Source organism: Meriones unguiculatus, chromosome 14, assembly GCF_030254825.1.
Source record: "Meriones unguiculatus strain TT.TT164.6M chromosome 14, Bangor_MerUng_6.1, whole genome shotgun sequence".
NCBI classification, from domain to species: domain Eukaryota; kingdom Metazoa; phylum Chordata; class Mammalia; order Rodentia; family Muridae; genus Meriones; species Meriones unguiculatus.
The window spans coordinates 736,229-788,563 of NC_083361.1; the positions used below are offsets into that span (position 1 = coordinate 736,229).

A 52,335-nucleotide genomic window follows, 5' to 3' on the forward strand; every position below is an offset into this window, starting at 1 on the left:
CACCCGAGAGTCATCAGATTGGGAAGCGATTGGCTTTATGTGGGTTATAAAGGTACTGTGAATGGAATAGCTCAGAATCTGCCCAGCATAGAGTTTACAGCTGAATATAAGTCATAGTCTCTCTGTGTCAGTCATTGGGGAACTATCTGGTTAAAGAAAACTGCTGCTGTAATAACTTCTGGCATTAATTAATATAGGAAAAATAATTTATCTTTCTACAGTGGATGCTCCGGTGAGCACTAAGTGCAGAGCACCATCTGAATTCCTTCCCACACTCCTCACACTTGAATGGTTTCTCCCCGGTGTGAACTATCTGATGAGCTTGGACATAGGATCTCTGGCTGAAGGCTTTCCCACACGTGTCACATTTGTAGAGCTTTTCTCCTGTGTGCACCCTCTGGTGGGTCTGGAGGTTTGAGGCTTTACTGAACCGCTTCTGGCACACATGGCATTTGAACGGTTTTTCACCAGTGTGGATGCTCTGATGAGACTGCAGACTTGAGGCATGACTGAACCTCTTCTCACACACATGGCATTTGAATGGTTTTTCACCAGTGTGGACGCTCTGATGAGACTGCAGACTTGAGGAATAACTGAAGCCTTTCCCACACTCCTCGCATTTATAGGGTTTCTCTCCTGTGTGGACACTCTTGTGACTGTGAAGCCCATCCCACCAGCTAAAGCACTTCCCACACACATCACATCTGTACGGTTTCTCCCCAGTGTGAACTCTCTGGTGGGCTTGAAAAACTGACCTCTGGCGAAAGCCCTTCCCACACACATTGCAGCAAAATGGTTTTTCTCCTGTATGGACTCGCTGGTGTTTTCGGAGGTTTGAAACTGAACTGAAACACTTCCCGCACTCTTCACAGTTACTTAGCTTCTCTCCTGTGTGGACCCGTTGATGCTGGTGAAGGTTGGAGTTTGAGCGGAAGCACTTCCCACACACATTGCACTTGTAGGGTTTCTCCTCAGTGTGGACTCTTTGGTGGGTGTGAAGGCTTGAGCTCCGGCTGAAACGTTTGCCACAGTCCCCACACTTATATGGCTTCTCTCCTGTGTGAATTCTCTCATGGATCTGGAGGGGTTCACTCCTTGTGAAGCCCTTCCCACACACCTCACACTTGTAAGGTTTCTCTCCAGTGTGAACTCGGCAGTGGATATTGAGATCTGATCTTCGGCTGAAGCCTTTCCCACAGGTGTCACACAGGTAGGGCTTCTCACCTGTGTGCACTCTCTGGTGAGTTTGAAGGTTTGAGCTCTTACTGAAATCCTTGCCACATTCTAGACACCTGTAGTGCTTCTTTCCTGGATGAACACTTTGTTGAATGGGGACACTGGAGCTTTGCCTGTTGTCCTTGTGTGTACTATGTACAGGAGACTTCTTTCCAAAGGGGACCTGCTGATGGAGTTCTAAACTCCGGCTGTCAATGAAGGTTTCCTGGCCATTGCTACACTGGTAGGGCTTCTTTTCTGTGTAAACATTATGTTGGGTGAGGAGTGACCCCAGAAAAATAACTTTGCCACAGTCACTGCTCCTGTGGGCTCTGTCTCTTTTATGCAGTATATTGTTATCATAGTGGGAAATGCAATGCAGAATGTCAACACCTGGAGCTAACACTTGTACTTTATTTTTCACCAGAATGTTTGGACAGTCTTGCTGATGGTCCTGTCTCTCACTAAGATGGGTTTTACTCAAAGAACTCTGAGCGTTCCCACACAAAAACTCCTGATTGTCAGTAATACTGGAATGGTCACTTGTGAGACTCTCAAGACAGCAATCCTTCTTGGAGATCCAGGCAGGCTCTTCTCCAGCACCATGGCAGGAGAAGTGGCATTTCTCCAGGAAGTGAGAACTCTTTCCTTGAGTGTGTGTTACAGCTTCTGCAGTTCTGCCTAGTTTTTTGACATCATGACTTGTCCCTGGCCAGCATGAAAGTAATCCTATTGAAAGGCACATTAATCCTGTTGCATGAAGACTCTCCATCTGGTTTAGACTCTGGCCTCCTGAACAAATAGAAAATAAAAGGTGATATTAATGATATCAAAGGTCAGAATAGAGATATCAAAGGTCAGAATCCTTGTTTGTCATTGGAAATATTAAATAGAGACCAGCATCAAAGATAATCATCCCAGAGCTATGAGGAACAAAGATGTATAAAAAGGAGAGTGTATATTTCAGAGCAACACACATTTGACCATGGTGGGACATACACGTTGAGCCCAGGAGCGAAGGCTTAAAGTCGACTTCAGACTCTGCTATGTAGCTGGGCAAATGAATAATGCAATGGAAGTGTTTTTCAGCATCTGGCATTTTTAATTGAGGATGGTATGGGCTGAAGTCCAGATACATGGGTCAGATTACTCCGTGAGGCTGGAGAGAAAAGAGAAAACCAGACCTGTCTGGTCCTAATCTGCAGGTGACATGAAGCCTGATCTGGTTCACATTACTCAGGGCCAAGCTGAGAGAGTGTAATGGGAAGGCCCAGGGAACTTTGGAAGCTGAAGACAAAAGAAGAGGCATACAAGGATTGCAGACAACAGCAAAGGCCCAGAAACTGACATTCAGCTGGGGGGAGTCAATGTGTTGGAGAGAACACACATGTAGGAGACTGGAGTAACACTAGTTTGGACAGTACAGAAGAGAGGCAAAGTTTTTAGAAAGCAGAACTCAAAACACACCTTCGGACTAGGGAAGAGCTTCTCTGGGAAAAACGCAGAATGCAAGGACAGGAGCAAGTGGGTTTCTTTCAAATGTGATATCAAACCTAAGATTGCTGGGGGAAGGAGCTCAAAAACAAGGCAGATTTCAGCAGCCAACTTAAAGCAGCAGATATCTAAAGCAGAAAGGTTGCACATTACCCTACAGTTCCCCTAGGGAAATGAACAAATGACCAGAGAACAAACTCTCAGGATTTAAAACAGTAAAGGTGATGTGAAAAACTTCGGAAGCTGAAAAGGGAAGTAGAAGATCCAGTGGTCCTGGGACACAGCTCAGTGGCTTTCGTGGGGACTGGTTAGTATCAGTGGGAGAAATAGGTAAAGAAATGGGGTCTTGGGAGAGAGAAGGATGCTCTTGTGAGGAACACACAGGCTTTCTGGGGATGCATGGTGCTGCAGCTGCATAAGGGCCACAGCTTCAAGGAGCTGTTGATCCCAGTGTGTAGACACTGGGGATTTGGATGTTTGTCACCACAAGTAGAACTAAACATATGGTAACAAGTCTTGAGGTGCTCAGACACCAGCGAAGGCAAGTGCAGAACATAAAGCTGCAGTTCAGTGCAGGGCCTGTGAGCAGTCCTAAACAGATGAATGCAGAGACAAAGAAGGATAGAGACAGATAGATAAATTGATAGAGAGAAAGAGAGACAGAGAGAGAGGACATACCAGGAAGAATGTTTTGGCCACCAAGAAGTAAGTGAGAGCAGTTAGCAATTAGCAAGAGAATGTTTAGCAGGAGAAGATCATTTATTATGGAAGTTAGAATTTGCTGAGCAGTGTCAAGCTAAGACTAAAATCACTCAAGCTAAAAAAAAAAAAAGGCAGCTTCTCTGTTTTTTCAGTAAGAAAGCTAATGGTTAATTCTGCTACAAAGCTTCAATGGTCATAAAAACTGGATTCAACAAATACAAAGGTGTTTTCTCTATCTCATTTAAAGGTATAAGATTACCATGTTCAGTATGTCTTCATTATAAATTATTGGTCATTCGGTATGTTTAAAATCTGTAACAAAGTTAACTTACTTAAAACCTAGGTTTGGAACCATTCCGAACAACAAATGGACATTAGTCATGTCCCAGAATTTGGAAAACTAAAATATGTTCACGTAACAATTGATACTTTTTCTGGATTTATCATGGCAATTCCCTTAGCAGGAAAAGCCACCAAACACATTGTAAGTCATTGCTTAAAGTGTTTTGCAACAATTGGCATTCTTTCCACTATAAAGACTGATAGTGGTACTGCATATATTAGTCAAGCTTTTCAGCGTTTTTGTGCACAAATAAATATAAGTCATAAAATGGGCATAAAATGGGCATTCCATATAATGCTCAAGGCTGAGGAATTGTGAAGTCTGCCCATGGATCTCTTAAGAACCAATTACAAAAAAATAAGAAAAGGGGAGTTATATCCCCAAACACCACACAATTATCTTAATCATGCTCTCTTTATTTTAAATCTTTTGAATGTGGATATACAAGGCCGTTCTGCAGCTGATCGATTGTGGCACCCTAATACCAAAGATAATTGTGCCCAAGTAAAATGGAAAGATCTGATTACTGGAATATGGAAAGGGTCCTGGCCCCATATTAATATGGGGAAGAGGGCATGTTTGGGTTTTCCTACAGGACAAAGAAGGAGCCAGGTGGGTCCCAGAAAGGCTGGTGCAATTTGCAGGAGTTGTTCCCTGGAAGGAAGATGTTCCTGCTGCTGACCATGGTGAATTCTGTCCTAGTGGTGAAGGGAAAGCTGCACTGGGCTTATGCTCCTGACCCACCTGTGTTTCATTCTGCTCCTGGGAGAAGATGTCATGCAGAGAAACCTCTTATACAATGTGACTGACATTGATTTATCTGTTAATGAGGACAATTCTCAACAGAATCAGGAAGAATGAAAAGAGGACTGACTATGGGGCTTTGGTCTGATTCTCGTTTTCAGCAGACCTAATTTTGGAAGCTTGCCACAGAAACTCTTGGGAGGCCCTGTAACTGCCTATGTAAATTCCCCTTTTGCTTTGTTGTTTGGAAATGTTAACAAGATTCAAAATTTAATGTTTCTTGCCATCCATGTAAACTATCAAACTGTATTTTTATGCTTTCAAATGGTTCTGGTTGTTTGACAGCCTTTTACTATGGTTCCTGTGACTATTTCTCAGGTTTGGTATTTACACAAGGGGTCATCTTTTAAGTCACTTTTATGGAGTGTTATCTTGGACTTGGCTTATTACTCTTATTAGGAGCATGTCTCCTATCAGTGATAATTAAAACCTTCCTGAAGGCCTTTTAGAATGTTAAAGCTGATATGATCTGTATAAGATTAAACCCAACTGTCTACCCTAGCAGAGGTTGGTAGTCAAATATGGTTAAGATCTCTCTAAAAAATATTCAACCTAAGACAGAGCATGAATGATGGAATTCATGTACCAATGATGAGTGAGAATTTATCTTTTAAGAGAGACAACCTAAGACAGGCACAATTTTCTGCTCCATTGTTCTTACGTTATGGTCAATTTTTAAAATATAAAAAAGAGAGACTTGTTAGGAGCTGCTGGTTTGCCAGGCTGCTTTGTTATTTTGATCTCAGTGGAAAGACTGCTTTCACTCTGGCCTTCACTGGAGTCAGTGAAGAATTTACAAGTCTGTCTCCTTTTGTTTGAGACAGCAGGTAGGATGTCTTGTCAAAGTCACTCCTTTTGCTTGACTTCCTTGTGAATTCATTCATTGTGCTGAGGTGCTTTTGCTCTGGCTTAAAAGAAGTCTGGAATAAAGCAAAGTGTCTAGTGTCTACTAGAGCCTCTCAGAAAGGTCCCATGTGTATGTGTTGGTTTATTAATTTTTCTTTCAATCCTCACTCCAGACTCAAAAACTTTGACTCTTCTGGCAGGCTTTGGCACAGGTCAAAGTGTTTTTCTTTTCCTGATACCTTTAGATCCGGACTGGAACTCTGCTTCCATGTCTGCCTGCACACTGCTATGCTCCCAATCATGATGATAATGGACTAAACCTCAATGGTAACCTTAATAATAATGGACATTGATTAAGACACACACACATGCACACACGCATACACATGTATACTCACACTCAGAAAGAAATGTGGCTGATGTGATGGGGCATGCCTTCAATCCCAGCACTTGGGAGGGAGAGGCAGACAGATCTATGAGTTCAAGCCCAGCCTGGCCTTATAAATCCAGTCCAGGACAGCCAGGGCTCTGTTACACAAAGAAATCTTGTCTGTCACCAAATAATAATAATAATAATAATAATAATAATAATAATAATAAAATAATGATGATGATGATGAGGTGGAGGCTAGAGAGATGGCTCAGTGATTCGGAGCAGTGGCTACTCTCCCAGAGGACCCAGACTGGGTTTGCAGCCCTGCATGATGGCTCACAACCACCTGTTCCTCCAGTTCCAGGGGCTTTAATGCCTCTTCTGTCCTTTATGAGCCCCAAGAATCAATGTAGTACATAGACATACATGCAGACAAAACACTCAAATATACATAAAATACAAAATAAATAAACTGAAAGTGAAAACAGTGGAGTGTAACCAAGACAACGGATGTGAACTTCTGACACTGCCAAGGGACACAGGGCACCATCCTCACCCACTGACAGAAGGTTCCTGAAGTTCTCCAGCATCACGTCATGGTACAGCTTCCTCTGGGCAGCATCCAGCAGCTCCAGCTCCTCCTCACTGAAGACCACGGCCACGTCCCTGAATGTCACAGCCTCCTGTGACAGCAAACACAGGCCACCTCAGTTTCTTACCCAATGCCAGGAGGACCTGAGCAACTGTTTACACAGTGCCTATTGTCTTAGTTAGGGAGTCTGTTGCTGGGACAAAACACCATGACCAAAAAGACAGTTAGGGAGGAAAGGGTTGATTTGGCTTACAGTGGCATATTCCTGTTCATTATGGAAGGAAGTCAGGACAGGACCTCAGGCAGGGCTGGAAGCTGGAGGCAGGAGCTGATGCAGAGGCCATGGAGGAATGTTGCTCACTGACTTGCTCAAGGCTTGCTCAGCGTGTTTTCTTATAGAACCAAGGACTATCAGCCCAGGAATGGCACCACACATAGTGGGCTGGGTCCTCCCACATTGATCACTAACTAAGATAATGCCTTGGGGCTGGATCTTATAGAAGCATCTCCTCAATTGAGGCTCCTTCCTCTTTGAGGGCTTGTGCCAGATTGACATATAATACAACACAGTACACCTGTCACTTCTTTCCATGGACACAGAGGGTAAAAAACAAAAAACTGGTGAAAGGAGCTCGAGTCCCATCATTGCTAAACAAGAAGTCGATGGTTTGAGACTCAGAGAGCGCCAACCCACAGTAGTTGTAATGTGCTGACTGTGGACAGAAACAGCTGGCCATGCCCGGCTCCTCCTGGTAATACAGCTCAGGTGCACCTTCATCCCCAAATCTAAAATGCCCTGAAACCCATTTCATGAGTGATGACATCAGTTAAAATGTTTTCTGTTGTGGAACATTATAGATTTCAGATTCAGAATACTTAATTAGGAAAGTCTACACAAATATTCCCGAATTCCAAAATTCTACACTTTGTGAAATGCTTATGTGTCCAGAGTCTGGTGGATGGCACTCAAGTCTGAATCACTCATTATGTCCTTAGTCCTGTCAATCTAACAAGCTGTACTGTCTGGTTTTGTGTCAATTTGACACAAGCTAGAGCTATCAAAAAGGAGGGAACATCAATTTAGAAAATGCCTCCTAACCTGGGAGATGGTGGAGCAAGCCTTTAGTCCCAGCACTCGAGTGCACAGCAGCTGGCCTCGATGGGTGTGAGGTCAACCTACTGTATACAAACAGTTTTAGGACAAGCCAGGGCTACATGGAGAAACTCTGTCTCAAAAAACCAAGGTGAGAAGAAAATGCCTCCATAAGTACCAGTGGTAAGACATTTTCTTAATTAGAGATTGATGGGCAAGGGCCCAGCACATTGTGGATGGGGCCACTCCTTGGCAGGTGCTCACTGCCACATAGTGTTCCATAAAGCCTGTTCCATAAAACACACACACACACACACACATGTATGAATACACATATACATACTTATATGTGTGTGTCTAAAATGCACTGTCCATACACACACCATAAATATAAAACAAAAATTTAATTAAGTAAGTGAAAGTTTCACAAAAACTGCTATTTTTAATCACCAAAGTGTCCAAGACTTTTGAAAGTATCCAGTTTAGGTCAGAATACAGAAAATCAAGAGATACCTACTGCCTATAAATTACCTGGGAAAATCACCATTGTTATGAGTAAAACAAGGATTTACTCCCTGGAACTGAGTATATTGGGCAATTGGATAATTGGCTGAGCACCATGACAAACCCTTTTGTACTAGTATTCATGTTTCACTTTACTGAATCATGACTCCTGGGTGCTCAGTGGAATATAATAAATGCACAGAGTTTCCAGGCTGCTGCTGGTGTCTCCATCAGAGCACAGGGCACATCTCATCCCAGCTTGACTGTACATGTGTCTGTGTGTCTGGCTTCATTCCTTCATCACCCAAGATCAGTTAATCCCAGAAGCTGTGCAGATGGCAGCAGCCAGACCCTCCCTGGTTACTCAGGATGTGAATGCTCAGGATGCCAAATGCAAGAAAGGAGGGTAAGCAGTGTTCTGTGCATGTGTGTGTGCACATGTATGCATGCATGTAATGTATATATGTACATGAGGGGGCACATGCATTAGAGGCTAGAGGACAACCGCTGGTGTCCTTCCTAGGGTGCTGCCACCTTTTCTTGTTTTTGTTCTTGAGGCAAGGTCTTCCAGTGGCCTGGAACTTGCCCAGTAGGCTAGGATGGCTGCCAATGAGCACCAGGGCTCTGCCTCTCTCCAGAGTCCCAGAACAGCAGACCCCTCCCTCCAGTCCCCTTCCTCTATCTCAAAGTATGTTCACCCTTTTACATCTTCACATGTGCAATGTCCTCTGAGCACATGTCCCCCACTATCCTCTTTTCCCTCCTCCAACCAAACCTTTCTTCTCAGCCACACCCCCTCATGCTTTCATGCAGTTCAGTGTGGCTGCGCTGCACAGTGCTTGTCCAGCATGCAGGGGTCCTGTTTTCATTCCCTGGTGCTGGGGGAGAGGGGAAGCAAGGCGACTTACCTGTAACTTCGTCATGGTTCTCTTCTTCTCTTTGAGACAAGGCAGGGCTCTGGCAAGCAAGCTGGGGGAGGAAAGGCTTTCATGAGAGCTGTGCTGGGACAGTCGACCACATGGCTTCCTCAGCTTTCCCATCAGCCCCAAGTGCTGGCATTCCAAGTCTGTGCACACAGACCTGGATTTTCTACCTACTTCCTATTAACTGGCAGAGTAAGCCTCCAGGTTACCAAGTCATCCATGTCTCAGCTCACCCATGGCAGATGGCTAGGAAAACCTGTATTCTCTATTTCTAGCAACTTCCAGGTTGTGGGGTGCTGTCACCTTCACAAAGCTGCCTGTGGTGATGGGCTTCCCAGAAATACAAACTCTGAGGAACACTGTGTCATTGTTGGGGTTCAGGAATAGTCTGCACTGACCACTGGGATACCAAACTCAGATCAATGAAAGTTTATTGTATGCTTAATAAAGAGTGGTCAGGGACGTGGTACAGATTCAGGAACCACGACTATGACCCTGAGTAACTCTCAGAGCATGCCTTTAACGGAAAAACAAACAAACAAAACAAAACTATCCAAATATAACTGAGCAGTAAGAATCAGTTATATTACAAACCCTTTGTACCTAGGTAGCTGGACAAAGCATTTTAGCTGAACTTTAAACTGATTGGCTGGGATACAGGACAGGGGAACTTGCGGACTTTCCAGTTCCATGCTACTCCCTTGAGAAAGGAACATAGCAAGATACTGTGATTTAACTTAAGCAGAACATGGATTTATCACCAGTTATTTTATTCTAAGCTGCAAGTATTGAATTGAAGCAGCAAGTATTGAATTGAATAGTAGGGAAAGCAAAATCGCTGTAGTTATGCTAAAGGCTAAAGCAGGTCTCAACATCATGACTGACAACCACCCTTGTCACTGTCTTACATGTAATTGTTTCCATACATAGGTGTTAAACCCGACCGGTTTTTGTTCTAAAAGCTTAAATACTAGTAAGCCTTGGCTCCTCTGCAAGAGCCTCCACAAAGTCTCTTTTCCAGCGTGCAAAATGACCAATAAACCCTAAACCCTCTGTAAGGAAAGGGGAGTCTGGCCCTGCTGGATGGTTCAGCGGGCAAAGGTGACTGCGCCCAGCCCGACCGCCTGAGTTCCAGTCTCTGCACAGCACATGGTGGAAGGAGAGACCCGAAGCCCACAGGTTGTCTTCTGACCTCCTCCACGCACAAGCTGTGGCACGCTCCCTCTCTAAGGAAGGAAGTAAATACACAGACACATGGAAAATCATATTTAAAATCGCAGTTGCACACCACTGGGGGCTTCGGCGCACCGGCCCGCGGTCCTCACAGCTCCTCCGCCGGGCTCCGTGGGAAGCTGGACTCTCCCGGGGGCTCCGGCAGCAGCTGAGAGGGTCCAGGGCACCCGGGCAGCGCCGCCCCAGGCAGAGCCCAGCGACAGAGGACCCGGCCCCCGCCGCCCGCTCCTCCCCGGGCCGCGGCCTCGGTCCCCGAGGGGAGACAGCGGGCGAGCGAGCGCTCACGAAGGGCCCGGGACGCCCCGGATCTCACCTCAGCAGGAGCTCAGCTGGGAGCCTAGCAGCCTGAGAGTGGAAGGGACCTAGGCTACCCCTGGGCTGGAACTACAGTTCCCAGAATGCCTCAGCGGAAGCGCCTAGCTCTGGTGTCCTTTCAGGACTATATTCCCCACAATGCTTAGGCGTCAGCAAATTCCAAGTTTTTTAACTATATTGAAGGCAGAAAGTCTCTCAAGCGGAGGTTCCTCTTCTGGGCTGCTTTTTCATGAAATGCCATGACGCCAACTATGGATACTTTGTTCTTGTTGTTTTGGGCTTTTTAAAAAATAATTTTTTTATGTGCATTAGTGTGAAGGTGTCACTTCCCTTGGAATCCACGTTACAGACAGTTGTGAGCTGCCTTGTGGGTGCTGGGAATTGAACCCGGCTCCATTTGGGAGAGCATGCAGTGCTCTTAACCACTGAGCCGTTTCTCCAGGCCCAGTTTTGGGATTTTCTGAAACAGTTTTTCTGTGTAGCCCTGGCTTTCCTGGAACTCTATACACAGGGCTAGGTTTAATTCAGAGATGTGCCTGCCTCTGCCTCCTGAGTTTTAGGATTAAAGGCTTGCGCCATCACCTGTGATTTGGTAAACTTTTTTAAGTCTATACTTTGTCTGTGGTTTGGATTGAGTAAATTCTATTATTCTGTTTTCCAGTTTATGCGTTTTCTCTTCCATTGTCAATATATTGTTGAGACCACTTAACTAGTGTTTAATTTTTGGATATGTTAATGTTTAACTCTGTAATTTCAATCAAAATATACTGACCTCCCATCCAGAGCTACAGAGAGTGTTGTGGCATAATAATATTTACTATAGATTTATCTTTCAGTTAAGCAGTGCTTAGTCCTAAACCAGCTGTATATCCAAATCACCACATAGGGACTAGGATTTATTTAATTAACCTAGAGCACAATGTTGGGCAATAGTTACTCCATCCTAAACCTCTAAGCCCGCATAGTTTCCTACCATTTAGAGTCACCCACTATACTTGCTTTTAGTCATATCTTAGGTCTGGTTAATTTCCAAGGCCTTTCCTCCAGATTCTCCAGATTCTCCTCCTCTCCTAACTCCTGCTTCCTTCCTCTTCCTCCCATTCTGGACAAGGATGTCCCACCCTATCCTCTCCATTGCTCTGCATTGTGGCTGGTTGTTTTAATTGACAATATAAAGAACATATGGTGGCATGTTTACACAAACTTGAGACAGGTGATGCTTAGAATAAACATCACAATGCAATATCCGATTGAAACCAGATAGTGGGGTAGAGAAATCAGCATTTGAATGAACAAGGGTAAATTGTATACATTCCAGAAGAACATTATACCAAGAGAGTTATTCTGTTTCTAAATCTCAGACTTTAAATTACAACCTGCTTATAGCCAGTAAAAATAATAAAAGAATTTCTTTTAGATTTACTTTAAAATTTTTTATATTAGTTTATTTACTGTACATCCCGAGGGTGCCCCTCCCTCTCCTCCTCCAAGTCCCCTCCTTACTCTCCTTACCCGTTCCCTTGTTCCTCTCTCCCCAGAAAAGGGGAGGCTCCTTCCTCTGTTTGAGTATATGTTCGTCCCCTAAGGCCAGGCTAGGTAGGGCTGGCAAGGGGAAGTGATTCAAGAGCAGGCAATAGTCTAGAAACACTCCCCCCCCAATTCGTCATGCACCCCATATCAAGACAAGCTGCCCGTTGGTTACATGTGTGCAGGGGGCCTAGGTCCAGATCATGCATGCTCCTTAGTTGATGTCTCAGTCTCTGAAAGCCCCCATGTGATGGGGTTAGTTGTCTCTGTTGCTCTCGTTCCTATCCCCTCCAGGGTCTTCCATCTTGCCCTCAACACTTCCACAGAACTCCCAGAGTTCTGCCCAATGCTTGGCTGCAAGTCTCAGCACCTATCTCCATCAGCTGATGGCTGGAGCCTCCCAGAGGACAGTCAAGCTGGCAGAGCAAAGTATGATTATTAGTGTCCAGGGTCTGGCTTTCTAGCATGGGGTGGCTCTCAGGCTGGGCCAATTATTGTTTGGACATTTCCTCAATCTTTGTTCTGTCTTTATTCCTGTACTTCTTGTAGGCAGGATAATTTTTGGACCACAGGTTTTTCAGTGGATTGTTGTTCCCCTCCTTCTACTAGTCCTACCTGACTAGGAGGTGGTCACTTCAGTCTTCATGTCTCCCCTGTTCGGAGTCTCAGCTAGAGTCACACCCATATTCTTCCAAGAGCCTGTCATGGGCCTCCACCTTGACAAAGAGATGTCCCCCATCCTCATTTTCCTGTCTTGTTCCCAGTCCTCTCACCTCCCACCCCATCCTCCTCATATCTAAACCCTACCGTTGCTTCCCTTCCCATTGCATCGTCTGCCCAGTTCCCTCTCTTCATCCACTTCTATTGTCTATTCTATTTCTCCTTCTGAGTGAACATTCCAGCCCCCCGCCCTGGGACCCTCTTTGTTACTTAGCTTTTTTGGGTCTGTAGATTGTAGTATGATTATCCTGTACTATAGGTCTAATATCCACTTATAAGTGAGTACATACCATGTGTTTTTCTGGGTCTGGATTACCTCACTTAGGATGATCTTTTCTAATTCCATTCACTTGCCTGCAAATTTCATGATTATCTTGTTTGTAATGGCTGATTAGTATTCCATTATGTAAATGTACCATAATATCTATATCTATTCTTCAGTTGAGGGATGTCTAGGTTGTTTCCAGTTTCTGCTATTATGAATAAAGCTGCTATGAACATAGTTGAGCAAGTGTCCTTGTTGTATGGTGGAACATTTTTTAAGTATATGCCCAGGAGTGGTATAGCTGCTTCTTGAGGTAGAACTATTCCAAATGTTCTGAGAAAGCCACAGATTGATTTCCAGAGAGGCTATACAAATTTTCACTCCCACCAGCAATGGAGGAGGGTTTTCTTTTCTCCACATCCTCACCAGTATATGTTGTCATTTGAGTTTTTGATCTTAACCATTCTGACTGGTATAAGATGGAATCTCAGGGTGGTTTTGATTTGCATTTCTCTGATGGCTAAGGACATTGAGCATTTCTTTAAGTGTGTCTCAGCCTTCAATATTCTTCTTGTGAATTGTTGCTTTAGCTCTGAGCCCCATTTTTAATTGGATTATTTGATTTGCCAGTGTTTAAGTTCTTTGTGTATTTTAGATATCAGCCCTCTGATATAGGGTTGGCGAAGATCTTTTCCCAATCTATCAGCTGCCATTTTGACAGTGTTTTTTGATTTTAGAAGCTTCTCAATTTCATGAGATCCCATTTATTAATTGTTGATTAATTGTTAATTGTTGTCAGAGCCTGTGCTGTTGGTGTTCTGTTCAGAAAGTTGTCTTCTGTGCCAGTGAGTTCAAAGCTGATTCCTACTTTCTCTTCTAATAGATTCAGTGTTTCTGGTTTTATGTTGAGGTCTTTGACCCACTTGGGCTTGAGTTTTGTGCAGGCTGACAAATATGGATCTATTTGCATTTTTCTTCATGCAGATAGTCAGGTAGACCAGCACCATTTGTTGAAGATTTTTTTAAAACAATGTACAATTTTAGCTTCTATGTAAAGATAAATAAATAAAAAACATGCATAGGTGTGTGGGTTTATGTCTGGGTGTCCAATTTGAGTCCATTGATCAACCAGTCTGTTTCTATGCCAGTATGATAGTTATTATTATTATTACTATTGCTCTGTAGTACAGCTTGGAGTCAGGGATGGAGATAGCTCCAGAAGTTCTTTTATTTTATAGGATTGTTTCTAACTCTTCTTGTTCTTTTGTTTTTTCATATGAAGTTGAATATTGTTCTTTCAAGTTCTGTAAAGAATTGTGTTGGTATTTTGATGAGAATTGCATTGAATGTATAGATTACTTTTGGCAAGATGGCCATTTTTATTATCAGTACTAATCATACTGATCCATGAAGATGGGAAATCTTTCCATCTTCTGATATCTTCTTTAATTTCTTTTTTCAGAGACTTAATGTTCTTGTCATATGTGTTTTTCACTTGCTTTGTTACACCAAGGTACTTTGTTATTTGTGACTATTGTGATGGGTGTTGTTTCCCTAGTTTCTTTCTCAACCCATTTATCGTTTGTATACAGGAGGGCTAATTTTTTTGAGTTAATTTTGTATCCAGCCACTTTGCTGAAGGTGCTTATCAGCTGTAGAAGATCTCTGGAAAAATTGGGGTAGGCGTTGTCACCTATGAATACTATCATATCATCTGCAAATAGTGATACTTTGACTTCTTCCTTTCCAATTTGTATCCCCTTGATTTTGTTAGTTCTCTTAACATTCTAGTTGGGACTTCAAGTACTATATAGAGTGGATATGGAGAGTGAGCAGCATTGTCTTATCGCTGAATTTAATGGAATTGCTTTGAGTTCCTCTCCATTAAATTTGATGTTGGCTATTGGCTTGCTGTGTATTGCCATACCTTAACATTTAGGTATAGGCCTTGTATCCAAAATCTCTTCAAGACTTTTATCATGAAGGGGTGTTAAGTTGTGTTAAGACTTTTTCAGCATCTAATGAGATGATCATGTGGATTTTTTTTTCAGTTTGTTTATATGGATTGATGTATTTTTGTATATTGAACCATCCCTGTATCCCTGGATGAAGCCAACTTGATCATTGTGGATGATATATTTTATTTGCCCTTGGATTTGATTTGCAAGTATTTATTGAGTATTTTTACATCGATAATTACAAGGGAAATTGGTTTAAAATACTCTTTTTTGTTGTTGAGCCTTTGTGTGGTTTAGGTATCAGGGTGACTGTGACTTCATAAAATGAGTTAGGCAGTGTTCCTTCAGTTTCCATTTTGTGGAATAGTTTGAGGAATATTGGTATTAGCTCTTCTTTAAAAGTAGAATTATGTGCTAAAACCATCTGGCCCTGGGCATTATACTATACTAAGAGACAGGAAAGCAGTTTAAACTGCTTGCTCTTGATTTAGCTTTGGTAAGTTAAATCTATCAAGAAAATAATCCATTTTCTTTAGATTTTTCCGACTTTTGTAGAATACAGGCATTTGAAATATGACCTAATGATTCTTGGGAAATCCTCAGTGTTTGTTGTTTTGTCTCCCAGCCCCTTTCATTTCTGATTGTTAATTTGGATACTGTCTCTCTATCTTTTAGTTAGTTTGGCTAAGGGTTTGTCTATCTTGTTGATTTTTAGATTTAAATTTCCTTTGACTGACGTATTGATTCTTCAATCATATCTTCTACACCTGTGATTCTCTCCTCTATCTCATATTCTGTTGGTGATGCTTACGCTTATAGTTCCTTTTCTCTTCCCTAGGTTTTCCATTTCCAGGATTGCCTCATTGTGTTTTCTTTATTGCTTCTATTTCCATTTTCAGATCTTGAGCATTTTATTTATTTCCTTCTCCCATTTGACTGTATTTTCATGTATTTCTTTAACAGATTTATTCATTTCCTTCACCTGTTTGATTGTATTTTCCTACATTTCTTTGAGAGACTTATTTTCCTCTTTCAAGGCCTCTATCATTTTCATAACATCAGATTTAAGATAGTTTTCTTGTGTTTCAGGTGTATTAGGGTATCCAGGGCTTGCTGAAATAGGATAGTTGGGTTCTATATGGCTCTGAATTTTGTTGCTTGTGTTCTTATGCTGACCTTTAGCCATCTGGTTGCTTCTGGTGTTAGCAAACTTGGTGGTGCTTGATGGTAGTGAGCCTCTATGATTGTAGATAGAGCTGGTGGTCCTGGATAGTAGCAGTCCTCTGATTTTCTTGGGTGGTAGCTGGCCTCTGGAAACACAGAGACAACTGGTAGTCTTTGATTGCTGCCAGTCTCTGGGATTGCAGGCAGAGATGGGGCCCAGGAAATGAGGTGCACCAAGAGCTGTCCAAGATGGCTGCAGTGTCCAGGACTGTACAAGGGGATGGCGCCTGGGAAATAGTGCATGTCCGGAAGTTGGAGCACAGCCTACAGCTCCTTTTTAAATGACCTTGCTTGCCACAATTAAGACATCTGACATTTTGGCTTTTCTTAAAACTTTTAGAGATTATTTTTTGTTAAAGTTGTATCCTTATAATTTTTTTAATCTAGTCATTTTATGGGATGCCATTTAAATTCATTATAAACTTAGACATGTCCAGCATATTTTGGAATTTGTTGTAGACTAACAGAATAAGCTAAAGTTGGTTTAATAACAACATTTGGCTTACTTTCCTGTCTCTTAGTATCATCCTCATTTTTATTTATATTTTCTAATTTTTCTTGTAGTGTTTATTTCCATATCGTTATTATTTTGGTATCCTGATTTCTATTTATTATATTTTGTAACTTTTTTGTCTCCATATCTTTATTCTTTGTGTCTCCCTCATTTTTGTTTATAAATTTTTCTAATGTCCATATTTCTATTGTCTTAGTATCCTCATTCTGTTGGTGATGCTTATGCTTATAGTTCCTTTTCTCTTCCTTAGGTTTTCCATTTCCAGGATTGTCTCAGATTGTGTTTTCTTAAAATTTTCTCTAATTTTTATTCTAAGTATTGTGACTTTTCCTCTAAGGTCCATGTCCATTTTTTATATTTTTACTTTTTTTCCTCGTTTTTAATTATAAAATCTTAATTTTTCTTCTAAAATCTGTCTCAGTTTCTCCCATTTCTCCTTTTCTTGTTCTAATTTTTTTCTCTAATGTGTTTTCATTTTACATATTTCCATTTTTGTAGCTCTATTCTTATAGTATCTTCATTTTTGTTTATACATTTCTCTAATTTTTCATGTAAGGCCTGTCTCCATTTTCATAGCTCTATTATCTTAGCATTTTCTTGATTCTGATTTATAAACTTTTGTAATTTTTCTTCTAGAGCTAGTTTCCAATTTTCATATTTCTCTTTTTCTAAAGCCCTCTCCTTTGAGAAGTTATAAAAACCCCATTGATTATTAAGATTAGTATAATACCAGCATAATAATCATAATTAGTAATATATCCATCTTAGTTAGCTCAAGTATCTATCTTTTATTTCTATTTTTGTACCACTTTAAATTATAAAATCTAAAAGATCTGTATCATTGTGCATCTCATCTTTATGTCTTATTTCCTTTGTATCTATCAACTTTAAATTATATCTATGAAATTTCATCTCCAATCTCTGTCCCTTTTTAGCATTAAAACGTAACTTGAAACAATTTTTACATGCTCAGAAATTTTGTTCTCTATCTCTGTCTGAGTTCTGCTTTTCCAGGCTCAGAGCTACTCTTCCCCGTCCTTTTCTTTACTGGGAGCAGCTTTTCTGCCACCCAAGCTGCAACCGGAAGCTGTCTCACTGAATCCCTTTCCCAGGGCTAGGAAGAGGGCTTGTTCCTCTGGCTAGCGTGAGCCCCTTCTCAAAAGTATTTAGCCTCCTGAATGGCTAGAAAACATAGGGAAGCTTCCCAGTGTTAAAGAGGCAGTTTTAGTCTTGTTTTTTTCCTTAGGAGTGGTGTCTTAAAAGGACTGCGTCTGCATTGCCTGCCTGGGCCTTGCTGCACATGGACAGGGCAGGTGTCTCATCAAAGAGCCAGGAGCTGCTGCCTAAAAAACTGCTGTTGCTAAGTAACTAATTTTTAATTTTTTTTTTTCTTATTTGTGGGTAGCCTCTGGTCAGCCAGGCTGCTTTGATCTCCCCTGACCTTCACTGGAGTCAGTGATAAGCTGCTGAGTATATCTCTTTTTGTTTAAGACAGCAGGTGGGATGTCTTGTTAAGTTCACACCTTTTGTTTGTGTGATGATCACACAGACAGGTGGTCAAGGTAATGAAGTTTTGACGCGCCTGTGAATTCATTCTTGTACTGAGGTGCTTTTGCTCTGACTTAAAATGGGATTACTGGAATAAACTGGCAACTACTTTTCTACTAGAGCCTTCTTCAGGAAGATCTCATGTGTAGTGTGTTGGTTTATTAATTTTTCTTTCAATCCTCATTCCCGACTCAAAAACCATTCAACTCTGCTGGTGAGCTCTGGCACTTATTAAGAAGAGAGCTAAGAAACTGCTCTGTACTTGGGAATACTTGTTTCTATCTCAGTTGGGATTTTATGTAAAGTCTTGCCCTACATTGAGTGCAAAAATCTTAGTGTAAATTTAGTTTTCCCTACCCTGGCTAGCTCCACAATAACTGAGACTAGATTTTGTTATTGACTTAACAAGCTTTACAGCACAATATTAAAAAATTAATACTCTATTTAAATCCTCTAATCAAATCTGGCTACCTCCCAGGCAAAATCCCCAAGATACTTGCACTTTATGACTGTCTTTGCTTCAACAGTTTTGTCATGTTGTCTCCTGGACCTTTCTCTGTAGCTGAATGCCCTACTTCCTCTTTCTACCCATCCCCTGGCTATCAGGAAGTCCAGCCCCATTCTCTCCTTTACTCAGTCACTGACTGTTCAGCTCTTTTTTGATGTATCAGGGAACAATAGGGGAACAATGGTTATACAGCTTTGAGACAGAAGATCCTCAGAATAAGAATTACAACCAGATATGAGGGCACTGATATCAGCACTGAATAATATAATTTTTCAATAGAGCCCAATAACATTATGGCTACACATCTACACTCGCTTCAGGAATGGCTTAACTGTGAGCCACATGTGGCTCTGCACAGCAGATACAGAGGGGTTCTTTGTATTTGGAAGTGATGCTTTAATCAACACTGGTTCTGCCAATGACCCACTTTGGTTAAGGCCCACCTTGAGGGCTCTCTGCATAGACCAGGATGGATGCTGAGATTTCCCTATCGAGGGCAGCAGACTTGCAACTCTTGAGCATGATGAACATACATTTATACAGCAATTTTCCTCTCTTTTATGATTTCTGACATCTGTAAATAATTGATCTCGAAATCAATCGGTGCTAGTACACAACCTTAATTGCATTACTTGGGAGGCAGTGGCAGGTATACCACTGTGAATCTGAGGCCAGTGTGATCTACAGAGCAGGTTCCTGAACAGCCACCCCCTACCCCTGCAAAGGAACTGATCTCTTAAACTGAAACACATCTCCGGGGAAGTCTCCCAAAGTCTCTGGGTTTGGGGGGAATTTTTAACAATCAGCAAGCAGCAGGAAGCCCATCTGACAGCAGAACCTAGAGATTCCCTGCAGTGTGGACCCTCTGGTGGTAGACGAGATGTGATCTCTGACTGAAGCCCTTAGAGCAGATGCTGCAGATGTAGGGTCTCTCCCCAGTGTGGACCCTCTGGTGCATGTGGAAGTTTGAGGGCTGACTGAAGCCCTTTCCACACTGCTGGCACATGTAGGGTTTTTGTCCTGTGTGGATCCTCCGGTGAGCAGTAAGCCCTGCACTCCAGCTGAATTCCTTCCCACACTCCTCACATTTGAAGGGCTTCTCCCCAGTATGAATAATCTGATGGGCTTGGAGATTGGACCTCTGAGTGAAGGCTTTCCCACATGTGTCACATTTGAAGGGCTTCTCCCCTGTGTGCACCCTCTGATGCGCCTGGAGGTGCGAGGCCTGACTGAACCGTTTCTGGCACACATTGCACTTGAATGGCTTCTCGCCGGTGTGGACACTCTGATGAACATGCAAACTTGAGGCGTGACTAAAGCCTTTCCCACACTCTTCGCATTTATAGGGTTTTTCTTCCATGTGGACTCTCTGGTGGGTGTGAAGGTTTGAGCTACAGCTGAAGTGTTTTCCACAGACTCCACACTTGTATGGCTTCTCTCCTGTGTGAATTCTTTCATGGACCTGGAGATGTGATCTTTGTGTGAAGCCCTTCCCACACACCTCACAATTGTATGGTTTCTCCCGTGTGTGCATTCTCTGGTGACTGTGAAGGTTAAAGCTCCAGCTAAAGCACTTTCCACATAATTCACATTTGTAGGGTTTTTCCCCAGTGTGAACTCTCTGGTGAGCTTGAAAATATGAGCTACGACTGAAGCCCTTCCCACACACATTGCAGCAAAATGGCTTCTTTCCTGTATGGATCCCCTGGTGGCTTTGGAAGCTTGAGACTGAACTGAAGCCCTTTCCGCACTCTTCACATTTATATGGCTTCTCTCCTGTGTGGACACGCTGATGGCTGTGAAGGTTAGATCTCAAGCTGAAGTGCTTTCCACATTCATCACACTTGTAGGGTTTCTCCTCAGTGTGGACTCTCTGGTGGCTGTGAAGGTTTGAGCTACAGCTGAAGCATTTGCCACACTCTCCACATTTATATGGCTTCTCTCCTGTGTGGATTCTCTCGTGGGCTTGGAGATGGGACCATTGGGTGAAGCCCTTCCCACACACCTCACACTTGTAAGGTTTCTCTCCAGTGTGCACTCGGCAGTGAATATTGAGATCCGAGCTACGGCTAAAGCCTTTCCCACAAGTGTTGCATGTATAGGGTTTCTCCCCTGTATGAATGGGCAGGTGAGCATACAGGTGCGAGCTCTGGTTAAAGCTCTTGCCGCACTCAGAGCAGGTATAAGGCTTCTCCCCACTGTGCACTCTCTGGTGTGTCTGAAGGCTTGAGCTCTGAGTAAATCCCTTGCCACACTCATGACACCAGTAGTGCTTTTTTCCTGAGTGAACACTTTGTTGAATGGTGACACTGGAGCTATGCCTGGTGTCACTGTGTGTACTAGGTTCAGGGGACTCCTTTCCTAAGAGGACCTTCTGATGGAGTTCTAAACTGGGGCTATCAATGATGGCTTCTCTGCCCTTGCTGCACTTGTAGGTCTTCCGTTCTGTGTGAACACCATGTTGGGTAATGGTTAATGTGGGACAGATGACTTTACCACAGTCACCGCTGCTGTGGGCTTTGTCTCTTTTATGAGGTATTCTGTTATTGTAGTGAGAAATGCGACTCAAAATGTCATCTCCAGGTGCCAACAGCTGTGGCTTGTTTTTCACCAGAGTCTTTGGACAGTGTTTCTGATGATTCTGTCTCTGGCTAAGATGTGTTTTACTCCAAGAACTCTGAGCTCTACCAGACAGAAATTCCTGATTTTCAGTATTGCTGGAATGGTCGCTTGTGAGACTCTCCTGACAGCTATTGTCCTCAGAGTCCTGGGAAAGCTCTTCTGCTCCCCTGAGGCAGGAGAAGTGGCATTGTTCTAAGAAGTGAGAACCAACAACTTCTGGAGTTCTGGCCGGTTTGTTGACATGATGACTTGTCATCTGCCAGCCTGGAAGCCGCCCCAGTGAAAGGCACCTTAAACCTGTTGTGTGAAGAATCTCCATCTTGTTTGGATTCTGGCCTCCTGAGAGAATAGAGAAAGAAAGAGATGTCAGCAAGGTTGGGGACATTGAGGGTCTGAGTCCTCATTTCTCTCTGGAAATATTAACCAGAGACCAACATCAAAAATGAGTGTCTGAGAGCTCTAAGGATCAAAGATCTACAACAAAGAGAGTACACACTCAAGAATAAGCCACATATGACCATGGTGGGAAATATGGGATGAGCCAAGGATCAAAAGCTCAAGGTCACCTTCAGCCTCTGCTGAGTACCTGCCTCACCGTGACTGTGTGTAGCAGCACAGATGGAGAAAGGTAAGGCAGCACTTTTGATCATCTGGGCATTTCACTGGAGGGATGGTGTGGATGAAGTACACGTGGGTCTGACTCCTCCCTGAGGCTGGAGGAACAGAGAAAACCAGACCTGCCTGGTCCTAACCTGTCTGCAGGTGACATGAAGACCAGTCTGGTTCACCTGACTCAGAACCAAGATAAGAGAGTGTAATGAGAAGGCAAAGGGAGTTTCAGAGACTGAGGGAAGAGCCAACATGTACAAAAATTTCAGGGAACAGAAAAGGCCCAGAAATCGATGTGCAGGTTGAGAAAGCCACTGTGTTTAAAAGCAGTCACGTATATAAGGAGATTGGAATGACTGCAACACACAAGCTTGCTTTGATACTACAAGAAGGGAGCTAAGGCATTTAGATAGCAAGACTCAAAACATGCCTGCTGATTAGGGAAGGTCTTCTCTGGGAAAAAGTCAGAATGCAAGAGCAGCAGGGAGTGGGTTTCCTTCAGATGCCTGCCCTCCAACCTAAGATTGCCAGGCTCACAAAAAATCAGGGTGAAGGGGTTCAAAAATAAGGTAGATCTCAGCTACTAACCTAAAGCAGCAGATGTCCTGATAGAATAACAAAGTTTGCAACAGGTCCCCCAAGGAAACGACAAAATGACTGAAGAACAAACTATCACAAGGGAAAACAAGGAAGGTGAGCTGAACAACTCTGAAGCTGAAAACAAAAAACAACTGAAGTGGAAGATCCACTGATCCTGGGATGAGCTGGGTGGCTTGCATCACACATTGGGAAAGGTTAATGTCAGTGGGAGAAAGGTAGAGGAATAGGGTTGTAGGAGGTAAAGGGATGCTCCTGTGAGGAACACGAAGGGCTTTTTGTGGAATGGACATTGCTGCAGCATCACAAGGACCACAGGCTTCTTGGAGCCATTGCTCACAGTGTGCAAACACTCAGGAATTCCATGCATGTCACCACAAGTAAAACTAAATCCATGGTAACAAGTCATGAGGTGCTCAGACACCAGCAGAGTCAAGTGCAGAATTTAAAGCTGTGTTTTAGAGCAGAGGCTATGAGGAACTCTGAGCCAACAAATGACACACAGACACACACAGATGGGGAGGGGGGTCAGGCATGGAACAGGGAAGAACATTCTGGCCAAGAGACAGGCAAGCTACAGCAGCTGAGACAAAGACAGAAGCAGGAAAGGAAAGAAGGAGGGAAGGAAGGAGGGAGGAAGAGAAAGAATGAATGAAAGAGAGAAAGTGAGAAAGAAGAGACAAACAGAGAGAGGGAGAGAGAGGGAGGGAGGTGGGAGGGAAGGGGAGGGAAAGAGGAAAGAGAAGGGAAGAAAGGAAGGAAGGAAGGAAAGGAGGGAAGGAGAAAGAAAGAAAGAAAGAAAGAAAGAAAGAAAGAAAGAGAAAGAAAGATCAGCAGAGCTGGAGTGTGGGGCACTAGGAAGATGGGGTTTCAGTCAGGTACAGTGGGTGAAGCCTGTTACCATAAGTTCTTGGCTTGGGAAGCTGGAGTAGGAGGATCACAAATTTCTGGGCAAGGCTGAGTTACCTAGAAAGATGTTGCCACAGAACAAAAAAACTGAGAAAAGAAATTGATTTTACTGAGTAATGTAGGAGGCCAAGGGTCTGAGGCAGAGAGCAGCACAATGGTAATCTAAGGTTGGGGGCAGGGGGAAGCAGAAGCAGTGCTGGGGCATCTGGGGTTGCATGTACCTCTCTGGGTCAAGAACACACTTTCTTGTGGAAACTCCCTGTAGTTAAGAAAAGCCACTGAGACCAGGCTGTGGCGGAGGTGTCACTGCACGGAGGCCCAGAGAGCCCACCATGTGAAGCTGTGAAGGCGAAGCCTGAATTGCCATGCAGACCCCAAGAGGTTAGAGATGCCACAGGCATGGGACACCTGGCCAGAAACACTAATAGAGAGTGGAACCAGCCCAGGAGAAAGAAGTGTGTTACAGCCCACTAAGCTGAAAGGAAGTGGAGATCTTGAAGAGCGCTTTGACATGAGACAGGGAGATGCAGAGTTTGAAGTTTGCTCTCCTGGTTTCAGTTCTAGTTTTGGTTCAGTATTTCCTCACTGTGCTCCTTTCCTCCCTTTTAGAATCATATAGTCTGTGCCACTGTATGCTGAATTATGTGATTTGCTTGATTTTTATTTTACTGGGGGTTACAGTTAAGAGATTGCATGAGCAGAAGAGGCTTTGAGCTTTGGACTTTTAAACTGGGTTGAGCCTGTGATAGACCGTGGGGTCTTTCGTGGTTGTACTGAATGCATATTGTATTCTGATCTGGCTAAAGCTTATAGGCAAGGGAGTGGAATGTGGTGGTTTCAGTTGGTATGGCCCACAGGCTCATGTGTTTGAACGTTTGGTCCATATGGAATAACGAGGCTTGACAGGGATCAGAAGGTGATGCTTTTTGGAAGACATGTGTCGCCTGGGGGTGGGAGGGCTTTAGTTTTAAATAGCCAAGACAGGCAAAGAGTCTCTTTAGGATGCCTTTAGGTCTGGTTTAGAACTCTCTGCTGCCTGCATGCTGCTATTCTCCTGACATGATGATTATGGAATAAACCTCAGAACAGTAAAGAGGATCCAATTAAATGCTTTCATTTCTATGAGTTGCCATGGTCATGGCATTGACTAAGAGAGAGACACACACATACTCACACTGAAATGTTTTTTTGTTTTTTGTTTTTTTAATTTATTTGAAGCACAGTATCTATGTGGAAAATGTAGTTTTCAAAGATAAAATGGAAGCTGGAGAGATGGCTCAGCAATTAAGAGTATGGTGGCTCACAACCATCTGCTATTCTAGTTCCAGGGGATCTGATGCCCTTTTCTGGACTCTTTGGACACTATGAATAAATGTGGTGCACACAGGCAGAGAAAACACTCAAATATACATAAGATACAAAATGAATAAACTGAAAATGAAAGCAGTGGAATGTAACTAAGACACCCAACGTGAGCTTCTGACATTGCCAAAGGACACAAGTGCCATCCTCACCCACTGACAGAAGGTTCTTGAAGTTCTCCAGCATCACGTCATGGTACAGCTTCCTCTGGGCAGCATCCAGCAGCTCCAGCTCCTCCTCACTGAAGACCACGGCCACGTCCCTGAACGTCACAACCTCCTGTGACAGCAAACACAGGCCACCTCAGTTTCTTACCCAATGCCAGGAGGACCTGAGCAACTGTTTACACAGTGCCTATTGTCTTAGTTAGGGAGTCTGTTGCTGGGACGAAACACCATGACCAAAAGGACAGTCAGGGAGGAAAGGGTTGATTTGGCTTACAGTGGCATATTCCTGTTCATTATGGAAGGAAGTCAGGACAGGACCTCAGGCAGGGCTGGAAGCTGGAGGAAGGAGCTGTCTCAGAGGCCATGGAGGGATACGCCCTGTCTTGCTCTGCCTCCTGTATTATAGAACCCTGGACCAGCAGCCCAGGAATGGCATCACCCATAGTAATTGACGAAATGCTTTACAGCTGGATCTTATAGAGGTATTTTTCTCAACTGAGGCTCCTTTTTCTCTGATGACTCTAGCTTGCATCAAGTCGACACAACATCAGGCAGTACACTATTCACCCTTTCCATGGCTACAGAGGGCGTAGGGAGCAAAGAGAAGAAAACACTGGTGCAAGGAACTTGTGTCTTTTCTGTATCTGAGTCACTAGGTCCATCACTGTTAAATGGGAAGTCAGGATTTCAGAGCTAGAAAACGCCAACCCATGTGGGGAGTAACATGCTGACATTGTACTGGAAACAGCTGGCAATGTCCGGCTCCTCCTGGTAATACAGCTCAGGTGCACCTTCATCCCCAAATCCAAAATGCCCTGAAACCCATTTCATGAGTGATGACATCAGTTAAAATGTTTTCTGTTGTGGAACATTATGGATTTCAGATTCAGAATACTTAATTAGTAAAGTCTATGCAAATTTCTAAACCCCAACATTTTCCAATTTGTGAAATGCTTATGTGTCCAGAGTCTGGTGGATGGCACTCAAGTCTGAATCACTCATTATGTCCTTAGTCTTGTCAATGTCACTGGCTGTACTGTCTGGTTTTGTGTCAACTTGACACGAGCTAGAGCTATCAAAAAGGAGGGAACATCAATTTAGAAAATGCCTCCTAACCTGGGAGATGGTGGAGGAAGCCTTTAATCCCAGTACTTAAGAAGCAGAGGCAGGCAGATCTCTGTGGGTTTGGGGACACCTGGATGTACTGAAAGAGTTTCAGGACAGCCAGGGCTACATGGAGAGACCCTGTCTTGTAAAATAGAAAAAAGAAAGAGAATGCCTCCATAAGATTCACCTGTAAGACATTTTCTTAATTAGTGAGTGAAGAGGAAAGGTCAGGCAATTGTAGGTGGGGCCATCCCTGGGCAGGTGGTCCTGGGTTCACTAAGAAAGCAGGCTGAGGGGCTGGAGAGATGGCTTAGTGGTTAAGAGCACTGTCTGCTCTTCCAAAGGAAGCAAGGAAGCAAGCAAAGAAGCAAGCGAAAGAAAGAGAGAGAGAGAGAGAGAGAGAGAGAGAGAGAGAGAGAGAAAGACAAGCTGAGCAAGCATGTGAGCAGCACCCCTCCCTGGCCTCTGCATCAGCTCCTGCCTCCCAGTTACCCCTCTGAGTTCCTGTCCTGACTTCCTCCCATGGTTAACAGCAATATGGAAGAGTAAATGAAATAAACTTTTTCTTCCCAACTTACTTTTTGGTCATGGAGTTTTGTTGCATCAACAGAAACCCTAAATGTGGCAGGTGGTACAAGGCTTTAATCGCAGCACTCAGGAGGGAGAGGAAAAGGGATCTCCAGGGTAGAGGCAAGCCTGCTCTACATAGTGAGTTCCAAGGATGGGAAGGGAGGGAGGAAGGAAGGAAGGACAGATGAACCCAATCAAGACCCAGGCCTTCAGTAACTTTCTGGAATAGAAATGCAGCTCATTCCATGTTCTCAGGAGCACACCTCTGCCAGCAGCAGTGGCTCTGCTGACCTTAAGGAACTTGGTTCACATTTCAAGGCTCTGGCCTGATGAGCTTGAGCAACTAAATTTTAGGGCCTCAGTTTCCCCATCTATATAACAGTACCGACATCACTATGTTGCCAACAGTACTAAATGAGACCACAGAAAGGATCCAGGACACTGTTAGATATGCACCAAACAGCCAATATATGTTCAGCAACACTGTCATCACTGTATTACGCCATTCATGGCCACACAGTGATCCATAAGGCTGTGTAGAAACACTTCCTGGTTACTCAGGATGTGAATGCTCAGGATGCCAAATGCAGGAGGGTGAGCAGTGTTCTGTGTATGTGTGTACACGTTATGCATGCATGTAATGTACATATGTACATGAGGGTTCACATAACATGTAGAGGCTAGAGGACAACCGCTGGTGTCCTTCCTAGGGTGCTGCCACCTTTTCTTGTTTTTGTTCTTGAGTCAGGGTCCTCCAATGGCCTGGAACTTGCCCAGCAGGCTAGGATGGCTGCCAATGAGCACCAGGGCTCTGCCTCTCTCCAGAGTCCCAGAACAGCAGACCCCTCCCTCCAGTCCCCTTCCTCTATCTCAAAGTATGTTCACCCTTTTACATCTTCACATGTGCAATGTCCTCTGAGCACACGTCCCCCACTATCCTCTTTTCCCTCCTCCAACCAAACCTTTCTTCTCAGCCACACCCCTCATGCTTTCATACAGTTCAGTTTGGCTCTGCTGCACAGTGCTTGTCCAGCATGCAGGGGTCCTGTTTTCATTCCCTGGTGCTGGGGGGAGAGGGGAAGCAAGGTGACTTACCTGTAACTTCGTCATGGTTCTCTTCTTCTCTTTGAGACAAGGCAGGGCTCTGGCAAGCAAGCTGGGGGAGGAAAGGCTTTCATGAGAGCTGTGCTGGGACAGTCGACCACATGGCTTCCTCAGCTTTCCCATCAGCCCCAAGTGCTGGCATTCCAAGTCTGTGCACACAGACCTGGATTTTCTACCTACTTCCTATTAACTGGCAGAGTAAGCATCCAGGTTACCAAGTCATCCATGCCTCAGCTTACCCATGGCAGATGGTTAGGAAAACCTGTATTCTCTATTTCCAGCAACTTCCAGGTTGTGGGGCGCTCTGCCCTTCACAAAGCTGCCTGTGGGCTTCCCAGGAAAACAAATTTTAAGGAACTCTGAACTAGCTGATGAACGCTGTGTCATGACTGACCACCACCCTCAGAAGGGTCTGGTAACGTTGACAGATATCTTCCATATAACTGTTTCCGTACAGAGGAGTGAAACCCCCGTCTCTCGCTCTAAAAAGTTTAAATACTAGTAAACCTTACTCCTCTGCAAGGGCCTCCACAGACTCTTTTCCCGCGTGCATGAAGACAGTTATCAATAAAAACCTAAACCCGGCGCTGGAGAGATGGCTCAGAGGTTAAGAACGCTTGGCTGTTCTTCCAAACGTGCTGACTTCATTTCCCAACAATCATGAAATCTAATGCCCTCTTCTAGTGTACAAGCACACACGCAGGCAGAATGCTGTATAAATAATAAATTTGAAAACAAACAAAACCCTAAACCCTCTCTAAGGAAAGGGGAGTCTGGCCCTGCTGGAAGGCTCAGCGGGCAAAGGTGACTGCGCCCAGCCCGACCGCCTGAGTTCCAGTCTCTGCACAGCACATGGTGGAAGGAGAGACCCGAAGCCCACAGGTTGTCTTCTGGCCTCCTCCACGCACAAGCTGTGGCACGCTCCCTCTCTAAGGAAGGAAGTAAATACACAGACACATGGAAAATCATATTTAAAATCGCAGTTGCACACCACTGGGGGCTTCGGCGCACCGGCCCGCGGTCCTCACAGCTCCTCCGCCGCGCTCCGTGGGAAGCTGGACTCTCCCGGGGGCTCCGGCAGCAGCTGAGAGGGTCCAGGGCACCCGGGCAGCGCCGCCCCAGGCAGAGCCCAGCGACAGAGGACCCGGCCCCCGCCGCCCGCTCCTCCCCGGGCCGCGGCCTCGGTCCCCGAGGGGAGACAGCGGGCGCGCGAGCGCTCACGAAGGGCCCGGGACGCCCCGGATCTCACCTCAGCAGGAGCTCTGGCAGGAAGCAGATCCTCGCGGGAGCGGAAGCGACCTTGGTCGCCGCTGGTTCCCGAACTACAATTCCCGAATGCCTCAGCCCCGAATGCCTCACCGAAGCCCCTAGCACTAGTACCTCCCCCACCCCCACCCCCAATAGCGTCCATATGTTTAGTGATGTTTTAACCTGCGTGAGTTCAGTAGAAATCGCGTTTTGGAAATTCCCTCTCTTGGGTTGCTTTTCGGTTTGTTCATTTTTGAAATGCCACGAAAGACAATTGTTTGTGCTTTTTTGTTGCTGTTGTTCTTGTGCTTTGTTCTCTGAGAGTTTTTCTGTGTAGCCACGGGTATCCTAGAACTCCCTCTGTAGACCAGGCTTGTCTCAAACTCAGAACCGCCTGGCCCTAGCTCCCCAATGCTGTGATTAAAATCGTGGACCATCACGCATAGCTGGGCATATTTTTTAAAAACATTAAAGTCCCATATTGTATTGCATTATAAAAGTTAAAACTTAGAGCCTGGAGAGATGGCTCAATAGTCAGGAGCACTGTCTGCTCTTTCAGAGGTCATGATTTCAATTCCCAGCAACCACATGGTGGCTCACAACCATCTATACTGGGATCTGATGCCTTCTTCTGGCATGTAGGTATACATTCAAATAGAGCACTTATACATAAAATAAATAAAAAGTTTAAAAAAGTTGAAACTTACAGGGCTCAGCTGTAGTAGCTTGACTCAGCACCACAGTTAGAATCCCTACATAGAATTCCTCAGTGAGGGCCTGGGGGATTTGTCTAAAATCTGTCAGGGACCTGATGAGTTATTTCAAGATTTTGTGGCAAGATTAATGCAAGCAGCAAACAGACTTATAAGCGACGAAAATTCCGGATTAGTAAAACAATTGGCTTATGAGAATGCTAACAGTGCTTGCCAAGCAGCTTTGAGACCCTTTAGGAAGAAAGGTGATATTTCTGAATATATTAGGTTATATTCTGACATTGGGCCATCTTATACTCAGGGAGTAGCCATGGCTGCCACCCTACAAGGGAAGACTATTAAAGAGGCATTATTTCATCAAAAGAAAGGCCCAAAAGAAATGGAGTATCTGGAAGTTGTTATGGTTGTGGGCAAATGAGACATCAAAGAAAAAATTGTCCTGATGCTAGTAAGAAAGAAGAGAGTCAAAGGGACCCTGGTCTGTACCCAAGATGTAGAAGAGGACAGCATTGGGCTAATGATTGTAAGTCTAAAAGAGATGCTGCAGGAAACCCTTTAATGCAGGGAAACTGGAAAGGGGGCCAGCCCCAGGCCCCACAACAGTATTATGAGGCACTACAGAACTTTGTCCCTCAGCAAGGAAATCCTTTCAGGACCTCTGTAAAACAACCACAGGTAGTGCAGGACTGGACCTCAGTTCCTCCATCCACACAGTATTAACTCCTGAAATGGGGATGAAGGCCCCACCTACAGGAGTTTATGGTCCATTACCTAGGGGGAACTATAGGATTATTATTAGGAAGAAGTCATACAACTATGCAGAGAATTTTAGTAGCTCCTGGAATAACTGATGTGGATTATGAAGGGGAAATAAAAATTATGATACACTCTCCAAATGGAATTTCTGTAATAAAATGAGGTCAAAGATTAGCCCAATTAATATTGCTCCCCCAAGTTCAGACAAGAATTGCAAGTAAAAAGGATAAGAGAGGAGATGCAGGTTTTGGATCCTCTGATACTTATTGGGTACAAGCTATTGATCCCAATCAGCCTGAACTAGTGTTACAAATTAATGGAAGAAAATGTACAGGGTTATTGGATACAGGAGCTGATGTCTCTGTCTTAACTGCTGATCAGTGGCCTATGCATTGGCCTAAACAATCCTCTATTACACAGTTATGAGGAATAGGACGAAGCCAATGCCCTGAACAAAGTAGTGATGAGTTAATTTGGAAGGATGAGGAAGGACAAGAGGGAACCTTTAGACCATATATTGTTCCTGGCCTTCCTGTGAATCTGTGGGGGAGAGATGTGATGAGTAACATGGGAGTGTATCTTTACAGTCCTAGCAATGCAGTTACCAATCAGATGCTTAATCAAGGACATTTACCAAATTCAGGATTGGGAAAATCTGGACAAGGCATAGCTCAGGCATTAATACCTACCCCAAGAAACTCTAAAAAGGGGTTGGATCATTTTTAAGGGAGGTCACTGAACAACCTGTACCCCATGCAGATCAAGTAACATGGAAAGCTGATATTCCAGTGTGGGTGGATCAGTGGCCTCTTTCCCTTGAGAAAATTAAAGCCAGCAAGGAGTTAGTACAGGAACAGCTTCATATCGGCCATATTGCTCCATCAAATTCACCTTGGAATGCCCCTATTTTTGTTATTAAAAAAAAGTCAGGAAAATGGAGACTTTTACAAGATCTCAGACAAGTTAATGAGACCATGGAGTTATGGGAGCCTTACAACCTGGATTAACTTCCCCTTCTGCTATACCTAGAGAAACTTTTAAGATTATACTAGATTTGAAAGATTGTTTTTATACTGTTCCTCTTGCTCCCCAAGACTGTAAAAGGTTTGCTCTTAGCGTGCCACCAGTAAAATTTAAAAATCCTATAAAGAGGTGTCATTGGCTTGTATTACCTCAAGGTATGGCAAACAGTCCAGCCTTATGTCAAAAATTGGTGGCTCAAGCTGTTTTTAAAACTAGAGAAGTATATTCTTCTGTGTATAGTATTCATTATATGGATGATATTTTACTGGCTCTTAAGAGTGAAGGGATTTTATTCAGTGCTTTTGAACACTTATAACAAGCTTTGAAAAATCAAGGTTTAGTAGTTGCACCAGAAGAGGTGCAGACAGAGCCACCTTATTTGTATTTGGGACATAAATTATACCCTCAGACTATTATGCCTCAAAATTTCAATTAAGAAAAGACAACCTAAAAACTTTAAATGATTTTCAAAAGTTGTTAGGTGATATTAATTGGCTTAGACATCATTTTAAATTAACTTCAGGCAAGCTGAAACCACTTTTTGATATTTTAAAAGGAGAGGCTGATCCTTTGTCAAAAAGGGAATTTACCAAAGAAGCTCGTGATACTTTGCAAAAGATAGAATTAGCTGTTGAAAAGCAGTGTGTTCAATATATTGATTATTCAAAAGAATGGGGCGCATATATTTTGGCTACTGTTCATACTCCAACTGCTCTATTGTGGCAAAAAGGACCATTATTATGGTTGCACTCGCCTGTTTCTCCTGTGCGAGTTCTGACACCAAATTATGAAGCAGTGGCTAGTTTAGTTCAAGTGGCTCACACAGAATCTCACAAGTATTTTGGTAGTGAGCCTTCCTTAATTGGAGTTCCTTTTACGAAACAAGTAGACTGGTTATTTCAAAAGGCAAATTGTTCGGCCATAAATTTTGCTTATTATTTAGGATGTATTGACAATCATTATCCAAAAGATCAATTACTTCAATTTGCCAATGAGCATGCTTTTGTACTTCCTAAAATAATTAAACAAGAGCCATTACCTCAAGTTCCAACAGTATCCACAGATGGATCTTCAAATGGAAAAGCTGTATATGTACTGCAGGGACAAACTTTTGTTTTGCAAACATTGCCAGCCTCAGCTCAAGTTGTAGAATTATGAGCTGTTGCTGCAGTCTATAAAAATAAGGCTTTTACTTCATTTAATTTATACACTGATAGCTATTATATTGCTAAGGCTTTGTAAGTCCTAGAGACTGTAACATATGTTAATATGGCTAATAAATAAATACAGGATCTGTTTAGAGAGATTCAACAAGTATTCAACAAGTGTGCAGCCTTGTTATATATGGCATATTAGAGCTCATTCAGGAATTCCTGGACCCCTAACTTTAGGGAATGATTTAGCAAATCAACCAACACACTTGGTTGGATTAACTCAACAAGAATTGGCTCAACAATTTCATGCCTTTCATCATCAAGATAGTCAGAGCTTAAGAAAGCAATTTAATATTACCAGAAAAGCCGCTAGACAGATTGTAAGATTATGTTCTTCTTGTCCTGAACATTTTTAATGCACTTTAATATGGTATCAATCCTAGAGGCTTGACTCTTAATCATTTGTGGCAAATGGACATAACTCATGTCCCAGAATTTGGGAGACTAAAATATGTTCATGTAACAATTGATACTTTTTCTGGATTTAGCATGGCAATTCCCTTAGCAGGAAAAGCCACCAAACACATAATAAGTCATTGCTTAAAGTGTTTTGCTACAATTGGTATTCCTTCCACTATAAAGACTGATAATGGTACTGCATATATTAGTCAGGCTTGTAAGGGTTTCTGTGCACAAATGAATATAAATCATAAAATCGGCATTCCATATAATCCTCAAGGCCAAGGAACTGTCGAGCATGCCCAGGGATCTCTTAAGAACCAATTGCAAAAAATAAAAAAGGGGGAGTTATATCCCCAAACACCACACGATTATCTTAATCATGCTCTCTTTATTTTAAATCTTTTGAATGTGAATATATAAGGCCGTTCTGCAGCTGATCGATTGTGGTATCCTAATACCAAAGATAATTGTGCCCAAGTAAAATGGAAAGATCTGATTACTGGAATATGGAAAGGGTCCTGGCCCCATATTAATATGGGGAAGAGGGCATGTTTGGGTTTTCCTACAGGACAAAGAAGGAGCCAGGTGGGTCCCAGAAAGGCTGGTGCAATTTGCAGGAGTTGTTCCCTGGAAGGAAGATGTTCCTGCTGCTGACCATGGTGAATTCTGTCCTAGTGGTGAAGGGAAAGCTGCACTGGGCTTATGCTCCTGACCCACCTGTGTTTCATTCTGCTCCTGGGAGAAGATGTCATGCAGAGAAACCTCTTATACAATGTGACTGACATTGATTTATCTGTTAATGAGGACAATTCTCAACAGAATCAGGAAGAATGAAAAGAGGACTGACTATGGGGCTTTGGTCTGATTCTCGTTTTCAGCAGACCTAATTTTGGAAGCTTGCCACAGAAACTCTTGGGAGGCCCTGTAACTGCCTATGTAAATTCCCCTTTTGCTTTGTTGTTTGGAAATGTTAACAAGATTCAAAATTTAATGTTTCTTGCCATCCATGTAAACTATCAAACTGTATTTTTATGCTTTCAAATGGTTCTGGTTGTTTGACAGCCTTTTACTATGGTTCCTGTGACTATTTCTCAGGTTTGGTATTTACACAAGGGGTCATCTTTTAAGTCACTTTTATGGAGTGTTATCTTGGACTTGGCTTATTACTCTTATTAAGAGGGCATCTCCTACCAATGATAATTAAAACCTTCCTGAAGGCCTTTTAGAATGTTAAAGCAGATATGATCTGTATAAGATTAAACCCAACTATCTACCCTGGCAGAGGTTGGTAGTCAAATATGGTTAAGATCTCTCTAAAAAATATTCAACCTAAGACAGGGCATGAATGATGGATTCATGCACCAATGACTGGTAAAAACATATCTTTTAAGAAAGACAACCTAAGATAGGCACAATCTTCTGCTCCATAGCTCTTAAATTATGGCCAATTTTCAAAAAAATTTAAAAAGGGAGACCTGTTGGGAGCTGCTGTCTACCAGCTTGCTTTGATATTTAGATCTCAGTGGAAAGACTGCTTTCACTCTGGCCTTCACTGGAGTCAGTGATAAATATCTAAGTCTATCTCCTTTTGTTTGAGACAGCAGGTGGGATGTCTTGTCAAAGTCACTCCTTTTGCTTGACTTCCTTGTGAATTCATTCATTGTGCTGAGATGCTTTTGCTCTGGCTTAAAAGGAGTCTGGAATAAAGCAAGGTGTCTAGCTTCCACTAGAGCCTCTTGGAAAGGTCCCATGTGTTGTGTTGGTTTATTAATTTTAATCCTCACTCCGGACTCAAGAATCATTTGACTCTGCCAGTGGCCTCCAGCAATAGAGGCCACTATTCTTCTCAGGTGGGTTCATTTAAAGGCCAATCAAGGCTGGGATTATTAAATTTAACAGTGGTTCTTAGAGTAGGGGGGTGATTTGGAGGGGAGTTGTTAAGGCTTTGGGGGTATAGTTTTCTTTATAGGTATGGTCATCTATCCTGATACAATCTTTTTTCTGATTGGGTGGCAAGCACCCCATCTGGGGCTTGTAAAGTAACTCTTCCTAGAAGGCTGGTGGTGATGATAGCTGCTAGAGGGCACATTAGACCCGTAGCTCCATCAGGGTGTTCCCATCTGTAGACCTGCTTCATGATAAATGTATGGGAGCAGCCCTCTATACCCAATAGCTGGGGCCCAGGAATTAGCTGACAATCTTGTGGAATCCCCTGTTTTCTCAAAATTACTTGTCTTCCCCAGTTTCAATAAGGAATTTACGTGGTTTGCTATCTATTTTAATGGATATTTTGGGTGAGAGCCCTTTGAGATTCTGGATACCCATAGAGCCTCTATGGGAACAGTTTTCCTTCTTACTGTCAGGGCGGAGGGCTGCCCTGTTTTAAGTTTGATAGCTTGTGTCATTTTCCATTTTTACCATAACAAACGAGAAAGTCTTTTTTTCCCCCAGTGGAAAACTTTGCAACAGAAACCAGGGACAGACTGTCTTAGGGGCATTGGAGTCCTCATGCAGAGTGTTTGTGATTTCTGATACTTAGTTCTGTGTCCAGAGAGTTGGTTGCATTTCAGATGTGGGCACTGTCACTTCTATGAAGCATCTCCTGTTTCAATGTTGTATAAAAATTGTTCTCCATCATCTCTGACTGGTTAATAAAGAGCTGAACAGCCAATTGCTGGGCAGATGAGGAGAGTTGAGGCAGGACTTCTGATTTCATTTAGGAGGTCCCAGATGCAGAGAGAAAAAAAAGGAGAGGAGGTCTTCATGAGGTCAACATGAGAAGGTAGCCATGAGGGATTCATGATGACATGGATAGAGCAGGACCAGCAAGGGTGAGACTAAGATTTCAGGTAACAGAGCACATGGCTGGGAAATAGCCAAGCCAGCACATTCAGCATAGAATAGATGAGTATCTTCCCAGCCATAGTGCTTAAAACTTACTAATAAATTTAATAGCATCTGTCATTATTTATCAGCTACACTGGGCATAGAAAGATCCAACAATATGTTTATATCTTAGAAAGGCATATTAATCCTGTTCCAAGAAGTATCTCCATCTTGTTTGGGCTCTGGCCTCCTGAAAGAATAAATAATGTATTTGTGACAGCAGCAAGGATGTGAACATTGAAGATCCAAGTCCTCATTTCTTTCTGGAAAAATTAACTAGAGAACAGAATCAAAAATGAAAGTTGAAGAACACTGAGGAACAAAGAGCTACAAGAAAGAGAGCACACATTCAAAAGCAAGCCACATTTGACCATGGTGAAAAATTTGGGGTGAGATCAGAAGCTGGAGTGTAAGGCTCTAGGAAGATGCGGTTCCAGTCATTTTACTGAGTGCAATGGGAGGCCAATTGTCTGAAGCAGGGACCAACAAAAAGGTTGTTGGGGGAAGGAAGCACTCCACAGAAGAGCAGAAGCAGTGCTGGGGTTTCTGGTGGGTGCACTTACCTGCCTGGACAAGGACACAAGAAAGTGAAATACCCAGATTGCAAGTCCCCAAATGACCAACAGGCTTTGAGTCCGATGTAAAACACATGAGGGTCCTTTATTACAAACTCGAGCTGGGTGGCTGACCTTTACAAGAACAAAGGGACAAGTGACCCCCAACTCCGGGGGAACAGGGTTTTTAAGGGGTCAAAACGCAATCAGGGAAGTGTAGGTCTTGTCATTACAGGATTGAGTGAAAGGATCTCTAGGGGAGCTGACCTTTAAAATGATTGGTTTGTTTTTAGGCGCCAAAACTACAAATGGTTAGGTCTGGCTACCTGGTGTTATATCCAGTTCGAGAGCCCCCAAAAGATCTACAGGAATCGACTCCGTTGCAAAACACATGAGGGTCTTTTTATTGTAAATTACAAGCTACAGCTTGGGCCCACAACACCTACCACTGAAGCGGTGGGAGCTGAGTGTGCTGCGCCCAGGTTAGTTGGGTGATATATAGATTCTGATCCCTCCCAGCATGCCCAAGGCAGGGGCAATTCCTGCCTGGCAAGCATCTATTGGTCAAAATGCTACATTTTGAATTGATTGGCTATAGGAAGGTCCCCAGACCATAATGACCTGGTGTCCCTCCCTAGAGGGATGGGCCAGTTTCCTAGCAACTGTTATCTCTAGTAAGTGGAGAAAGAATGCAGTAAGGCTGGTCCTTCCCCTCAGGGCATTACTAGACTTCTCCACCCCCATAGTTCAGCCCTTAATAATAGCTGCTAATTTTTAATCTTTTTGGTCTCTCACTGGGGAACACCTGACCCCTCCTCCCCCTGTACATACAGGTTGGGCTGTAGCAAGGGGGAGGGGGAGTTAACACATTCCATGGACTTTCTTAGGGGCTATGTGACCCTAGTTACACTCTAAGGTTTATCTGGGAAGGGGACTGCTACTGGACCTCTGTTCTGAAAGTACTGTGATTTTGCCCCAGTCTCAGGAATTAACTCTAAGTTTTTGAACCTCTCAAAAGAAGTTGCGGAAACTCCTGCAGCTAAAGAAAGCCACTGAGATCAGCCATATGGGCAGGGGTGTCCCTGCATGAAGGCCCAGTGGCGCCATTGTGTGAAGCTGTGAAGGTGAAGCCTGCATTGCCTTGGAGACTCCAAGATGTTACAGATGCCAGAGGCATGGGATACCTGCCAAGGAAAGCTGCAAAAGGGAGTGGTACCAGCCCAGGAGAAAAAAGTGTATTACAGTCCACTAGGCTGAAAAAGTCAGGGATCTGAAGAGCTCTTTGACATCAAATATGGACATGCAGAGTTTGGAGTTTGCTTTCCTGGTTTCAGTTCTTGTTTTGGTTCAGTATTTCCTCACTGTGCTCACTTTCCATCCTTTTAGAATTATATAGTCTGTGCCATTGTATGTTGGATTATGTGATCTGCTTTCTTATTTTGATATTTCAGGGGGTTACAATTAAGGGATTGTGTTAGGCCCAGCAGGAGCCTAACTTCTGAGAAGTCAGATGAAGAGAACTTGGAGACTCAATTGATGCAATAGCAAGAGGTTTATTCAAGCCATCATGTGATGTGACTGCCCTCCAAACCAGCGAGGAACAGCCCTGAGAGACAAAAGCCTCGGGTTTTTAAAGGAAAAAGCGCTGGAAGCACGGGGGCGGGGGGGTTGTAAGCTTGGCATCTTAGGATTGGGTGGAGCTATAGGGTGGTTGACTTTTAAAATGATTGGTTCATTTTAGGCACCCAAGTCCAGTCAGTCGTGCCCGGACAGCTGGACCAGTTGCCAGGCAACTCTATCTGGTACTGCAGATCTGGACACTCCTCCACATCGGGGTGGAGACCTTTGGCATTCCTTTGCAACAGGGTGGGTCTTGTCTCAAGGCCTGCTTCTCCTTTTGTCCTTCTGCTTTCTTGAAAAGTACTGAGAGAACTTAGTTTAATATGGGGTATAGAATTCAGAAAGAAAACTGTAAAGTTAACTTGTTCCTTTTAATTGCATGAGTCTAAGATGAGGCTTTGAGCTTTGGACAGGGTTGACACTGTGATAGACTATGAGGACATTTGTGGTTGGACTGAATGTGTGTTGCATTCTCATCTGGCTACAAGTCTGTCAGGGACAGGGATTGGAATGTGGTGGTTTGAATGAGAGTGGGCCCCTCAGGCTCATGTGTTTGAATGCTTGGTCCACAGGAGTGGTGAAGCATGACAAAGATAAGAAGGTGTGGCCTTTTTTGAGGAAGGGTGTCACCAGGGGTGGGCTTTTGATTTTCAAATACTAAAGCCAGAGGAAGGTTTTTCCTCTTCAGGCTGCTTTTAGATTCTGATGTGAAATCTCTGATACCATGTCTGCCTGCAGGAAGCCATGCTCCCCACTATGATGAGAATGGACTAAACCTCAGAAACTGTAAACAAGCCCCACTTAAATTCTTTTCTTCATAAGAATTGCCATAGTCATGCCATTGATTAAGTCACAAACACACACTCAGAGAGAAATGTTTAATTTTTTTTTTTAATTTAAAGGACAGCATCTATGTGTAAAATGCAGTTTTAAAAAATAAACTGGCTAGGCGTGATGGTACATGCCTTTAATCCAAACACTTAGGAGAAAGAGACAGTTAGACTACTCTGAGTTAAAGGTCAGCCTGCTCTACAAAGCTAGTCCAGGACAGCCAGGGCTCTGTTACACAGAAAAACACTGTCTGGAAAAACCGAACCAAACCAAACCGAACCAAACCAAACTAAACCAAACCAAACCAAAAAGTGAAGGTTGGAGAGATGTCTGAACAATTCAGAGCTCTGGCCATTCTTTCCGAGGACCTAGGTTAGGTCTGCAGCACCTGCACGGTGGCTCACTTCCATCCGTTACTATACATCCAGGGAATCTGATGTCCTTTTCTGGCTTCTATGTGCACCACAAATGAATGTGGTACACAGACATACATGCAGACAAAACACTCAAATATACATAAAAAAAATCAAATAAAATGAATAAGCCTAAAAGGAGAGCAGTAGAGTGTAAATAAGACACCACATATGAACTGAAGGGCCAATCACACCATCCCATGCTAGCCCCAAGCACCAATAAAAACCAAGCAGGTTGGCATAACTATAAGAAGTGTGGGAGGGTACAGTCACCTCAGGATGCTTCCCTAAAGGGGGAAGAGGTAACCACCCTTGTCTTGGATCCATTCTGAGACTTCCCTAGTGTGCTAGGAGTCCCTCGTGGGACTATGCACAGTGGACCAGGATCATTCAAGGACCTGTAGCAGCTGCTAATGCCTCACTCGCCATTCTCTATGGGCTTCCATAAGGCATATTTCTGCATTCCCCACACAAAATGATGAAAATACATTCCTGTGTGAAGTCTCCCGAAGCCTTTGGGTTTTGGGGAGCTTTTAACAATCAGTAGCATGGAGCCCATCCCACAGCAGAACAAACCTAGAGATTCCCTGCAATGGGGACCTTCTGGTGGTAGATGAGATGTGATCTTTGACTGAAGCCTTAGAGGAGATGCTGCAGATGTAGGCCCACTACAGATGTGGACCCTCTGGTGTGTGTGGAAGTATAAGGCCTAACTGAAGCCTTTCCCACACCACTGACACATGTACTATTTCTTGTAAAAGAAATCTCTTGTATACTGTATGGACTGTATGCAACACCTGTAAATTAATAAACCTATGGCCTATAGCTGAGGCAGGAAATAGGTGGGACTTCCAGCAGGCAGAAGGGATTCTGGGGTAGAGATAGGCACTCGAGATTCAGATGCCAAGATGTGAGGATGGATGCTTGGTGCCTGAGTTCAGGTAACCAACCACATGGCAGAATATAAATTAGTAAAATGGGTTATTTTAAGTTATGAGGTAGTCAGAGAAGAGCCTAGCTCTATGGCCAAGGTATTTGTAAATAATTGAGTCTCATGAGTTCTTATTTCCAGAGTTTGGGGACGGGAAGAAAAACCTCCTACAACAGTTTCTCTCCTATGTGGACCCTCTGGTGAGCACTAAGTGCCACGCTCCATCTGAATTCCTTCCCACACTCCTCACACTTGAATGGCTTTTTCCCAGTGTGAATTATCTGATGGACTTGGACATAGGACCTCTGACTGAAGGCTTTCCCACACGTGTCACATTTGAAGGGCTTCTCCCCCGTGTGAACCCTCTGGTGCGCCTGAAGGTTCGAGGCCTGACTGAACCGTTTCTGGCACACATTGCATTTGAAAGGCTTCTCACCGGTGTGGATGCTCTGATGAACCTGCAGACTTGAGGCATGACGAAAGCCTTTCCCACACTCTTTACAAATATAGGATTTCTCTCCAGTGTGGACTCTCTGGTGGGTGTAAAGGATTGAGGTACTTCTGAAGTGTTTCCCACAAACATCACATCTGTATGGCTTTTCCCCAGTGTGAATTCTCTGGTGATCTTGAAAATACCAGCTGCGACTAAAGCCCCTCCCACACACATTGCATCGAAACGGCTTCTCTCCTGTATGGACACGCTGGTGACTTTGGAAGCTTGAGACTGAACTGAAACCCTTTCCACATTCTTCACATTTATATGGCTTCTCTCCTGTGTGAACACGCTGATGGCTTTGAAGGTTGGAATTCGAGCTGAAGCACTTCCCACACTCATTACACTTGTAAGGTTTCTCTTGAGTGTGGACTCTCTGATGTGTGTAAAGGCTCGAGCTACAGCTAAAGCCTTTGCCACAATCTCCACACTTATATGGCTTCTCTCCTGTGTGACTTCTCTTGTGAAGCTGGAGGTGTGCCCACTGCGTGAAGCCCTTCCCACACACCTCACACTTGTAAGGTTTCTCTCCAGTGTGCACTCGGCAATGGATGTTGAGATCTGAGCTGCGGCGGAAGCCTTTCCCACAGGTGTCACACCGGTAGGGCTTCTCACCTGTGTGCACTCTCTGGTGAGTCTGAAGTTTTGAGCTTTGACTGAAACTCTTGCCACACTCGTGACACCTGTAGCTTGTTTTTGCTGAAAGAGCACTTTGTTGAGCAAGGACACTGGAGCTTTGCCTGATGTCCTCAAGTGCACCATGTACAGAAAACTTCTTTCCCAATAGGACCTGCTGATGGAGTTCTAAACCAGGGCTGTCAATGACAGTTTCTCGGTCCTCGCTGCACTGGTAGGTCTTCCGTTCTGTGTAAATATCATGCTGGGTGAGGGGTGACTTGGGACAGATGATGGCTTTACTAAAGTCGTCGCTGCTGTGGGCTTTGTCTCTTTGATGCAGTATATTGTTATCATGGTGGGAAATGCAACTCAGAAGGTCAACACCCGGAGCTAACAACTGTGGATTGTTTCTCACTGGAGTCTGTGGACAGTGTTTGCTATGGTTCTCTCCCTTAGTTTCAGTCCAAGGACACTGAGTTCTCCCACACAGAAATTCCTGATGTTCCATAATGCTGGAATGGTTGTTTGTGAGACTCTCAAGACAAACATGATCCTCAGAGGACCAGGGAGGCTCTTCTCCTCCCCCACGGCAGGAGGAGTGGCATTGCTTGGCTAAGTAAGAATCTTTTCCTTGAGTGTTTATCACAGCTTCTGGAGTTCTCGCCAGTTTGTTGATATCATGTCTTGTCATATGCCAGCATAGAGGCTGACCCAGAGAAAGGCATTTTAATTCTGTTCTGAAAATCATTTCCATCTTGTTTGGACTCTGGGCTCCTAAAAGAATGAAGAATAAAAGTGATATCTGCAAGTATGGGAATACTGAAGGTCTGAGTCCTCATTTCTCTCTAGGAACAAAAACTAGAGACTATAGGCAAAAATGCATGTTCTTGAGCTCCAAAGAACAAAAATTTACAGAGAGAGAGTGCACACCAAGAGAAAGCCACATTCGACCATTGTGAAAAATCTGCAATGAGCCCAAGATCGAAACTTCAAGGTCACCTTCAGCCTCTGCTCAGTACCTGCCACACTGCACCCTTTGTAGCTATGCAGACAATCATAAGGAAGCAGTTTTCTGCATCTGGGCATTTTTACTTGAGGGACGGTGTGGGCTGAAGTATACATGGGTCTGACTCCTGCCAGACTGGAAAAAAAAAAAAAAAGAAAAATCAAACCTGCCTGGTCCTAACCTGTCTGTGGATGAAATGAAGACCAACCTGGTTCACCTGACTCAGAGCCAAAGTGAAAGGGTAGAATGGGAATGCAGATTGCTTTGGAGGCTGACAGAAAGAGAAGTGGATGGAGATTTCATGCAACGGCACAAGCCAGAAGCCGATGTCCATTTCAAGGAAGTCACTGTGTTTGTGAGCACACAAGTGTAGGAGACTGGAAAAACTTCAGCACACAAGCTTGCTTGGAAACTACGAGAAGAGAGCTAAAGCATTTAGATGGCAAGACTAAACATATTTGCTGATTAGGGAAGGGCTTCTGTGGGAAAATGGCAGAATGCAAAGGCAGCAGTGAGAGGGTTTCCTTGCTCTCCAACCTAAGTTTGGCAGGCTCTCAAAGGAACAGGAAGAAGAGGATCAAAAGGCAAGGTAGATCCAGTTGCCAACCTAAAGCAGTAGATGTCCTGGCAGAATAAGAAAGGCTGCAACACTGTCTTACAGATTTCCCAAGGAAAATGACCCAAGAAAAGGACAGGAAAGAACAAAGTTGAACCCAACAACTTCTGAGCAGAAAACGAAAGCAGATGAAGTAGAAGCTCCGTGGCTTGTGCGGCATGTGGAAGGTTGTGGAAGGTTGAGGAATGCTCCTGTAAGGAACACACAGGTTTTTGGGGTTGGACATCACTGCAGCTGCACAAAAGCCAAGGGCTTCATGGAGCCATTGCTCACAGTGCGCAAACACTCAGGATTTTGGTATACGTAACAAGTAAAACTAAATCCATGATAACAAGTCTCTAAATGCTCAGACACCAGCCAAAGCAAGTGCAAAATGTAGAACTGTTCCTCAGCAGTGGATGAACAGAGAGAGCGAAAGAGAGAGAGAGAGAGAGACAGCATGGCACTCTACCAGGGAAGAGCATTCAGGCCAGAGAGAAGTGACAGCAGCTGAGATACAAAGACAAAAGCAGGGAAAATAAATAAATAAATAAAAATTTAAAAAAAACGGAACTGAGGATCACAAATTTCTGGGCAAGTGTGAGCTACATAGTAAGACCCTTTGCTACAAAACAAAAGTTAAAAACAACTTGATTTTACCGAGTGAAATAGGAGGCCATGTGTCTGAGACAGAGTGGCACAATTGGAATATTCAGTTGTTGTGGGGAGGAAGCACCCCACACAAGAGTAGAAGCAGTGCTGGGCTTCCTGTGGCTGCACTTACCTCTGGTCAAAGACACAAGAAAGAGCTCGTGGTGCTGTGGAAGGCCACTGAGACCAGGTGTGTGGTAGGGGTGTTCCTGCACTGAGACACAAAAAGGCCACTGTGTGAAGCTGTGAAGGTGAAGACAGCATTGCGTTGAAGACACCCACAGGTTAGAGATGCCAAAGGTATATTATAACTGGCAAGAAAAGCTGCTAACAGGGAGTGGAACCAGCCCAGGAGAAAGAAGTGTATTATGGCCCACTAAGCTGAAAGGAGGGGGAGATCTGAAGAGCGCTTTGACATCAGAGAGGGAGATGCAGAGTTTGGAGTTTGCTCTCCTGGCTTCAATTCTTGTTTTGGTTCAGAATTTCCTCACTGTGCTCCTTTGCTCCCTTTTAGAATCATATAGTCTGAGCCACTGTTTGTTGGATTATGCAATCTGTTTATTGATTTTGATTTTACAGAAGGCTGCAGTTAAGAGACTGCATGGGTCTAAGATGAGGCTTTGAGCTTTGGACATTTAAACAGGGTTGACACTGTGATAGACTATGGCGACTTTTGTGGTTGGACAGAACACATGTTGCATTCTGATCTGGGTACAGCCTGCGAGGACCAGGGAGTAGAATGTGGTGGTTTAAATGCGTGACCCCCACGGGCTCATGTGTTTGAAGGCTTGGTCCATGGGGAGCGGTGAGGCTAGAAAAGGACCAGGAGGTGTGGCCTGTTAGGAGGAAGGGTGTCACTGGGAATGGACTCTGGAGTTTTAAACACTCAAGGGAGGCATGCCTTTAGATCCGAATGTGGAACTCTGTGACCATGTCTGCCTGTAGGATGCCATGCTCCCCACAATGATGAGAATGGAAGCAGAAGCAGTAAACCTCAGAAGCAGTAAACAAGCCACTTAAATGCTTTCCTTCATAAGAAGTGACATGGTCATGGCATTGGTTAAAACACACACACACACAAAGACAAACAAACAAACAAACACACACACACTCACACTCAAAAAAGAAATGTTTAAAAACTTTTATTTAAAGCACAACATCTATGTGTAAAATGCAGTCCTAAAAAATAACGTGGGTGCTGAAGAGATGGCTCAGTAATTCAGAGCAGTGGCTGATCCCCCAGGAGATCCAGGTTGGTTGTGCTCCCAACCATTTGTTACTCCAGGGCTATGGGATCTGATGCCCTCTTCTCCCCTCTGTAAGCACCACAAATGACTGTGTTGCAAACATGCAGACAAAACAAATATACATAAAATAGAAAATAAATAAACCTAAAAGGAAAGCAGTGGAGTGTAACTAAGACAATGGATGTGAACTGCTGTCATTGCCAACGGACACAGGGCACCATCCTCACCCACTGACAGAAGGTTCTTGAAGTTCTCCAGCATCACATCATGGTACAGCTTCCTCTGGGCAGCATCCAGCAGCTCCAGCTCCTCCTCACTGAAGACCACAGCCACGTCCCTGAATGTCACAGCCTCCTGTGACAGCAAACACAGGCCACCTCAGTTTCTTACCCAAAGCCAGGAGGACCTGAGCAACTGTTTACACAGTGCCTATTGTCTTAGTTAGGGAGTCTATTGCTGGGCCGAAACACCACAACCAAAAAGACAGTTAGGGAGGAAAGGGTTGATTTGGCTTACAGTGGCATATTCCTGTTCATTATGGAAGGAAGTCAGGACAGGACCTCAGGCAGGGCTGGAAGCTGGAGGCAGGAGCATCTGATGCAGAGGCCGTTGAGGTGTGTTGCTTAGTGGCTTGCTCAGCCTCTTGTCTTACAGAACGCTGGACCACCAGCACAGGATAGGCCATCCACAGTCAGCTGGGCCCTCCCTCATCAGTCACTAATTAAGAAAATGCCCTAAAACTGGATCTTACAGCATTTCCTCAATTGGGGTTCCTTGCTTCTGACGTACAGTATTCACCCCTTTTCATGGCTAGGGAGAGGGTAGACAGAATAAGAAAACACCGGTGCAAGGAACGTGGTGGCTTTTTCAAGCTGGGTCACTAGGTCCATCGATGTTAAATGGGAAGTCACACATTTCAGAGAGAGAGCACCAACATATGACTGGTACAAAATGCTGACTTTGTACTGAAAACACCTAGCAATGCCCAGCTCCTCCTGGGCAGTACAGAACAGGCTCTGCAAACCTTAAGAACCTTGGTTTATACTTCAAGGTGCGGGCCTGATGAGCTTGGGCAACTAACTCCACAACCACTCAGTTTCCCCATCTGTGTAACAGTACCTACATCACAATGTCCCTGTAGGGGTTAAATGAGACCACAGAAAGGACCCAGGACACTGTTAGATATGCACCAAGGAGCCAATAAATGCCCAGCAACACATTGTATTATGCCATTCATGGCCACACAGTGATCCATAAAGGCTGCATTTTATTTATCTGCATTTAAAAAATGCAGTGTCCATATACACACAATAAAGGTGAAACAAAAATTTAAGTACGCGAAAGTTTCAGAAAAACTGCCTTTTGGTTTTGGTTTTGGTTTTTGTTTTGGTTTCTCAAGACAGGGTTTCTCTGTGTAGACTTAGCTGTCTTCAATTTGCTTTGTAGACCAGGCTGGCCTCAAACTCACAGTGATCTACCTGCCTCTGCCTCTCTGAGTGCTGGGATTACAAGTGTGTGCCACTGCCCATTTCAGGCAAAAATACAGAGAATCAGGGATACCTACTGCCTATAAATTACCTGGGAAAATCACCATTGTTATTATTAAAACGAGGATTTACACCCTGGAACATATGATACTGGGCAGCCGGAGAACTTGGCTGAGCACCATGACAAACCCTTTTGTACTAGCATTCATGTTTCACTTTACTGAATCATGCCTCCTGGGTGCTCAGTGCAGTATAATAGATGCACTGAGTTTCCAGGCTGCTGTGGTGTCTCCATCAGAGCACAGGGCTCATCCCATTCCAGCTTGACTGTACATGTGTCTGTGTGTCTGTCTTTCCTTCATTCCTTCATCATCTGTTTTGGGTCACTCCCTGGAGGCAGCCAGACCCTCCCTGGTTACTCAGGATATGAATGCTCAGGATGCCAAATGCAGAAAAGGAGGGTGAGCAGTGTTCTGTGCATGTGTGTGTACACATGTTATGCATGCATGTAATGTACATATGTACATGAGGGGGCACATGCATGTAGAGGCTAGAGGACAACCGCTGGTGTCCTTCCTAGGGTGCTGCCACCTTTTCTTGTTTTTGTTCTTGAGTCAGGGTCCTCCAATGGCCTGGAACTTGCCCAGTAGGCTAGGATGGCTGCCAATGAGCACCAGGACTCTGCCTCTCTCCAGAGTCCCAGAACAGCAGACCCCTCCCTCCAGTCCCCTTCCTCTATCTCAAAGTATGTTCACCCTTTTACATGTTCACATGTGCAATGTCCTCTGAGCACATGTCCCCCACTATCCTCTTTTCCCTCCTCCAACCAAACCTTTCTTCTCAGCCACACCCCCTCATGCTTTCATGCAGTTCAGTGTGGCTGCGCTGCACAGTGCTTGTCCAGCACGCAGGGGTCCTGTTTTCATTCCCTGGTGCTGGGGGAGAGGGGAAGCAAGGCGACTTACCTGTAACTTGGTCATGGTTCTCTTCTTCTCTTTGAGACAAGGCAGGGCTCTGGCAAGCAAGATGGGGGAGGAAAGGCTTTCATGAGAGCTGTGCTGGGACAGTCAACCACATGGCTTCCTCAGCTTTCCCATCAGCCCCAAGTGCTGGCATTCCAAGTCTGTGCACACAGACCTGGACTTTCTACCTACTTCCTATTAACCAGCAGGGTAAGCCTCCAGGTTACCAAGCCATCCATGCCTCAGCTCACTCATGGCAGATGGTTAGGAAAGCCATATTCTCTATTTCCAGCAGCTTCAGGGTTGTGGGGCGCTCTGCCCTTCACAAAGCCTGTGGTGATGGGCTTCCCAGGAAAACAAATTTTAAGGAACTCTGAACTCTCTGATTGAAAGCTGTGTCATGACTGACCACCACCCTCACAAGGGTCTGGTAACTTTGACGGATATCTTCCATATAATTGTTTCCGTACAGAGGAGTTAAACCCCCCAGCTCTCACTCTAAAAGGTTTAAATACTAGTAAACTTTGCTCTTCTGCAAAAGCCTCCACACAGTCTCTTTTCCTGCGTGCATGAAGATAATGACCAATAAACACTCAAACCCTCTCTAAGGAAAGGGAAGTCTGGCCTTGCTGGAAGGCTCAGCGGGCAAAGGTGACTGCGCCCAGCCCGAACGCCTGAGTTCCAGTCTCTGCACAGCAAGCACATGGTGGAAGGAGAGACCGGAATCCCACAGGTTGTCTTCTGACCTCCTCCACGCACAAACTGTGGCACGCTCCCTCTCTAAGGAAGGAAGTAAATAAACAGACACATGGAAAATCATATTTAAAATCGCAGTTGCACACCACTGAGGGCTTCGGCGCACCGGCCCGCGGTCCTCACAGCTCCTCCGCCGGGCTCCGTGGGAAGCTGGACTCTCCCGGGGGCTCCGGCAGCAGCTGAGAGGGTCCAGGGCACCCGGGCAGCGCCGCCCCAGGCAGAGCCCAGCGACAGACGACCCGGCCCCCGCCGCCCGCTTCTCCCTGGGCAGCGGCCTCGGTCCCCGAGGGGAGACACAGGGCGCGCGAGCGCTCAAAAAGGGCCACAAATTCACTAGAACCACTGCCAGGAAGCATGGGAGGAACGGAAGCGACCTCTTCCGCTGCAGGCGTCGAACTACAGTTCCCAGAAGGCCTCAGCGGAAGTGCCTAGCTCTGGTGTCCCTCTGGGACTACATTACCCAGAACGTTAGGTCCTCAGTAAATTGTGTGAAGTAACTATAGTGAGGTTTGTGGAAATCGCTTTTAGAGAACTTCCTCTCCTCGGTAGTTTTCAAGTCCGTAAATTCCTGACGTGCCATGAAAAACAATTGTGTGTACTCTTTGTGGCTGCTGTTGTTGTTGATTTAGGTCTTTCTGAGACAGTTTCTCTGTGCAGCCCTGGCTGTCCTGGAACTCCCTTTGTAGACCGGGCTGGCCTTCAACTCGGAAAACCCTGACTTGGCTTTCTGAGTGCTGGGATTATAGGCATGTGCACCACACCTAGATGCGTATACCTGTGTCTACTTTTAAACCCGTGTATACTTTTAGAACAACATTGAAGTCCCATGTTACATTGCATTGCACAAGCCCCCATTGTTGAAGCTGCCCTCGGTAGTGTCCGTCCTCCTGCTAGAATGGCCCATTAGGTCCTCATTAAAGTGTCTAATCCCTCTTCTAGTGCAATGTCCCCAAATCTTCCGTATTCCTTCAACAAACAGCATGGTCAGACTCGTTACAGCAATACTCCAGTGCCTGGTACCAGCTTCTGTTTTGTCATTGTTTTATGGCTGTGAAGAGACACCATGACCAAGGGAACTCTTACCAAAGGAAGCACTTAATTTGGGCCTTGCTTACAGTTCAGAGGTTTAGTCCATTATCATGGCAGGAGCATGGCAGCAGGCAGGCATGGTGCTAGAGAGGAAGTTGACCGATACATCCTGATCTGTAGGCAGAGAGGCAGAGAAAGAGACACTGGGCCTAGCATGTGCTCTTAAAATCTAAAAACCCATCCCCAGTGATATACTTCCTCCATCGAGGCCAGGCCTCCTCATCTTTCTAATCCTTTCAAAGAGATCCACTCCCTGGTGACTAAGCATTCAAATATATGACCCTATGTCGCATTCTTACTCAAACCACCACATGTGCCCCAAATTCTCCAGTAAAGGGCTGGGGCGCGGTTCAGTGGTAGAGCCCCTGCCTAGAACACAGTGAGGGGCTGGGGTGTGGCTCATGGTAGAGCCCCTGCCTAAAATCCCCCAGTGAGGGGCTGAAGTGTGGCTCAGTGGTGGAGCCCCTGCCTAGAATCCCCCAGTGAGGGGCTGGGGTATAGCTCAATGGTAGAGCCCCTGCCTAGAATCCCCCAGTGAGGATCTGGGTTTTCCCTCAGTGGTGGAGCACCTGCCTGGAATCCCCCAGTGAGAGGCTGAGGACACTACTCAATGGTAGTACTCACACCAGACGTTTTTGATTCCTGGGTTTGTGCCACAACTACTCATTTGCAGGATATTTGATCCCATTGTTAGCCCTGATATTGTGAACTGTAAAAACCTGTTTCTTGTTTGGTGTGGTTCAGCCCTAACACATACCTTTAATCCAAGGACTTTTTGTTTACTGTAAACAGGTGGTTATGGAGTGGCTCAGCACTAGCACATACCTTTAATCCAAAAGCTTTTTGTACACAAGATTTAATAAGGTTAACCCCAGGGTGTTGAATGACTATTCATATTTAATTTTGATTTATATTTTAGTAAAGCAATGGTTACTTCCTAAACAGCTATATATTCAAATAATCACACAGAGAGACTAGGATTTTTTTAAATTAGCCTAGAGCACAATGCTGAGCAATAATTACTCCATCCTAAACCTCCAAGCTAATATACCTTTCTTCCATTCAGATTTCCCACATTATACTTGCTTTTTAATCATACCCTAGGTGGGGATCATTTTTCCTGATGTTTCCCAGTCCTCTCCTCATGGATGCCACCAGCCTTCTTGTCCTTTCTTCTCCCCTCACCCGACCAGGATGGCCTGCTCTATTCTCTGTATTTCTCAGCATTGGCAATACAGAAAACAAATGGTGGCATGTTTACACAAACTTGAGACAGGAGATGCTTAGAATAAACAGCACAAAGCAATGTCTGGATTGAAACCAGATGTTGAGGCAGAGGAATCAGCATTTGAATGAAGGGTAAGCTGTACAGTTGCGAGTTATTAATATTTATTATTGACTTGTCTTTTAGTTAACATGCATAGGCTCAATTGGAGGGTATCTCTCAGAATAATACTGAGCTCTTCTTCCTCCAACTTTGCAACTTCATCAGGATTGAAGTCATCCTCAAAATCTTCTTCTGACAAGAAATTACTATCACCAGGAGGGAAATATAATTCCTCCGGTGGAGCTGATGGTCTAATCTCATTTTCTCTCAAAGCCTCCTATCTTTCTAACCTCTTTCTCTCTAAGCCTGAAAGTTTAACTTTCTCAGTTCCCTGCTGAATATACAGACTATCTTTAATTAAATTCCATACAACAAACACGAGACTACTGCCTTGTCCTATTTTTATTCTCGGATTTACTCATCACTCCCTCCCCCCTTTTTTTAATGATTCAAGCTTTCCAACACCCTCGGTGTCCTTTACTGATTCCCGAGTAGCTCAAGTCCCATACTGGGCGCCAATCTGACAGAGTCCATCAGGAGGGTCGAATGGTTCTTTTTTTTTTTTAGATTTATTTATTTATTATGTATACAATGTTCTGTCTGTGTGTACACCTGCATGACAGCAGAGAGCACCAGGTCTCATTATAGATGGTTGTGAGCCACCATGTGGTTGCTGGGAATTGAACTCAGGACCTTCGGAAGAGCAGCCAGTGCTCTTAACATTTGAGCCATTTCTCCAGCCCCTGGTCAAATGGTTCTTGAGTTGGCAGTGAGGATTAAAATTAATAAACCAACACACAACACATGGGACCTTTCCGAGAGGCCCTAATGGAGGCCAGATGCCTTGCTTTATTCCAGACTCCTTTTAAGCCAGAGTAAAAGCAGCTCAGCAGAATGAGTTAAATTCACAAGTTGAAACAAGAGGTGTGATTTTGACAAGGTATCCTACTTGCTTTCTCAAACAAAAGGAGATAGACTTGGAAATTCTTCACTGACTCCAGTGAAGACCATGGTAAAAGCAGTCTTTCTGCTGAGATTTAAATATCAAAGCAGCTGGTAGACCAGCGGCTTCCAACAACAGAGAACAAATTGTAGCATTGTGACAGGTGATGCTTAGAATAAGCATCACAATGCAGTGTCCGGTTTTAAACCAGATAGTGGTGGAGAGAAATCAGCATTTGAATGAACAAGGGCAAATTGTTTACATTCCAAAAGAACATTATACCAACACAGTCCACAGTCCACATGAACATTATGCTAACAGCAGGTCAAGAGGTGGAGCAAGTAGAGCAGAATTAAGTAGAAAGGAGAGTTTGAGAGAAATGTATTTAAGACAGTGTGGAGAAGTAGGAGGTTTTGGCTGTTTCCTTCTAGGCTGTAGGGTAAGCTAGCAAGCCTTTTCCTCCTGGGCAGTCAGATGCTCTAGCAAGTTTTTGGCCTTGGGCTTTTGGCTTCTTCCTTCTGGGACATGAGCTGAGTAGAAAGGTCAGCTGGGGGCCTCCTCTGCCTCTCTGAGCTCTCTTATTTTCACTCAGCGTCTGGCTCCTGAGTCTTCATTAGTAAAATCAAACTATTTGGGATTTCCTTTTATTATAATAATATTACTTTCCCTCTTCCAAACACACACACATTGGGAGCAAAGTGAAACTAAAACTGGAAAACCTGAGTTCTTGAGTGTACAGAAATGATGTTTAAGATACACTGGATTCAGCTTTTATCCAATGCTGTGTCCCCATATAATTATCACCAATACAACCTACAGATA

General features: G+C 44.2%; 3 protein-coding genes across 6 annotated transcripts in view; all 3 read right to left on the bottom strand.

The window, feature by feature from the left end:
- Positions 1–10,492, bottom strand: part of LOC110563707 (zinc finger protein 235-like) — an 11,556-nt gene extending 1,064 nt beyond the window's left edge. The window contains exons 1-4 of one of the 2 annotated variants that reach the window (XM_060366365.1): positions 10,436–10,492; positions 8,875–8,935; positions 6,334–6,460; positions 1–2,007 (exon numbers count right to left, since the gene is read on the bottom strand). The exon at positions 1–2,007 is cut by the window's left edge and continues 1,064 nt beyond it. In XM_060366365.1, coding sequence (XP_060222348.1) covers positions 185–2,007; positions 6,334–6,460; positions 8,875–8,889 — 1,965 coding nt within the window. In that variant the 5' untranslated portion in view covers positions 8,890–8,935; positions 10,436–10,492 and the 3' untranslated portion in view covers positions 1–184. Of the gene's footprint in view, positions 2,008–6,333; positions 6,461–8,874; positions 8,936–10,177 lie in introns of both variants that reach the window. The other variant, XM_060366364.1, reaches the window with a different exon arrangement.
- Positions 10,493–18,936: 8,444 nt separating this feature from the next.
- Positions 18,937–48,318, bottom strand: LOC110540937 (zinc finger protein 235-like). Of its 2 annotated transcripts, none has more exons than XM_060366338.1 (4): positions 48,241–48,318; positions 27,740–27,800; positions 24,953–25,079; positions 18,937–21,662 (listed from the first exon to the last, which is right to left on the bottom strand). In XM_060366338.1, the coding sequence occupies exons 2-4, from the start codon at positions 27,752–27,754 to the stop codon at positions 19,540–19,542; spliced, it is 2,265 nt and encodes a 754-aa protein (XP_060222321.1). In that variant the 5' UTR covers positions 27,755–27,800; positions 48,241–48,318; the 3' UTR covers positions 18,937–19,539. The 2 variants fall into 2 exon arrangements, with proteins under 2 accessions (XP_060222321.1, XP_060222320.1); XM_060366337.1 differs by lacking the exon at positions 48,241–48,318 and adding an exon at positions 28,740–29,017.
- Positions 39,038–48,379, bottom strand: LOC132647087 (zinc finger protein 235-like). Of its 2 annotated transcripts, XM_060366366.1 has the most exons (5): positions 48,241–48,379; positions 47,402–47,450; positions 45,177–45,303; positions 43,836–43,916; positions 39,038–42,224 (listed from the first exon to the last, which is right to left on the bottom strand). In XM_060366366.1, exons 2-5 carry the CDS (start codon positions 47,414–47,416, stop codon positions 40,507–40,509), a joined length of 1,941 nt encoding a protein of 646 aa, XP_060222349.1. In that variant the 5' UTR covers positions 47,417–47,450; positions 48,241–48,379; the 3' UTR covers positions 39,038–40,506. The 2 variants fall into 2 exon arrangements, with proteins under 2 accessions (XP_060222349.1, XP_060222350.1); XM_060366367.1 differs by lacking the exon at positions 43,836–43,916.
- Positions 48,380–52,335: the final 3,956 nt, after the last annotated feature.

What these genes read in the sequence shown, in the direction of transcription:
- LOC110540937 (XM_060366338.1), bottom strand. An exon ending in CAAGAACCTTCTGTCAGTGG is followed by an intron (nt 21,663 to 24,952) that starts GTGAGGATGGCA and finishes CTATTCTCTCAG; the next exon opens with GAGGCCAGAATCCAAACAAG.
- LOC132647087 (XM_060366366.1), bottom strand. An exon ending in CAAGAACCTTCTGTCAGTGG is followed by an intron (nt 43,917 to 45,176) that starts GTGAGGATGGTG and finishes TTTGTGTCTCAG; the next exon opens with TGCAGGAACACCCCTACCAC. An exon ending in TCTTGTGTCTTTGACCAGAG is followed by an intron (nt 42,225 to 43,835) that starts GTAAGTGCAGCC and finishes TCATTCTTTTAG; the next exon opens with GAGCCCAGAGTCCAAACAAG.